The sequence below is a fragment of the Ochlerotatus camptorhynchus genome, unplaced genomic scaffold, assembly GCF_037179485.1.
Source record: "Ochlerotatus camptorhynchus isolate MF236.1 unplaced genomic scaffold, CSIRO-AGI_Acam_v1.1 ptg000285l, whole genome shotgun sequence".
Classification (NCBI taxonomy): Eukaryota; Metazoa; Arthropoda; class Insecta; order Diptera; family Culicidae; genus Ochlerotatus; species Ochlerotatus camptorhynchus.
Window position 1 is genome coordinate 418,736 of NW_027040774.1, and position 72,089 is coordinate 490,824.

Sequence of the window (72,089 nt, forward strand, 5' to 3'; positions counted from 1 at the left end):
ATGAATAATAAATGGCTTTCCCAATATTACTAAATACGTGCTGGATTTCGAAACTTCACGTTTCCAAAACCAATATCGTTGGAACCATCTCCAGCCCAATGCGAAACCGAACTTTTTGGTAGATTTTAAAAACAAACGATCAAACTGACGGAATCAATCTTGATACCCAATACTGAATCAAAAACAAATTCTTTAATCCGTAGAAAAAGTCGTTAGTGATTAAACCGAGAAAAATTCTAACGGTGACAGAATTTTATCAATGTCAGTATCTACCTATGCAACGAAACTTCGCGAGCTTTTTATTAGACTTGGATGCAAGGTTGAAAGAAACTTCCCGTGTTGTAAGAAACACAGTAGAGTTGAGTTTACACGGCCAATGAGAGTAACTCAAAACAGTCGATTTGGACTCAAAATTGCAAAAATTGGGGTTAGTCAATGAGTGAGAAAATCATCCTCGATTTTCCTCAAATATCGGCTCAAATATCAGGAAAATCGATGAATATATTTCTCAGTTTGCGAGCATACTCATAGGCTGAGTAAAAACTTTCATCGATTTTCCTGATATGCGAGACGCTTTTTGTATAAAATCATAACGATATTTTTCTCACATCGTGTAACCCATTTTTTTTTTTGCGATTTTGAGTCGAATTTAATTTCGAGCTACTCTCATCGACCGTGTATACTTTTTGTCGTTTACGTTTTCTTCATAATTTCGCAACGTGGAAGTATAAATAAAGGGGGATATTTATGAACCGCTTTGTTTAAACATGCATGGAAGCTGAAAGTGCTATAACACTGCAATGGATTATTTCTTAAAGTTAATAAGGTATAAGGTGCTAATTGGCGTTGACGGCGACTCTGTAGCTCTTTACTCCTATGAGAAAATTCATAAGCAAACGTCAGACTGTGCGTGAAACATGGCGGGCTTTGTACTATCCTTTCACTCCACCGAAAATTCCCATAAGAAACTCTAAATTTGCTGGAAGAGCAAATTTTTCGACGGTGCCGTCAACGCCAATTGGAGCAAGGTTTATATAGACAGTGTTCTATTGGTTCTATCTAAGCCGTTGCTATCTAAGCGTGGTTATTATTTGACAGATAACAAGTTATATTAATACAACGGAAGTTGAGTCCTAATGTGTGTGGAATGAAATCTGGGCAAAATTCTAAGCGCCATATTTTATTGTAGCAATATTAATTCAATTTTATTTAGTACATTTAGTACATAGCAGTCCAAACAGTCCATGTTGCCATAATTTGGAGTTCTAATTCGTTTTTACGATGTTTGATACTTTTTGGTTGCAAATTGATGAGAGTGGACACCCTTTGATCCTATGTTTTAATGTTTGATGAATTGGGCCCATGCATAAATTCAGTAGTAGGTAAAATTGTCATTAGCTAACAAAAATATCCATCAGTACCGTCACGATGCGTTCAAGATAAAATTGATAAATAGGGGATTTTTAGCGATGGGCTTAATCTTCGATCCATATTCCATTTCCCCTAACTGTCAAATACGGCATTTCGAAATGCCGTACTTTGCATGTATTCCTTAATGTACATTGATCGATTCTGTTCATCGGCCACCTTTAGATCGGCTGTGAAAATACATGTAGGGATTTTTTGTTTGTCGAAAGAAGCAATGATCAATCACCCATTATGGTTAACACGACAAGACACGTTTTTATAATTTATTAATGAACGAGAAACCCACTTTAGACTATTTTACAAGTTGTGCCAGACTGCAAGTATGTGCTTGAGGTTGTAACTTTTGTGACCAGCTATGTAAATGCTACGTGTAGTAAAATGCATACATGGTGGGGGTGTGAGCAGTTATATTAATCAACCTAACCAGGTAACATTGTTGTTCATGTGCATGTTTTGTGTTTGTTCATTTTTTAATAACAAATCCTCAATACGAGGCTCATTAACATTTTCATTTGCATTGTCGATCAGAAATTTAAAGACGATTCTTTGAAATACCTAACTAAAAACGATCTAAAGGACATTGCTATTGATCCTGGACAACTTAAACAAGCACAAGTAGACTCGGTTGAAGATATTAAAACATATTCACCACAAGCCGGACCATCTCGTGGAGCGCTAGAATTTGAATCAGAACCTACAACCGTAAATATGTATTATCTATATGTACGTCGGGTGAAAATTTAATGGAATTTTTTATAAACATCGTTTTAGATACAACAAACCCTGGAACGAAATGCCAAATTAAGAAACATCCTGTATTTCAAGGTGGATGCTCGAATTGTACCCGTCCATAAAGAACTGCTCTTCATGGTGCGCATGCACTCATATACGCATGTACGATTGATGTCGAAACTACTAAACGAGACAATGTTAGTTATTTTTAACGACTTTAAAATCCCATAAATTTTAAGCTTGAATGATTTTTTTTAGTTACCCATCGTACGAAGAGAAGATAACGTTGGCCAAAAAAATCATTGAAACGTTTCCTGTACTGACATCCACGAGGCAGACTGAAAGTTCACCAGAGTATATAAGTACTTCCGAGCACATTGATTTGTTTTCTTAAAACATATTAGAGTGCCTATAATTAGAGTGACTACATCATCAATTTGCCAGAATTTGTGCTTAACTGAATGTTATCTTATCCGTTGTCGGATAATCAATTCTTCAAATTGTGCGTGTCGTCACTATCTTTAAAGGTACTCAGAAAAAATTGGTAAGAATGAGTTATCGAACATTTTAGAACTCTTTTCTCTTTTCAGTCGTACTTTTTATGAAACGAAAACAAACATATGGGTTATTCCGCGCCAAGTGACATAGAAAAAATACAAAAGTATAATTAACCTCTTCTGATTTGGCCCGTCTTTGTGTTATTTTTATAAGGAATGGGTTTGAATAATTGTAAAGTAAACTGGTTTTTTAAATGCTGGGAATACAAATGTATTGAATGATCAGTGAGATATCCTGCTCCAGTCTGGTATTTTTTAAGGATGAAACATACCATACCTTCTCCCTGGGTATAGAATATAAGTACAATCACTGCCTTCAGTGATGGAAAAGTTCGCGAAAACTCACTATGACTCGCGAACTTTTCCCTTGGTGAACTTCGTGAAATATCACAAACTTTTCCAACACTGACTGCCTTACAATACAAATACAAATACTAATGCAAAAATGGTAGTCGGATTAGAAAGCTCTCAATTGACAACTGTGATAGTACATTTAGAACACTAAGTTGAGGGCCAGCACAAAGTTCCACAAGGAACGTAATAAAGCCAATATAATAAGAAAGTCGGTTTCAATCAATTCATCATAAATTCAGATTCAAGTACGGTAAAACGGGGTCATTGATAGTTTTTTAAAGTATATTCTAAATATTTTTCAAATTTTATATTTTTTAAACAAGTACTGAGGATCCAAGAGTTAACTCGTTAGTAATATGTTTAACTTTGGGGTTACTTTGATAATGCTCAATGAATGTAGAAAAACAAAATGGGTAAAACTTAAACAATTCAGTTCAAGAAATATGAAACTTTGAATGAGTATATAATCAGAGAACCTCATAAGCAATAAGAATACAACATTGAATTTGTTATGGCTATATCAAAAATACATTTCAAATGTAATGGTTTGAGTGTTTTTTCAAACAGGCGAAAAACACGAAAATTGTTTTTTAATATGTTTGTATAATATGTTTCACATACTAGATAAAAACTATATACGATATCAACGGAAATATTATTATTATTTATCTTTATTAGGGAGGCTTTCAGCCTTGGGCTGGTTCGCCTAAAATCAACGGAAATACCTTAACCTACAATATGGAACCAAAGTTTCTAATTTGGAAAAAGCGCAGCGAGTAAATTTAATCTTTATATTATACTATCAAAGTTACCCGCATTATTAAAAAAAAAACCCCATTTTACGGTACTTAGAAGGTTCGGTGTTGCAAAGAAATCCATATTGATCCACTGTACAGTATTATAATTTAAAGATTAAAAATAGTACAAAACTGTGCTGCGTTTACTTCCTATAATCAGTCCCATATGGAAAATGCCAGCCCATAGAATTTTTATTTTCAAGGTTTTTAGCCAGAGGCTGATCACCTTGGATCCGCTTAACAATTAAATTGTAGAATCAATATGAGTCCGTAGTATTTATACATAATGTGAAATTAGGTGCGGATCGTTGTTATATCAAAATGCGTTTAAGATACAATAATTAGATGTGAAGCATCAAAACAACCCGACCAATTCTATCTTTTAGCCGATAGTATATTGTCTTGGTCCAGGTTGCATTACCCATAAACAAAAATATAAACTAATTGTTATATAAGTGACAAAAGATCAGTATGTGATCTAAACTGTATGTTTGTCTGTCAAGACCATGTAAAAAATAAAAAATAAATACCTGTTTTTTATTCACCTGAAGAGCACGGTTGTTCTATCTAATCAAATATTTAATTTGATTAAAGTAAAAAAAAAATTATCAAAACATCTCATTCATGTTTTAAGTTGACAGATTAAAGTAAAATTTAGCCACACTGTAATTTTTTCCAATTTTCTGTCGAATATTTATTTAAAGGGTGTCCACGATGAAATTGCCACACTATGAAATTGCTCTAACTTTTTAACCGTTGGGTAGAATTTAATGAAAATTTGGGTGGATTTAGTTCATAGTGCATTATTTACATCCTGCAAGTTTTAAAGTCCTGTGATCAAAACTCGCGGAAATGGAGTCGAAAGAACAGCTCGTGCGTGATAAAATCTTGCGCATTCATCACGAGAACAAGGATCTCTCGCATCGTTCCATCGCTAAAACGTTGGGAATCGCGAATTCCACGGTGTCGCGAGTGATTAAGCGGTTCGAGGAACGGTTGACCACCGATCGGAAGCCCAGAAGTGAAGGAAAAAGTATTCCGTACAACACCAAAAATCACAACCGCGTAGTTGGGGCCTTCAACCGAAATCCGAACGCCTCCGTTAGGGATGTGGCTAAGAAGCTGCACCTAAGCCGAAGTTTTGTCCAGAAGGCCAAAACTAAGGCTGGGCTTCGAACGTTCAAGGTACAAAAGGCCCCTAATCGCAACGAGATGCAGAACAAGTCCGCCAAAACCCGTGCCAGGAAGTTGTACCTCAACATGCTGACGAAAGTTGAATGCTGCATCATGGACGACGAAACATATGTGAAGGCCGACTTCAAACAGATCCCCGGCAACCTGTTTTTCACGGCCAAGGATAAGTTCAGCGTTCCGGAGCATGTCCGCACTCAGAAGATGTCCAAATTTGCGAAGAAATTCCTGGTTTGGCAAGCTATCTGCACGTGCGGGAAGCGGAGTGCACCTTTCGTGACCCAGGACACGATGAACGGACAGGTGTACATAAAAGAGTGCCTCCAGAAGCGGCTGCTTCCTCTCCTGAAGGCCCACAACGTCCCAACAATCTTCTGGCCGGATTTGGCCTCATGTCACTACTCCAAGGACGTGCTGAAGTGGTATGCGGACAATAAGGTCAATTTCGTGCCGAAAATGTTCAACCCTCCCAACACTCCGGAGCTCCGCCCCATCGAGAAGTACTGGGCGATTATGAAGCAGCACCTTCTTAAACGACCTAAGGTAGTGAAGACAGTCGAGGAACTGAAGAAAGTATGGGTTTACATGCAAAAAACGGTTGATTCACAGGTTGTGCAGAATCTTATGGCCGGGGTTAAGGCCAAGGTGCGGGCATTTGCGTATGGACTGTAAATAAAATACGAGTAAAATGGTAAAATTAAGTTTAATAGTTATTTCTCAATCCCTGAAAATTTGATGGCAATCGGATGAAAACTCGAATTTTGCGAATCAATTTTGTGTGTGGCAATTTCATCGTGGACACCATTTATGAAGCAAGTTGAAGATTTTATCAGCACGTATTACGACGACTGCTGAAAAAACTCACAGTACTTTTTGTATGTTTCCATCATTTGGTTCAAGGGTTCAAATTTGGCATAATTCGTATGATGGCGGTTTGTAGCAAATATATTTCTATTTTGTAGATGCCTAGATGGTGTATATAAATTTAATGATGACAATAGTTCTATTGAATCAATGGGATGTAAAACGATATCGTTTACGAATGAAATCATAGCAAATTCACGACGCTCTTTTATTGTTTGGATATTTAAGAGCGTACATCGAGCTGCGTAAGATGGCAGAGAAAATACAGACCAACCTAACTTGCGGAGTGCATTTTACAATAGAAAATGCTTTTGAACAGACTCTATTCTTTCTTCGTGTGTGATTGAAAAAGGACACCTAACTATGCTTCAGTATTCTAATATCGACCTGACATAAGCAATGTACAATGTTTTTATCGTATAAGGATCGTGAAAAGTATAACAGAAACTTTTTATGAAACCAAGCATGTTGTTAGCTCTGTTAATAATTGTGTTAAAATGATCGGTGAAAGTAAGCTTTGAGTCTACGAAATATAATATAATAGAAATATAAATATAACTGTCACAATTTTTAAATTTTTCTGTAGCTAGACGAGAGAGGCAAGGCAATGCTCAAAAGTTACTTTTGCGCACGATTATTTTAGTTAAGCTGGGTTTAGACAGGGCAAGTCAATTGATCAAGTCAGTTGAATTCAACTGACTTTAACGCGAATTGAACGTGTTAACCATGCCACTCAGTTGAATTGAAAAAAGTTGAACCAGGCTTAACTTTTCAAGCCAATTGAATTCAACTGAGTTGATCATTTGAACTGCCTAGTCTAAAACCAGCTTTAGAAAAACTTGCCCGTTATGTTACTCTACCGCATGACAAAAAAACATGTATTATGATGCGGAATTGCAAAAAAAAATCTTTTAAAATAGTAGGCGAAAAGAAAATTGAAAAAAATATAATTCTCATAATTTTTAGCATTCTTTGTTTCAAAATGCTGTGTATAAGAAAATACGCAAAATATTTTTTGTCGATAAGTGTTTCTTATGTTAAAAGATTCTGTTTCATTGAGTACAGTTTCGAACCCCTTCGGATACGGTGGTGTTTAAAGTTTGCTCTCTGTTTTGTGCGCGCGTTCGTTTTCATAGCTTTCGGCTGCATTTGCCTGATCAGCGCTAGCACTCTGCCTCCCGGACGGTTATACGTGTGTGATTGGAGGTTTTCTCGCTTTCCGAGAAAGAAAACATGATTCATTGTGTTTGCAAGCATCAGAAGATTTGGCGCTATCTCCGTTGTTTGATTTTTTCTCCCGGACCAGAAATTTGTTGCATCGGGAGTGATAATTATAATTTCAGTTTATGATCTTCGTTCGTTCGCAACGATTTTTGAAAAAAATTAAGTGTTTTCGATGGAGAGTGTTCAAAAAGTGCTTTTGAACGTGTTTCACAGTTGGGTGTGGTGAAATTCGTGCATTGCCGGTTCATTTTCAGAGGAAATTTCGTATCACGAAATTGCCAACCTTTTTTTTTGCCGTTCGACGTCGACGGGTGTGTTTTCACGAGAGTGACGTTTATTACATCCGTTTCTTTGAACGGCTGTATTTTTTTTTGTAATCAGCGGTTGTACGTGTGCCTGCGAATTGCATTGCCTCCTGGGAGGCCTGTTCATCGTGTTCGGATGTCACGCTTTCATCGTGTAGTTCTATCGAGAACGGCGCCGGTGGTGTAGTGGTAAGCGTGATTACCTCTCACCCCAGCAGGCCTGGGTTCAATCCCAGTCGGTGCCGCCGGGATGTTCTGAGGCATAAAATCTCTGATCATGCCTTCCTTCGGATGGGAAGTATAGCCGTTGGTCCCCGGTTCATGAGTTGATGGGTCGATAGGTAGGGTCCAGGTGTGGGAGCTGCCTTCCTGGCACGTCGGTAGCATTGGTGCTCAGCACGGAAAACAAGATCGACGGAAAAAACAAACCAAAGGAAAAAAAAAATAGTTCTATCGAGAGTCTTTCTTTTTTTTTTCCTTTGGTTTGTTTTTTCCGTCGATCTTGTTTTCCGTGCTGAGCACCAATGCTACCGACGTGCCAGGAAGGCAGCTCCCACACCTGGACCCTACCTATCGACCCATCAACTCATGAACCGGGGACCAACGGCTTTACTTCCCATCCGAAGGAAGGCGTGATCAGAGATGTTATGTCTCAGAACATCCCAGCAGCGCCGACTGGTATTGAACCCAGGCCTGCTGGGGTGAGAGGTAATCACGCTTACCACTACACCACCGGCGCCGTTAAGAGAGTCTTTCAGAGACGATAGTTTTTGTTGAACTGCAGAAGGATATAAATCGTCCTCTTACGAATGACAGAATCAGGTAAATCAAGTATCGACCTGAGTGATAAGGTAAGAAGATTTGCAAACGTTATTTTTATGAACGTCAATTAATTTATTTCATAAATCACAACAATACAAAGGTGTGAATGAACACGGAGTGAATGATAAGAAGATGCTGCGGCATCCAGATAGGTTGTTCCTCCGCTGAACTATTTTGGGTGTTACAGGAGCTTTCGGTGTGTGTGTGTGTGTGTGGTGTGTGTGTGTGGTGTGTGTGTGTGGTGTGTGTGTGTGTGTGTATGTATGTGTGTGTGTGTGTGTGTGTGTGTGTGTGTGTGTGTGTGTGTGTGTGTGTGTGTGTGTGTGTGTGTGTGTGTGTGTGTGTGTGTGTGTGTGTGTGTGTGTGTGTGTGTGTGGGTGTGTGTGTGGGTGTGTGTGTGTGTGTGTGTGTTTGTGTGTGTGTGTGTGTGTGTGTGTGTGTGTGTGTGTGTGTGTGTGTGTGTGTGTGTGTGTGTGTGTGTGTGTGTGTGTGTGTGTGTGCGTGTTTGTGTGTGTGTGTGTGGGTGGGTGTCGGGTGATGGCAAACTTCTGCGTGTTGCAGTGTTCAGTGCGGGTGTTGCGGTCCTTTTTTTTGGCGATTCGATGCTGGAGGTTAGTGATTATATGTATTATATGGCTTGATACGTGGTTCATCTTAACTACGATGGTAGTGATTCGTATATTTTTTTTCTATCTTTTCCGGCTTTGGTTCAAAAAGCTAAATCTATTGATCTAGAGTGAATACTTTCAGCCCATTGATAGCGGAATAGCGTAGGATCCACATTGTAAAGATTCCCTATTTTCAGCTTTTCTACAGGCTGGAGTTGTTGTTTGAACCATTTAGTTTATCAATTTAATTTATCTGAATAACAATTATTCACAAGCATTCTTTCAGGTTAATTCAAGAATAGTTTGATGATGATAAATCTTTCGAATATTCACATTACAGTTATGACCAGAACCTGTCAGCCTCTCCGCGCATCAGACTGTTATTTTTCAGTAACTCCACATAATTGTGATTTCATATCTCCCTCCTTCAAAATGGATGTTTAAGATACACATACTTTGCTACCTGACAAAATGGGGTCATTGCTGTATAATTATTCTCTTTTTTCAGCCTTCATTCAGACTGGATCTATTTTTTTTTTTTGTTAATTACTTTATTTGTACAGGCTCTAGCCTCGACAGAACTGAGACTATCCGTAAAAATAAAATAATGATCTGGTGCAAGTGAGGCGATCGTTTCTATCGTATAATGTATTGCCGCCAGTTCAGCAACATATACGGAACAAGGAGCATGAAGCATTCGAGAGGCGCTATGAAATTCGTTATAAATACCAAAACCAGCGGTCGCCTCTATTAGTGATCCATCTGTGAAGAACGATCTTGCGGAATCAACTTGGCCAAACTTTGCAGCGAAAATTGACGGAGCAATCATGGAACGATGATGCTCTGGGATTCCGCGAATCTCTTGCGTCATTGATAAATCAAAATGAACAGAACTGTCGAAGTCGGAGAAGCAAACACGATAGGGATTATGCTGCGAAGGGCTGACATCCTGTGTTATGTACACGTAGTACAATGACATAAAACGAGTTTGAGGGTTTAGCTCAAGAAGCTTCTCAAAGTTTGCAATCACCAGTGGGTTCATAATTTCACAACGGGTGAGGAGCCTGAGGGATAATTCCGAAAACCGATCAGAGAGTGGCAACATGCCCGCTAACACTTCGAGACTCATCGTATGAGTCGAGTGCATGCATCCTAACGCGATACGAAGACAGCGATACTGGATCCGTTCCAGTTTGATGATGTGAGTTTTAGCCGCCGACTGGAAACAAAAACTACCGTATTCTAAAACCGATAAAATCGTTGTCCGGTACAACGTTAGAAGATCTTGCGGATGGGCTCCCCACCACGTTCCGGTAATTGTTCGGAGAAAATTGATCCTTTGTTGGCATTTCCGCTTCAGATACTCAATGTGGGATCTCCAGGTGCATTTTGAATCGAACCAGACCCCAAGATATTTGAAGGACATAGAATGAGTGATCGGTTTACCCAAAAGTTGAAGCTTTGGTTGTGCTGGGCTATGCTTCCTAGAAAAAACGACCAACTCAGTTTTCTCCGTGGAGAATTCGATACCTAGCTGGATAGCCCAAGTAGACAAATTGTCTAAGGTATCCTGTAAGGGTCCTTGCAGGTCGGCCTCTCTGGGTCCTGTCATAGACACTACTCCGTCATCTGCAAGTTGTCTCAACGTGCAGCTGTCCCTTAGACAATTGTCAATTTCTCTGACGTAGAAATTATACAGAAGGGGGCTTAAACATGAGCCCTGGGGGAGACCCATGTAGCTAAATCGTGAAGCTGTAGAGTTTCCATGAGAAAAGCTCATATGTTTCTCTGACAGCAAATTGTACAAAAAGTTATTAATTAATGGAGAAAGGCCACAAGCGTGGAGTTTGTCTGAAAGGACTTCAACCGATACTGAATCAAAAGCCCCCTTAATATCCAAGAAGACAGAAGCCATTTGCTCTTTATTAGCAAAAGCCAACTGAATTTCAGTGGAAAGCAACGCGAGACAGTCGTTCGTTCCCTTGCCCCTACGGAAACCAAATTGAGTATCTGAGAGTAGGTGGTTCAACTCAACCCATTTGTCCAGGCGAAAAAGGATCATTTTCTCCAACAATTTTCGAATACACGATAGCATCGCAATGGGACGATACGAGTTGTGATCTGACGCGGGTTTTCCAGGCTTTTTAATGGCTATAACTCTCACCCGCCTCCAATCATCCGGAACAATATTAAGCTCCAGGAACTGACCAAACAAGTTCAACATGCGCCTCTTAGCGACGTCTGGGAGGTTCTTCAACAAGTTGAACTTGATTCTATCAGCCCCCGGAGCCGAATTGCCACACGAAAGGAGCGCGAGTGAGAGCTCCAGCATTGAAAAAGGCTGGCTGATCTCGTCTACCGAATTCGTCGTTTCGCGAGGAATCATCTGTGCCGGCACAGAATCAGGACATACTTTTCGCGCGAACTTGAGAATCCAACTATCGGAGTACTCCTCGCTCTCGTTGTTTGAAGACCGGTTACGCATCCTTCGCGCCGCATTCCAAAGCGTATTCATCGACGTTTCGCGCGATAATCCGTCCACGAATTGCCGCCAGTATCCGCGTTTCTTGGCTTTGATGAGGCTCTTGAGTTCGCGTTCAAGAGCCGAGTACGCTTCGAAATGTACGGGTGTTCCACGTTTCCGGAAAAGCTTAAACGCGTCGGACTTTTTACGATAAACCTCAGTGCATTGCTGGTCCCACCAAGGGGAAGGAGGTTTCCTACGGAAAGACGTTCCTGGAACCGGCCGAGTTTGAGCTTGAAGCGCGCTGTCCAAGATCAGATTGGAGAGGAAGTTATATTCCTCCAACGGTGGAAGCCCTTCTACCGACGTTAGGGCATCTTCTATCACATTCTTGAACTTTGTCCAATCGATATTACGGGTAAGATCGTACGCGACGTTAACGGGTTCCGACGGATTGAACCCACTGGCAACTGAAACTTTGATCGGCAAGTGATCACTACCGTGGGGATCTTGGATCACATTCCACGTGCAATCCAACGATAATGAGTTAGAGCAAAGTGTGAGGTCTAATCTACTTCCATTCGAGGATGGGCCAGCCAAACGTGTTACTTCTCCATTGTTAAGAATTGTCATATTAAAGCTGTCGCAGAGGTCATATATCAAAGTAGAACGGTTGTCATCATGCAGTTCCCCCCAGCCTGTACCGTGGGAATTCAAATCTCCCATAATCAACCGTGGAGCAGGAAGTACCGAACAGATATCTGAAAGTTGTTTGCGATTAACAACGGCTCTAGGAGGAATATAAACAGAAGCAATACAAAGGCTCTTACCTTTAATAATAGCCTGACATGCAACAACTTCAATACCTGGAAATTGTGGAAGATTCACTCTATAGAAGGAATGGCACTTTTTGATCCCCAAAAGTACCCCTCCTCCACGCGAATCCTCACGATCCAGTCGAATAATGTTAAAATCATAAAAAGGAAGATCGATATCTGAAGAGAGCCAAGTTTCACAAACAGCAAATGCATCACAATCATTATTGTGAATTAAAAACTTAAAAGAATCTAATTTAGGAATGAGACTTCGACAATTCCACTGTAGAACAGTGATCAAATCCCCGACCTCGTTTGGAAAATTATCCATCGAAGGAAATGATTGCTGCAATGAGGGGCCACTTCAATGTCAATTGCTTCAAGAGGGTCTTCACAGAAGGAAGCATTGCCAGAACAATGCTTTTGAGAGGATCAGAAATATTGAGGTACTTGAGAATATCGTCCACAATGTTATCAAATGAGAACAACCCAGATGAAGAAGGGGTTTGTGTTCTGAAAATTGGGGCATCGGGGGTTTTGGATGTCCCCGGGAGAGGTGGAAAATCCTGGGTATAATCAGTTCTGCGGAATCCAGGAGGAGTAGAAGTCTCCTTTTTTCCACCACTCCTTGATCTGGGCAAGCTGATTTGGGGTTCTTGATCTGCAACTTTCCGCGAACGGATGCGTTTTCGTTTCCGGGCAGAACCTTCCGGAAAACTGAAAGAAACTCCCTCCTCAGCCAAGTCAGAGCCAGACTCGTCATCTGACAAAAGAGCGAAGGGATTTGTTTCGTTGGTCGATGGCTTGGCTGTCTTAAGCATTTCTGCAGAAGACCGCCTGGAACGTTCTTTAAGAGAGCGCTCTAGTTTTTCCCCGCGTTGTTTGTACACCGGACACGACGGGAGACCATGAGGAGGAGATCCTTTGCAGTACACGCATTTTGGTGCCGTGACTGTGCAGGCGCCATCCTCGTGCTTCTCCCCGCATTTGGAACAGCGTGCCTTGCTGCCACAGTGAGAGGCCGTATGTCCCAACTGTTTGCAGTTTTGGCAGATCATGACCCGAGGAACAAACAAGCGCACAGGTAGCCGAAGTTTTCCCAACTCGATGTACTGAGGAAGGGCTGAACCAGAAAAGGTCACTCGAAACGAGTCTGTGGGGGTAAAGCTCTTTTTACCCTCGCTGAAAGATACTGAGTTCAGCTTCTGGACTTCCAGTATCTCAACCGTGGGAAGCAAGGGGTTCTTGAAACGGCCAACCGCTTGCTTCGCCAAGATCTCGGGGGTCAGACTCGCTTCGGTGACCACACCTTCGATCTCCACATTACGAGCTGGGATGTACACTCTATACTCGAGTGTAAAGAGCTGGGAGGCAGCAATCTCGTTAGCTTGTTTCAGGTTAGAGACGACAACGCGAAGTTTATTGTACCTCACCTTCGAGATTTCGGTCACGGCCGAGAACCGCTTCGTCAGATCATTAGTAATTTGCATTACATTCAAAGGTTTCTTTTTGGGCTGAAAGTAAACAACCCATGGGCCAGTCGAGTCTTCTGGGTAGGCTCGCGATCGGGGGCTTATCTGTCCCTGCCCATTACCAGACTGAGATGACGAACCAGGGATGACATCATCTGATTTCTGGGATGACAGACGTTTTCGACCCTTCTTGCTATCGCGTGGCAAAGTGGTGTCATCTTCCGACAAAACGTCCATTTCGTCTTCCGACAAAATGTCCATTTTGCCGTACTAGTGGGAGCGAAAAACGCTCTACCACTGCAACGATAATCAAAATTACTCGGACACAATACACGAGAAAAAAATACAAACACAGAAACACAAACTTAAAATTTAACTGATGGGAGAGAGAAAGAAACAAGAACAAAAACTTATCTGATAATCCTATACTACTACCACCGAGCGTTTACACAGCAGCAGCGGAGCGACGCGCAGCTTTGATGATCTTCGATCCGCGTGTGCGGGCGGTCTTCGTTGGTGTGTGCTTGTATGAAGCTCGGCACTCAGCTGAATACACGAGATGGATGAGCGGTTTGAATGTGGAGGCAGATGCTGACACTCGATGACGATGATCCGTGTGCACAGGTATGCGTGACCACGCACCGATGGTGCGCAAAATGGTTGGCGAATTGGCAATCGCAAAAACAATTTTCCTTCCGATGATGCCGAAAACACACTTTCTTCTCAGAAAAAAACTCACTTTTTGATAAATTTATCGGGAATTATGCCAGGAATCACTAAGCGAGAAAAAACTGATTATTTACGTCAGATAATAGCGAGAAAACTTCCAAATTAACGGAGCGCGAAACAAGTCGACCGTTCTTCTTGCTAGGACGCAGTGAGATGAGACTGGATCTATTGATTTAAATTATTTAAGTTTTCCAGCTCTTCGATAACGGAACATCATTAGATTTATACTGTAATGATTCACTCTTACAGCTTTCACCCTGGGTTTGTATGTTGATTTGATTTGTTTGAATTGGTTTTCAGCTTTTTGGTGTTGGCAGTCGCGGGCGGTCAATTTTGCACGTGCTCATGCTCTAAGTTTATTTTCAGCTTTTCGATGATGGAACGTCTTCAGATTTATATTACTATGATCCACCATTTTATTTAGGCTTTAGGCAAATCCAAGTATAATGCATGATAACACTGATTCATTTAAAACCATGGTCGCATTACTTATCAAGGTGAATCCTGATCGAACGAACCCAACTTACTAAGAAAATCTCCTTCCCTGTGTCTTTTTTTGGGGTGCAGAGGTAAACACGGCCCACAAACAACAAAGGTCACTCTTATATTCCTTCCCTACTCCCACCTGATTAAATTACTCATCGCTGAGTTCCTGCAGTTTTGGCGATTATGAGTGAACTAAACTCAAATTTAGGTCGTTCTCATTCGCCGTGTACGCAAACGGAAAAGACACAGTGTCGCTACTTGATAGCAAACAACTCATAATGGGAGGAGTCTTTGTAGCTTTTATACCACTTGGTTGCACATCATTCTGCTTTAACCTGAAAAGATATAAAAGAGCGCTGCTGTATGGCATTAACTTATTTTCGCTTCGGACGGCGTGGTGAACAGCAATAGCAGCAGTAGGAAGGTGGTGACTAGTCCACTCCTTCACACCTAACAAGCAACAATTGACTGGTTGTGGCAAAGGAGGAAAAGGTCTGGTAAAGGAGGCGCCAAGCGTCATCGCAAAGTTCTTCGAGATAACCGCCATCGGTCGTCTGGTTCGCCGTGGTGGTGTCAAACGTATCTCCGGTCTGATCTACGAGGTGTTCTGAAGGTGTTCCTGGAAAATGAGGTCCGTGATGCTGTCACCTACACTAAACACGCCAAGCGTAAGTGGACATGGATGTCCTCTTCAATAAAACGGCCCTTTTCAGGGCCATCAAGCCATCAGTAAAGAGTTGGAATATAATTTATCTGTGCTTGTTTGTCCATATTCAGAACCACAAGCCCCCAACGACCACACAAAATGCTCTCCAGAGTTGTAATCTTGTAACCAAACTTGGAAGCAGGGGTGCAAGTGATTTTGATTGATTCTCTTAATCAACTTTCTCTTTGAAAAAGATTACTACAAATTTGATACGCCTGCTATTCAAAAACGGAAAAAGTTAAGATAATAGATAATTGATCAATTAAAAGAACTAAATGCTCTTCACATTTATTCCGTCCACTAGCGGTCCTACGTCAAGCTTCCGTTCGTGCCCCTAGGCACAGACCCTTCTACTTTTTTTCATAATAATTGTAGCTTTATTTCTTACGAAGATATTGATAAAATAAAGTAGTGCTTTCATGAAAATCACGAAAAATAGAAAATGCTCTCTGCACCGAGGGGTGCTTCGATCGGCACAAAAATTTGGATTCATGAAAGTTAGACCAAAATAAACATCTCCTTCAAATTTGGTAAAAATCGGAAGAGGTCAATTTCACGTTCCTCGGAGACTTGGCGCGGAACGATCCATATATCATGTAAAATAATGAGCAACGAGTCTCAAAAATATGTCACTCGACTCAAAATGCTATCTTTTTAGATATTGAAAAAAAAACAATGAAAACTTCAAAATTGAAAAAAAAAATTGTTGGTCAAAGTTTTAGAAAGATTTTTTTTTATTATAGTAATTTGTAATGTGTGTGAAAGAGTTTTTTTGGAGAAATTGTCATCCACAAAACAGAGATTATAAAATTTTAGAGCGTAAAAAAAGTTGAATTTTTTTACTAAACGTTGATGTTACTGTTTTTGTCAATTTAAATAATAGCATACATTGGGTTCAATATCAGAAAAGTTAGCATTTTTGATAGGCTTTCCCCATAATTGAAGATGCCAATTTCAAATAACAGACTAAAGTGGCAATTTTTATACGGTAGATGAGAAGATGAAAGTATATAATTGATAGTTTCGTTTAGAGTACGGCAGTGCGAAAATTGCATATAGAAGTAGACAGCCAGCTAGACAACTTTTAGGAAGGTACAAATCAGTTTTATCATCTCTCTTTACATCAACAACAACATCATCGGATAGGGGCAACTATCACCTTTCCGAAAGTGGTATTGGTTTGCGTGAGCGTACTTTGGTTCGCGTGTAAAGGGCCTTAGAAAGTTTGTTAACAAATGCTTTTGGGCCGTTATCAAATGTTATGCCTGATTTGATAGATTCGTCAGTTGGTGTGGATTTGCTCAATGTTATTTACATCAGTAAAAAGCGTGGCGCCCATATGGAAAGAGCAAAAGCTTCCACTTTCCAAACTTTATAATGGCGACCACAACATTACTCTTCATCTCTCGTTTGAATTTGTATTTTTTTGCAGCACACTGATTCCACAAATAAGTGAAGGATTTATCGTCAATGTTTCTAATTTTTAGTGGATGCCAAGAAATATGGAAAAAAAATCCAACCAGACTCTAACAAATTACTATTTGACATTGAAAATTGGAAGCTATATGCCTAATCCTATATCCCCAAAACAGATAAATCTATTCATATTCGGATAACTTTGATTACAACTCCACAAATCGAAAGGCCATGTCGTTGAATATCAAGAATGGTAATCGGTGTTGTCGTAATAGTTTGAATGGCTTCCCACGACCTCGAAGACATACAAACACATGGTAGAGGTCAACGTTCTCATCGCTCAAATGAACGCCGAAAGGAAAATTAGGAAAACTTCACTCAGCATATCCCGGTAAAGCAATCATGTTGTATCATCGTCTATTGTGTTAACTAATATGTATAGATCAACATGTTGATCACCGGAACTAGAACAAATTTTTCATCCAGTAGAAGAAGTAATTAACCTACAACAAACATGAAAGTCATCTAATTGATTGTTAATTAATTTTTCCGGCTACCGAAGTAACAAAATCAAATTGTCAGCATGCTGTCTTTGAAGGCCGGTAAATAGCAACACGATACATTTTACCGTGATATTTACTTTTATTTTACCTCGGCAACACGATACATTTTACCGTGAGTCATGGCAGCATGCATTTCTATGCTTTTGAAAAAAAACAGTTGCGATTCTTGTCCATCAATACAAAAAAGTGCACTAGCCACAAAATGCGTTTGCCAGACGAAATTCGAAATAAAATGTCTAATACCTACATAGACAAGTTTCGTATCACCAGTCACCAGAAAGGTCACGCTATTTAATTTGCGAAAAATTATACCTCCAACGAAAAACAAACAACATCTAACAATACTCGCCGGTTAAGATATCAACCTGCTTATGACATAAATAGTAGCCGATGTGGTCGAGTTTTCGTGGTCAAGTGTAAGGACTTGCAAGGCCCATCAAAATCTTAGACCGTGACAAATGTCTGTTTTAATGCTTCTGCAAGCTATAGCATGAAATTAAATGGCTACGTTCGATGTGTAAGGAGACGGACAAAAAGCTTGTACCGTTGACCGGTTCATTTTTTACTTTCCACCTTACCACCACCCGATGCGAATTTTTCGTGCATCGAATCACGAAAACAATTTCTAATAGTGAGCTATATCAATCTTTGTTGGTTCCGATTACACTTTGATTTAGTATTTATCCGGGCCTCGAAATAGTCGGACGCATCGGAGGAGATAATAAATCGAATGGAAAATGATTTTAAGGTACTGTAAAGTGATTGTGCTGGCTACACTAATGGTGGTTGGATCAGAACCACCAACAACAGTGGAGAGCGAAAGTGACTCTGCGGAGAATTTCGTGGATGACATACTAGAATTTCAGAAGCAGCTTAACGTGGAACCTATTAAGAGCGATTTTATTAATGAAATGAAAGATCGTTACAGTGAAAAGAATATTCTAAATCAATACGACTTTGTGATAGTTGGAGCGAGTCCATCGGGCTGTGTACTGGCAAATAGATTAACCGAAAATCCAGAATGGAAAGTGCTGCTTTTGGAAGCCGGAGAACGAGAGAATTTGTTTGTGAAGGTGCCTGTAATTGCTGCATACCTGCAGTCTACGAGTTACAACTGGGGATATTTGGCCGAGCCACAAAACTATTCTTGCTGGGGTAGGTATTATGATTTGAAAGCCGTCCGTAACCGTTCAGCTGCAAGAGGCACATTTTCTTGACTGTATTTAAGTATGATTTTTTAATATGAAGAAAATGACCGTGATGGGTTATGTATTTGAGTTTGGCTCTACAGTTCGGAAGATTGAAAACAGCTACAAATATGTTAAATTTCTCTGAAGATTCGGTCATCATTAAACTTTTAGCAAGGTATTGAATTTCGGGGTATTTTCTTGTCAAACGGAGATTTTTTCAGTATCGGACAGGTTTGTGCCGATGGATCTTAGAATTTTATTAAGTTCTGCCTCTAGGTAGAGTTGAATTTTAGTTGATGTTTTCGAAAAAATCCTGGAATGTTTTTTCTAGATACCAGGTCTTACGAACGAAGTCTTTTATATTTTGTGTCTTGAGAATAATGTTAAACTACTAAAGCTTGAGAACTAATTTCAGCTTCTGGGACCTTAAAAAATCTCCAAATCTCAAACTCAGACAAATAGTCAAAATTTCGGACTAGGATTTCACTCTTGACTTACTTTGTGACTTGTCCGAGGATGAGATTAGAACTTGTGACTTTGGCGTGAAAGGTATGGATGTTTACCACTACGCCAGGGCCATCACAAAAAAAAATAGAAAAATATAAACATGGAGACATTTTTAAGAACCTGGGAATAAATTAAATAACGCTGCAATTGACAAATTTTATGATCCAGAATTAGCTTTGTCTTTTGTTTTTTATTTTATTTTCTCAAACATCCTTGAGGAAGTTTTCCGAAGCTCCCTGGTTTCATCAATAGTTTCCAAAGATCTCTAAGATCCCAGAACTTTTTTTTCTTTTATAAAATTTATTTTACGAACCCTGAATTTGTCTTAGGTTTATTTGAACTTCTCTTATATTCATCTGAACTTATCTCTGAAGTTTTCTTGAGCTTCCTTAAGGTTCTCTGAGATTCCCTACTCTTCTTTAGATTTTGTTAAATACCTCTGAGATCGACTAATCCTGTTTCAAATTCAGGAAATGTCTCTAAAATTCGCTAGACATATCTAAAGTTTACTAAGAAGTCACCAAAATCATTTTGACTTCATCCGAGAACTTCTGAAACAATCAGGGAGATTCTGGAAAAAGAAGCCGAGGAGCTTGTGAACGTTTTCAGTGGTTAGGAGACTTACAGATATAGTGTACCAGTTATGGCACTAATGGTCCTCTCTCTCTCTCTCTCTCTCTCTCTCTTAAATTTTCATCTAGTTTTCAGTAGTCTAATGTTATTTTCACTAGTGCCACAACTGGAACACTTCCCCTAGTAGTTTTTTATAATCGTCTAAGATTTTAAGTCGCAAAGTGCTGCGGAGGTTTCCATTGAGCTCCGGACGCGTGGTATTCGTAGACTACCAATAAGAACGTCGTGGAAGTTCTTAGAGATTTTAGAGATTTCAGGAGATTTGGAGGGTTTTCAATACGATCAGGGACTATATCAGCAAGGACCTGCAATTGTTTAGGATTTAATATAGAACTCATGACCAGTAGCATTTTCGAAGCTCTATAATGAACTCGAGTTTTTCATCTTTCATGTGACGTGTTTAACGCATAATTTCGATAACGCCTGTCAAATCTAGCACCGCCAAACGAAAACGAAAAAATAAGAGATTGTATCCAAGACACGACCGTAGATTTTACGTAGGATTAAGTTCTCGGTATCAATATTTGGCGACTGTGTTAGGGAAACCACTTTTCCCATCACTGAAAATCACATTTTCTGATGACAAAATAACGAGATTTTTTTGGTTTTTTCTAGCTTTCTGGAGAAAACTCCACCTTAATTCGAAGCAGTGGTGAACCGTAACCTCACTTTTTACCTATGCACCAACTTTCAAAACCATTTTTAATGACATGTTCATACTCGAATCGGTTGAAAAATACACTTCTTCTAGATTACTCGATATCACAGTGTTGCTTTTTGCCGTTTTCGTGCGCTTTTTTAATAGCTTCTCAAACATTGATTTTAGGGGTATAGTTTGTTCAAAGATGTTTTTGCATATGTTAATCTGCTTCTTTTGATTAATCACCAAACCATTAATCCACCTAAAAGTGAGATCAAAAATATATTTTTTTATCTGATTCAGATAGAGACTTAATGTCTTCAATAAAGTTGTAGCAAATATTATTTAAGCAACTTTGCTGAACACTCAACATTACTAGCTATTATAAATTGCGAGATATGTATCATTTTTCGTGAAAGGCCCTTTAAATCATGTTTTTTAGTATAACTGATTTTCTAGGCATCCTACAATTTTGGTTTCTTCTACAACTATATTTTGCATGTTTAAACACATGCTTTTGCTGAGCATTGTAACTAATTAGCTATTGAAACAAAAAAGTTATTCTTAAATAATCGATATTTTTAGGGGTATTTGCTCCTCAAATAACTATTTCCGGCGCAAATTGGCGCAAAATTCTAGAAAGGATTCTGAATCTTTACTTATTTTACTACCGAAAAGTTATAAAAACGTGTGGCAGCAGGCGATCTTTTAGGTGTTTTTTAATAAGTAAAAAAAACTCCTGCAAATGACGGATTTCACGCCAACTCGTCTTCGGAGTTGGCAGCACCCTCTCAGAACCTTATGAAACTTTGTGGGTGTGGAGAGTTAGCAATTTTAAGCAACTTTGAGTACTTATTTTTTTCAAAATTTATCTCGCCTAACATTTGATAAGGGTCAAAGTTTTTTGTCGATTTTTTTTTCAAATCAATATAGCTTAAAAATGACAAGCCCTACAAAATAGTGATGTATGGCGAACTTTTAGCAAATAATCTGAAATTTTATAAAAAAATTTAAATAAATTAAAAAATTGGTTTCTACACTCTAAAAAAATATATTTAAAAATTAAAAGTCATTTTCCCAAAAATGGTACCCCTCAGATTTGCTTGATATTTTTTCTCATGAAAGGCAATATAATTACCTAACTTTTCTTCATACATCGCAAAGTGGGCGCTTTTAAGGAAAAAAAGTTGTTCGAACAACAACTTTTTCATGTTAATTTTTTTTTAGCGTGTTTCACTCAAAGTCGAATAGTAATACGCGCACAACCTTATTAAAATCCGTTGAAACTTAATGAGCATAAAGATTTTGACCTTTTGATAATCTGGGCGTGCTTAAAACTAAAATCTAGCCTAACATTTGAAAGGGCCTAATACAGAGGATTTTCCTGCATTTCGAATGGTGTTTTAATAAATGAAAACTCTAGTGTTTTTGTTTAGTGCATAATTTATTTTCCTATAATTCTCCATACATAATTTGAGTTTTTCATTAATTATTAGTCTATCGGAAACAGAGTGAAATTTTTCGGAGTTTCCTTTGAATGTGAAAATCGCTTAGTAGAAATTATGTTTTGAGAAATAGGTACAAAACAATGAAATTTTTGTGTACCAGGTATAGTTTTTACATGACTGAACAGCTCCTTGAGTTCATCGGACATCTTTGTGTATTGATCATTTGATATGAAGCAGAAGTTCAATTTTGTTATGCTTGTATCTGTTTGTTTAACTGCCCAGTCATACAGTTCTTGTGGAGTTGTGATTGTGTTTCCATAATCTCGAGCAAGACTTGCTCTCTTTGCCATTCGTTTGAGAGTTCCTCCAATTGCGTCACATGGGCCTTTCCCATGAGACGTTGCGAAGAAGTGCCATTCTGCTTCCAATCCATACTTGGACTTGAAGTTGCACAAACTGGCAAAATTCTTTTTATTTTTGTAATGAGCCGCTGCTCCATCTGACATGAAAGTAATTTTTGTGAAACTAATAGATTGTTTAATGAAATCTAACAATTTTGATATAAATTTCAACAACTATGCAGCACTACACTTTCAACAACTATGCACTACAGCAACTATGAGCATTGTTGTGATATCACCAAACTTAAATATTAGATTATGTCGGTAGAAACAGACTGCGGTGCTTTAAGTTTATACCTTATATCTCTCATGTGACTACCTGCGTTGTTATATAACTGCTATATAGCAGGTAACTTAACGATTATTTTAGGCATGCCTTAAATAATCGTTAAGTTACCTGCGCTATTATATGTATTCACTTGAGAGATGAGGTATAAACATATATGCATATTGCTTACTAATGGACACACCTAATACATAAAAATAAATGAATGATTATTTTTCTAATTAAATTAATCACAAATACATGAATTGAAATCTTTTCATGAATAAAACATACTAAGTGATTTTTACTTAGTTTACCTGTTGATTTGGAACAATTTGAGGGTGGTTTTATAGAAGTTGGATAGAGTGTATGCATATATTATAATACAATCCATCACAGGAAAGTGCAAACCATGCTGAGATGGCTGTTCCTCATTAGAACGTTTTGTTCTGAACTCTTATTGGACGATTTGCAGGTAACTTCTCTGTACCCTTTTCAAATGTTAGGCTAGATTTCGCCCAGATTATCGAAAAGTATACCCATAAAGTTTATTTTAATAAGGTTGTGCGCGTATTACTATTCGACTTTGAGTGAAACACGCTAAAAAAAAATTAACATGAAAAAGTTGTTGTTCGAACAACTTTTTTTCCTTAAAAGCGCCCACTTTGCGATGTATGAAGAAAAGTTAGGTAATTATATTGCCTTTCATGAGAAAAAATATCAAGCAAATCTGAGGGGTACCATTTTTGGGAAAATGACTTTTAATTTTTAAATATATTTTTTTAGAGTGTAGAAACCGATTTTTTTATTTTATTTAAATTTTTTTATAAAATTTCAGATTATTTGCTAAAAGTTCGCCATACATCACTATTTTGTAGGGCTTGTCATTTTTAAGCTATATCGATTTGAAAAAAAAAATCGACAAAAAACTTTGACCCTTATCAAATGTTAGGCGAGATAAATTTTGAAAAAAATAAGTACGCAAAGTTGCTTAAAATTGCTAAGTCTCCACACCCACAAAGTTCCATAAGGTTCTGAGAGGGTGCTGCCAACCACTGGATGAGTTGGCGTGAAATCCGTCAAATGTCTAATTTTTGAATACATATTTTAATTTCAAGAGATAGCATGTTACAATGTTCAGCAAACATATTTATTTTTGTAAGGCAAACAACTTTGTACAATATGTTAAATATATTGAAAATCTACGAAAAAAGTTACACTCAAAACAATCATTTGAAGGAGTATTAAATTTAACTTTATCATGAGTAAACAAATTTATGCGTTTTATTGATAGTAAGCTGTCAAATTCTATAAGAGTAGAAACGGAAGAGGTGAACTGCTGCAAACCGTTAAAAAATGGCGGAATCATCAACTTCAGGTATGCGTATGTGATTATTTCAAAAACCGGAATGCAAACAAGTGATTTCCTTTTTTAATTGTATATGCTAATAATAATGTTTTGGTTGCCTCTTGTTCTTTACCATAGAATTTGATAAACTTGGTCTCATCTCGCTTTGAATTGAAGGGCATGCCAACGGTGAAATTTCAAAATGTTCACAAGCACGTTATCGAAGCGTACGCAATCAATTCCAATGTCTCTATGGTTGTTGCTTCTAAAATTAAAATAATAATAAAACATGCTGGAAATCTTTGTATCTACTTAAAAAATAAAAATTGAATGCACATGGCCGCTCAAAGCAGAGGGTTTTTTGACGTTGCTCCGAATACTTCAAAAAACCTTTCAAATGTTTTATCAGCTCCGAAAGATGTAAGTATTGGTCGAAGAGCAGTTTCTTTCGAAGATTGCAATGCAACGAAAGGGAAATAATCAGCTTGTATTAGAAATCTCTACCAACAGAATCAGCTGGAATTTGCAACGCAAATAAAGCTTCGAGAAGCAAAGCAAAAGGATACGACAGAAATTATTAAAGAAGCTACTCAAACAACACCTTCGCGAGCAACCAGAATCAGTGATTCTTGTAAAAATCAAATCATATTTTATTCTTTTTTCGGGCATTAAGCTTCCCCTTAAGATTGATCTAGACATTCCATGGGGCTATATGAATGTTCACCACAATATTGCAATAATCTCACCCACAAATTTACCTGATTTCTAACTATTGTTTTATTCATCCATCAGGAATGATAGACCAACGCTGCGCATTACCGCGAGGAAAAGGAGTCGGAGGATCGACTCTCATCAACTACATGATGTATGTCCGAGGAAATCGACATGATTTTGATACCTGGGCCGCCAAAGGGAACCCCGGTTGGTCATATAAGGATGTTCTTCCGTATTTCAAAAAATCTGAAAAATCCTTCTTGGACATATCCAACGAATATCATGGATTGGATGGGCCACTAGATGTGCGATTTGCACCACACCAAACCAAAATGTCTCATATTTTTTTCAACGGTCTTCAAGAATTGGGATTACCTCATGTAGACTATGATGGAGAAAATCAACTCGGAGTGTCGTTTCTTCACGCTAATCTCAGGAATGGGCAGCGACTGTCAGCAGGTACAGCATTTCTAGATCCGGTAATGGATCGACCGAATCTTAAGGTTCTTACCAACTCTAGAGTGACAAAAATCCTCATTGAACCCAAAACGAAAATGGCTTATGGCGTTGAATTTGTTCGTGGCAAAAAGCGATATGCCGTATTAGCGAAAAAGGAAGTACTGCTTAGCGCAGGGGGGCTGCAATCGCCTCAACTGTTAATGCTTTCCGGAATCGGACCGAAAGATCACCTCCACAATGTCGGTATACCGGTTGTCCAGGACCTACCAGTGGGAAAAATACTTTACGATCACATTTATTTCACTGGCTTGACGTTCGTGACAGGAACGCAACATTTCACACTGAATGCAAATCGAGTTCTCACTTTGAAGATGCTGGCAAAATATTTACAAGGTGACGGTACATTAACAATACCGGGAGGAGTAGAAGTGGTTGGGTTTATCAATACTCGCAATTCAAGCAGCGACGCCGTTCCAGACATTGAACTGTTCTTTGTAAACGGTTCTCCAGCATCCGATCATGGAAGTGCAGTAAGAAGAGGTTTTCGTCTTAGAGATGACGTGTATGAAACATATCGTTCGCTGGAGTCCGGCGACATGGATGCATTTAGTATTAACCTGGTATTATTGCATCCCAAGTCGAGAGGATACATGGAGCTGAAAAATAGTAGCCCATTCCAATGGCCAAAATTTTACACCAACTTCTTGAAAGAGGACGACGACGTAGAAACACTTTTGAGAGGCATAAAACAAGTGCTCCGAATAGTAAATACCCCGGCAATGAAACGATGTGGCGTTAAGCTACACAACGTTCCCTTGCCAACCTGTGGCCGATTGGAGTACGGCACTGATGATTACTGGCGATGTGCGATCCGATCGGTTAGCACCTCAATGTACCACCAGACAGCGACGACTAAAATGGGATCATCGTCGGATCCAGAAGCAGTCGTTTCCCCAGAGCTTCAAGTGCATGGTATTTCCAGCCTACGCGTGGCAGATGTCGGTGTTGTTCCAGTTACCTTCAGTGGCCATCCTGTTGCAATAGCATACATGATCGGCGAAAAACTATCAGACATTATCAAAGAACAATGGGGAACACCCAAAAAAGTCTAAAGTACAAGCACAACTAAAATATCAAACCAACATTATCCCACCGTACAAAAGGTAGCTTACCTCGCTAGTAGCATATTTGTAATTGATGTTTTCAAGCATAGTTTCAAGTCCACTCAAGTTCCACTAAATAAGCCTTCTTAATTGCTTCTCTTACCTGTAAATAAACGAAAAAGTGATAAACATTCGGTTAATTATGGGTTGATGACCTATTGATGCTAACAGTGTAGGAATTGAACGATAATAAAAAAAAGAGTAACCATTCCGGTTTTGTTATACAATCAAAGTGCGGTGTTAAAATATCACGGCTCCCAATAATTATTTCTGGTGTCATCTAAGAAATTTCCTAAAGAATTGCCTCCACTAAGCTGGTAATGCAATGTGAAACTGTACTGGGCCCTGGAATTTAATGTAGGGGAGACTGGACACACTTGATCCCCCGTGGTTTCTCGAAATTCTGAGCAGATTTTTTTCAGGTAAGTACCCACAAAGTTTCATCTAGACTGAAGGTAATGTTATGATGACATTTGCGTCAGATTGTGCAGCATTTATGGGTATATATATATTTCGATGCATTGAGTGAATTATATTTTAAATTGTTTTTACCCCTTTAACCCGTAAAAAACCCGGGACACACTTTTTATTTTCAAATTTTTTATCTTTGAAATGCTATGGCCGATTGAATTGAAATTTTTCTAACATCATTCCGGTGAGTGGTTTTTACATCTGTTGGGTGGTACACTCCTTCAGGCCCCTCCCTCTTTGTTATTTATTAAAAAGATGTGTTGGCACAGAGGTTGTTTTTTTCAATCTTTATAATATATCTTACTTAGGGGCTGTTCATTAAATACGTAAACAGTGAAATTGGGTTGTTAGCGGAATGCTTAAATAAAACAGTATTAAAGGTTATCGTCCATTTAATTCCACTTAATTAATTTTGGTATCCATGACCGATACGTATTTCGACTACAATGTGCAGTCTTCATCAGTGTCATTCCCACTAAAGAACTTATCTTTTTTTTTTTTTGTAGTGATCCAGTGGCAGCACTTGCTTAAACTCTACACTGGACCCCTTTTATTGATAAATTTTGCTTCTATGAGCCTCTACTTTAAATCAACACACAGACGTTCCTAGGCTATGGTGCCCGTTTGGTCACTGTTGTTTTTGTGCTGATCCAAATAGTTTTGGTAATATAATTGCGCATTTTTTTTAAGGTTAATTTTTGTCCCAGTCTTGTCTTCTATCGTCACTTATTTTGTCATTTTGTCTTGTGTATTAACCCCCACTTGTCTTGTTTATTGTGTCAACTTGTGTCTATTGTACTTCCTACTCTGTCATGACTAATTTCATTTATATATAAAAATAGTAATATCAATTACAGGATAAAATGGTTGTTTTTCGATTACTTTTTCAAAGGGAAGCACCAGCTCCTGCAAACAATGCATCCGATCGTCGATCCGGCGCAACCGGCAGCCCGCACACGCCTACCAACACCACTACCAGGTAGAGGAAAATTTCCCTTTCTGATGATAGTGCTAGCATGCGTGGGCGAGCCACCAGCTACGCCAAATCGACGACCAAACGCACCGCCTACAAAGCCGATACGCTCCCTTGAAAAAGTTATCGAGATTTCTACTAATTAATGAATTCTAGACAATTACCTCTCATGATCCTTGGCTCCACTATGATTTTAACTTACCACTTTTTGATTATTTATCAAATACCTCTCCGAGTATATAACGCCCCGATGCCTTGTTGGTTTCTGGTCTCATTTGGATTGGTCCTGAATTTGTTTGATATCCTGTTCGAAGTAATTCTTTGAGTTCCAGGTTGTACGTGTCTCACGTCATATGATTCGCCATTCATAAAGATAATGGGTTAAAAGGGAGTAAAACATACATAAAGGTAGATTAGTATTAGTTGTACTTGATCGAAACACTAGAAAGAAGCATAGATAACTTAGTAGGAAAATAAAACTAACATATAACTAGTGCAATGGATAAGTGTTAGTTCCGGGATCATTTTAGTGTTAGTAGTTATGTTAGTTTTGATCCGTATTCAGTCCTGCCGGCCCCTCCAACACTATTTGCAGCAATTGTGATAAGATTATGCGACACTGCTACTACTTCTATGTTAGATGGTATGACTTAACAATTTTCGCAACGCAATGTCTTTCAATAAATCACTCAATCACTTTGATGTCTGAAAATTTGCTCAAAAGGGTTTTGTTGACACATCATACCTTACCTAAAGCACAACAATCCTAATTCTTATTTCAAACCTATCAACATATTTAACACATCTTTCCTAAAACTTCACTTGTTCGTAAGCGCCTGGTTGAAGATATGACTTTCGCTATTGACATTGTCTGTAATTTACAAATACACTAAATAGGAAGATTTATTATACAACTTCAAAGGCTAGTCGCCTATCTAAGCGGACCCCCCGCGTCCTATCTCTTTTTTTTTTTCCTTTATTTAACGTCGGTCTCTGTTCCGCAATCTAGTGCCAATCACCGACGGACATCGATTGCCATCCATTGACGGCAACCGAATGTGCAGGAAGGCAGCTTCCACACCTGCGTAGGATATCGCACCCATTCAACACACATGGGCCGGGACCAACGGCTTTACTTCCCTTTCGAAGGAAGACGTGACCAGAGATTTTTATTCCTCAGAAAAATCCCACCGACCTCGGCTGGGGATTGAACCCAGACCCATTGGGGTGTTAGAAACCAGTCACGCTTACCACTACACAACCGGCGCCGACTTATCCTATCTCTTATGTTAATTAACTTTCTGAATTCTCTAATTGAAGTTTATTTAATAAATAACTGAAATCTCTAATCTACCTACACAATGATAACCCATGCTTTTAAACTTAAAATTTAACGTGTTTCAAGTACTTCTGTCTTTGACATATATTAATTATATCTTTGTTCGTCCCAGGTGACACCTTCAAGTGACTAAAATGCTTCACTTTGAAGTTAGTTTCCTAGCTGATTTTTAAATTATATAGGGTATATGCTCCAACTATGCTCACACGCTTCCACTATGTTGCACCACAAAAATACGTATGGGTATGTCACAATAGAAGCACGCCACAGTGAAAATCCCGAGCTATAGTTCAAACACTTATCCCAAATCAAAATGAAGCACATATAAGATTAGTTACAATACCATGTACAAAAATGGCGTTTAACATTGTTCCCTGAGTAATACCTCAATGAAAACAACAATGAAAGCTTGTCACGCAAATAGAAGGAGCACCGATGGGCACTTTCTGAAATATTTCAATAGTATAATTCCCTTGCAAACCCAAATAAATCTATCTGCGTAAAAATAAATAAATTAAGAGTGATTTGCGGCAAAACCCGCCAGTATCACACCCAACGTCAGTTCCTATACGTAAGCGTACTACGACGCGGCTCTCAATCGAAGGAGTAACAAGTGTGATACTATCACTGCTAGACTAGATCTTTGGTTCTCTCATGCAGTGGTTTATCAGAGAGGGGAAGCTTAGTAATCCCCATTGTCTGCTCATGACGTTATTCTATCGCGGCATGAGCCAGCAACGCCGACCATAAACCCACCGTCTCCAACACTCCACTAAAAAGCATGAAATTAAGCCCGCCCACCAGCATCAAGGTGCAAAAACTAGCCAAGGGGAGGGATTCCCACTAAAGAACTTATCAAAATCTAACCCCCTTAAGTACTCATCCCATAGGTAAAAAAGTCAAGATCAGAGGTATAAAAATGAAACTGCAATGTGTTGAATCGGAACCTACCTAACTAATTGATTGATTGATTTGTCTTTATTTAATCAATCAACTAATAAAAACCAAATATTTAAGTAAACTAAAGGAGAAAAATCAATCCCGACTGGGATTGAACCCAGGCCAGCTGGAGTGAGAGGTAATCACACTTACCACTACACCACCAGCGCCACTGATTGATATTTTTCTTGTAACTCGAGAAAATAGTAGAGAACAATCATATGAACCCATGTCAACCTTGGAATCTATTCCGGATGTTCCGGTTATAGTTCCATATGGTCAAATTTATTATCTATCATCACCATATCGTGACACATCTACTCGATGAAATATGACCAATGGCACTCAAAACGACAACCATGGAACCATATGGTCACCGTAGAACCGTTTGTTTGTATGTTTATGGTGGCAGTGGACACATGAATAGAGCTAATTCTACCTAACAGTAGGTTTCTGATTATCCAGGAAATGGGTTTACATTCTGTAAATTCATGATCAATCATTATCATATCATACCACATCATTAAATCATATCTACTCAACGAAATATTTATCACCACTTGTGTTTTTGTCTGTGTTACATACCCTCTGGGACTTTACACCAGTTCTCAACTTTGTGTTCTTCGAGCATTTCCACAATTTTTCCAACCCGAAAAATTCATAAACAGGACTGATAATCGAACCCAATCACCTTCAGCATGGTCTTGTTTTATAGCTGTGACTTAACCGAGTAAGCTAAGTGTTAATGACATTCAAATAAAAAAATCATTAATCAAAATGGACACGGTGAGGACGGTTTAAGATGCTTAAAAAAAATGTTTGGATACACTGACAAAGGGATGCGTCTTTGGAGGGTGCTCTAAGTCTTCGAAGGGTATGAATAGCGACTCTTCGAAGTATATATAAAGACCGTCAAAAAAAAAAAGCGGTCTCTTGTTTCTAATCTGAGCAAAGATCAAAAATCAATCCCATAACCGATAACAAGAGTTACGCCTGAGATGGATGTGATGGATCTAACTGCGTGACGCACCACTATAAGCTAGCAATCAGGCTTGCGGCCATTCGTTTACTATAAAAAATATTTTTAAGAAATAAAAATTCATTAGATGTTATAATATTTTGCACTCACAAGATACAAGAAAATATCGTAAAATATGTGTTCGACACATGCAACCTGTCAATTTTACTATCAGAGAGTTATAGGATCAATGAATATTGAAGAGTGAATATTCACCGATCATAAAATTGCTGATTATGAAGCTCTAAAAGCAAAATTCAATGATTTTATGTGTCAAACACATAAATTACAACCTCTTATTATAACTTAAAACTACAAACACCATCATAACATAAAATGATTTAACAATTCTGAAAAAAAAACTAGATTTTATATCAAACTAATGGCCGCAACCCTGCTTGCAATACTGTTTTTTGAGTTAGTTTTATTTATTTATTTATTTATTTATTGAAACGGACCATGTGACTCATCAAATTACATGAGCATTATAGCGAAGACAACAAATCAAGAAGAATGGCAACTCTACCATTTTCTCATACGAACGCTATGAGACAGATACAATCGCGTCATCTGTCGCTCAAAGGTAACTGCTTCGAACGAATTTGATAGCAAAGATTACATCCTCAGAAGAAGGGTTTGTGTATTTGCTCATTTTTCTATGCGTTGCTTCCACCTTCACTCGAGTGCAGCGCTATTATATCTGTCGCTTGGATTCTGGCAAAGTTGTCAGTCTTCTTGATATGATGTCTTCGATTATAGTCACGCATGGGAAGTCCATCAAATAGCACAAATCACACATGTTGAGTATGCTTCGTACTATTGCTTCTTATGCAGGGTAAGTATGCTAGTTTTTACCATAGTGGTCTGCATCAAAATGAATTTGGAAAAGAATAAAAAAAAATGTTTGTTTTTTTTCAAGCATTTTTAGCTCGTTGGCTAGTTTATCTCATAAAAAATTTAACATAAGATAGATTTAATCAGAGAGATTTTTATTTATTTTTTTTTTTATTTATCAAGCCAATCTCTTCTATTATTTAATTTTTATTTTATTCTTTCATATACCTATTTTGTCATATAGGGTTACGAGGTGTAAACTAAGCCTAGCCTTTTTAACTCGACCTATCAAGCAAATAAATTCTTTTTCAGCAATAAATCCAAATTTCGAATCACTTAGTAATGAAACCAATAGAGTATATTTCCTGTTCTATTTTAAGGAAAAAATATTTTGTTTCGTTCGGTTTATGCCGGCGTTTTTCAAACAGCGTTAGTGTAAATTCAGGTCGGTAACTCCGGTAGTGTAGCCACATACAAGACAAGTGATGGTGTCTATCTTACATACATACACAAAACCCATACCTTGTAACCTCCTCTTAAAACTTACAAGTAAAACGTTCCGAAAAACATGTTTAATGCCACATGAGCAATTACAACCTTGCATAAAATCATATTATTAAATATTGAATAACTAGTCCCATACCGAGAAAATTAAGAAATGGTTTGACTACTGTTCGGTCGAGCATTTTGGTAGGATTTTAATTTTTTGAAATGGACAGATCATCCCCATAAGTGATTGTGAACAGATTTTTCAACTAGATTTTCATTTCGTATTCGTTCATTTAAGGGCTGTCCATAATCTACGTTGACAGGGTTGTTGACAATTATCCACGGCCCATACAAATTAAAAAAAAAATGTATAGACAATTGTCTACGCAAAAAACGGTGTACGTAGTTAATGAAACAGCCCCTTAACAGATTGATACCACTTGAAGAATCCTTTGTTGAAAAACATCAGGCTATTTTTTTATTTTTAGTGGCAACGACGGACTGCAGACTCACCATTTCATCATTACCCCAGTAAAAGTAGGCACGTTATTTCGCCTTTTTGGCTATATACGGCTCAACAATGCCTATACCAGTGTTTGTAAGTTCTGATGAGGCCCTTTTACAGCCAAAAAGGCGAAATAACGTGCTTACGGTTACTTAGGTAATTACAAAGTACCTTACGATTCAGTGAAGAAAAATCAGCTTTGGCAGATTATGCTAGAACATCATTTTCCGGCAAAACTAATTAGATTAGTTCGTGCAACGGTTGATGAAATCAAGAGAACGGGTTGCAGATGAGATTTCCACCTCATACGTGTCCTTGGAAGGGTTGAAGCATGGTGATACACTTTCAAACTTACTATTCAACATTGCTCGTGTGTGCTGAGGAACGGTATCATCATTAACTTACAGAACCCCAAGCCATCAAAACTGCGAAAGGTTATTTGGAACAAGTTGAAACCAGATGGACCTATGGTTGGCCAGCCAGAACGGAAAAAACCCGGAAGAGTCCCAAAGCAAAATGCGTGTCGATTCATGTTGACATGACTGGTTTTCGACAATTTAGTTACCAAATTTTAGGATTTAACCACTATTTGAAAGGTATGACTATTTACTTTCGAAAGGAATAGATAGGGAATCGATTGAACTTGTGTATGGCCAGTCGGAACGAGAGAACCCGTGATAGGTGGCTCTGCGGAAATACGGATTCACCGGGGAAACGGTAAATTCCTGATAGTAGACCTAGAGTTCCGCGATTTTCGATCACCATATCGATTCTGCTGCCAGCTGGCCAGGAAACGGTCCTCGAGATTGTAGATTCACCGGGAAAATAGACAATTCCTGAAAGTAGACCTAGAGATTCGCAGTTTTTTCCTAAATTTTATATCATAAGCATAGAGGAAAAAGGCTATCACCATATCAATTCTGCTACCGACTTGCCAGAAAACGGTTCTCTGGGTATCCGGATTCACCGAGAAATTAGTCAATTGCTTAAAATAGACGTAGAGATGCCCAATTTTTCCTATATTTCATACAATCATAATCATAGAGGAATCATGCCATCACCATATTGATTCTGCTACCGGGTGACCAGAAAACGGTCCTCTGGATGTCCGGAATCACCGGCAATTTGATCAATTCCTGAAAGCAGACCTAGAGATCCGCGATTATTTCTAAATTGCATACAGTCATGAGCAAAAGGAAATACGCCATCACCAAATCGATTCTGCTACCGAGTGGACTAGTTCTCGGCTATATGATAACCAAATGAAGACATTTTTTGAAACTATGACTATTTACTTTCGAACAGGGAACAGATTGGACTTGTGGGTGGCTAGTCGGAACGAGAAAAACCATGAGAGGTGGCACTGCGGAAATACGGATTCACCGGGAAAATAGTCAATTCCTGAAAATAGACCCAGAGATTCACGATTTGGAAATTTCATACAATCGTACGCATAGAGGAAATATGCCATCACCATATCGATCATGTTACTGGGTGGCCAGATAAAGACTACCTAGATTAATAGACAAGTTCTTAGGACAAAAAATGATCCAAAATACATGTTACACATGATTTTTTTCCTGTATTAGAGATACTTGATTTTTTTTCATATTTAGTCACATCCAGTGATCGGAAAATCAGTTTTAAAATCTCAATAAACTCGCGTGCGAAACTACAACACATGCAATAAGTGTGCCTATTTATAGCACTAGTGCTCCAGTTTTTGGTCCTAGGGGTTAAATGAAATTTGAAATAAGGTTTCATGATTTTATATAAGGCAAACTACAAAAATTGACACACTTACCCTACTGATGGATTTTCATGAAAACCACTCAAACGTCAATGGATAGCATGCTCCTGCATGGTTTATTCATTTTCAATCAAATAATGCAAATTTAAAACTATTAACAATGAACATCGTGAAAATATAAAGCGTTAAATTATTCATCCGGAAATCTGTGAGTTTTTTTTTAAACTGAATTGCAATCTACAGAAATACACAATAGTTATTGCACCTAGTTGCATGACTGATTGGCTTGCAGCATCGTCAGCTCATCTATCTATTTAAAGCTTGCGAAAAAGGTAGAAACTCAGTTTGCAAACAAACTCATCATCTAGATTGTGAAAAATGAAAGCAATGTAAAAATGGCACAGTGTCGATTTTAGAACTATAGAGGGCAGGTTATTTTAAATATAATACCAAGCTCAGTTTCTAACTATAGTTACCGGAGATAATATACGTACAAGCAGTATTGGTTAGGTTACAGTATCATATTTAACTAAATTAATTGATACATAATTTCATACGTTTAGTTTGAATCAAATAATATGCATGATTTACAAGTTACGTTGACAACAAAACATGCAATCAATTTAATTTGACAGACCCTTACGGTTTACGTGATTAGAAAGTACTCCATTAATAACTGTGCATGTGCTTAATGAACACTAACTGAAGGCAGGCGCATAGCTTCAGTTGAGAATAACGTTCCGATTCGACGAAGAAGAAACATTTTTTTGTTAAACTATAATAATGTGGTAGCTTAAAGCATTTTTTTTCCTGAATTAAAGTTAATATCATGTCATACTAGTGCATTTGATTTGTTTTATTTCAACTGTCAATTTGAAAAGGGCCTTAATTATCAAAACATTAATACAAATCAAAGGAATACACCCAATTGTTTAAAGTATATCATACCCAATGACAATCACAATCAGGAATAAAAAATTTCTTTATCATTTACGACAAACTAATCAAATAATAATGGGTCACCAGTAACAGGAAACAGCAAACTTATGTTGTTTGTCATCTTGGCCAGCAATATTATAATATATATACGCCTTTTTAATGCACCATCAACGTAGAGTGCGCCACGGGAGTTCGAGAAGAAACGTCACCAAATCGTTTGTTTACATCAGAATAACTATTTTTCACAACGCAAATTAAAGAATTTTTCATTCAACATCTTGCCAATTTCGATCGGTAATTGTCTTATAGTATGATTTTCCACATATCTGAACTGATTTGTACCCTTACTATCCACACACAAGAAATCCGGAAGATCATAACCACTAAGGCACTTTTCTAATTTTTCATTTTTCGCAACAAAAATATTCCTGCACACCAGCAGGATCTTTGCAAAAACGTTACAGAATTAAATTTTTCAACTGTAGATTAAGTTTTGGAGCATCTCAGATGAATCAATTCATCAGGAAAAGTAAAAAAGTGTTCCGCTTCCTATGCCCCAAGGCAAAAATTTCTGCTCACAACACTCTTTTTGACGTTCTCCTATTCACCACCAGAGGTTGAATCGATCGTTTAGATCCCATTAAAAAGGCCTATAGTATAGTAAAAATATTTTACGTTATATCACTTCATCCACCGCACTATGGGCAAAAATGGGTCCAAAATTACCCAAAATTCAATATCTCAACAGCACGCTGAATTCCGGCCATGAAAAACGACTTTTCCGATTGCACGTGGTCTCATAGACCGGAGAGCCTTGTAGGTATGTGTTTTGGACCATTTTACCCCATTTTCCCCTACTTTTTGGAGGAAATGTTTTTTCACAGCTCTATTTTTCGTAAAACATAAGCACTTTATGCATGGTTTTACAATACTATGTCTTTAAACAACAGTTCATGAGATATTAGGGGAATACGGGGTACACTTTATAGGGGAGTAAGGGGTAACAGTGAAAATACAATCAATGTTTTTTAATACAAAATCCATTTTTTTTAATATCATATTATTTTTTCTGAAAAATACTTTTAATTAACTTTCATTTGGTATTTTGAGTTCCGTCATCGGCCAAACAGTTCAAAAGTTATACATTTTTGAAAAAAAATCGAAAAAAAAAATTTTTTTTTTTGACCGCCCTAATATATAAATAGTCACCCTAATGACAAAATAAAAAATCGCGGGTCTAATATGTTGCGATATGGATCAAAACTACCATTTTTTACAAAATTCTGAGAACCACTATATCGTTTTGCTGTATACAGACAAAAAAAGTGAAAACTCTTTTAAAACAGATAGGGAAGAGCGCTACTTCGTCGTAATCGCCCATTTCCGTTCTATCGAGCAGAAATCATCAATAATATCAATCATTTCACAATGCACAAAACAATAATACGTTTGTTCCGATGCGTTAGTTCATTAGCTACAACATAAATCCTATTAGAGCGCATTGTATGCATGTTTACGCTCATTGTTCTCAAAACAAAAGAAGCGCTCCTAGCGCATCCCCTTTTTCTCCGTTTATCCGTAGGACGAAGAAAATATAATGGCGTTTCAATGCGTTTGGACGGAATTGAAACGCGTAGGACGAATTTAGAAGCAAGAAGCAGTGTTAGATTTTTAATAATATCTCAACATTGTTTGACTCTTTATCAAATCCATGGAAAGGTGGATAAATTTAGAAGTTATCAGCGATGAAAACATTCCATGTTTTGTTCAAACCCTTTCCAAAAAGCGTGGTAAAGTGCTGGATGTCCTTAGTAGGACGGAAATTAGATCAAAAACCCTAGCAGTAAATTAAAACTTATTTAACCCCAATTAACCTTAAAATTTCGAAAAAAAATCTTATTATTGCAGGCAACCTTTGGGGTCATTCAAATAATCGCATCGTTCAACATTTTTATAAATTAAAATAAATTTAGCGAGGGTTCACTTTTACCCCTTACTCCCCTATAAAGTGTACCCCGTATTCCTCTAATATCTCATGAACTGTTGTTTAAAGACATAGTATTCTAAAACCATGCATAAAGTGCTTATGTTTTACGAAAAATAGAGCTGTGAAAAAACATTTCCTCCAAAAAGTAGGGGAAAATGGGGTAAAATGGTCCAAACACATACCTACAAGGCTCTCCGGTCTATGGGACCACGTGAAATCGACTCCCGGACGATTTCCCTTGGGAAAAGTCGTTATTCATGGCCGGAATTCAGCGTGCTGTTGAGATATTGAATTTTGGGTAATTTTGGACCCATTTTTGCCCGTAGTGCACCGTGTCACAAAGGGAATTTGTCACGACAATGCATGAAACATTGTCTTTATTATTGCTCGCTCATTCCCAGATAACTATCGCAAAAATCCGCAACATTTGCCAGGGAGAACTGCAGGAACAAGAACAACTTTTGCAACCAGAACTAATATTATGTAGACTTTTTCAATCATGGTTTATAAATTAAAGATTGCTGGGACATTTATCATTATGAATTGATGATTATCACAACTTCTCACTGAAATCACCACTAAAAAAAAATATCACCACCGAACTCAACTAATTCGGTAAGATCATAGTTCATTCATATTTAAGATTTGGAGTCAGACCATGCTAGCAAAAGAACGAAAGAAAGAAATCCCGATTGTCAGTTCTGGCTTGATGCATTTCTGGTTCTAGAGCAGGTTAATAATATAACCGCTATGCTGCAGGTAATGTAAAAGATGGACAAGTCCGTCGAAAAATGCGGATGGAATTTTATGTCTTCGTTTTTTTTGTAACCACTAGCTCCCAGCCCTAGGCAAACCCTGAACAAACTCAATCGATTGGGCAAAACAATGGAAACACATATTGATTCTACTGGCAATTCGGTCAATCTAGTATCAAGTATCAAGTACAAAGCAGGTTGATGCTTCGCGAAAAAAGACAAGCACATAGGTAACATTTTGTTATAAATTAAAGAACCAAGATAGAACACCTACCAGTTGTGCTTCTGAGACGATGCAGAACGCAAGAACAACCAGTTCCTACCGATGGTCGAGAAGAGTGATTTTTCTGTCGGTTATAATCAGTGTGCTATGTGTTGAGAGAGGATACTCATGGAATATTAACAAACATAGGAATACGGCATACGGAAAAACCGGAAAACAGGATAAATTTAGAAGTGCGTAGTGTTAGTCGAGATGAAATAGGTCAAATATACACGAAGACATTGGTTTGTTGGTATTTCAGATGTCCAGAAAGAGTACGATTTCATTATCGTCGGAGGAGGTAACGCCGGTGCTACATTAGCCAATCGGTTGTCCGAGGTTTCTCATTGGAAGATTCTACTGATAGAGGCCGGAGGAACGGATAACTTTTTATCGGAAATCCCATTTATGGCGGCGTACCTTCAATCAACGGCGCTTAATTGGAATTTCATTTCAGAAAAGCAAGAAGGCAGTTGTTTAGGTCAGTGAGCTTGAAGTGCGTGATAAACTGTGACTAAATTGTTTTTTTTTATTATTATTATAGGGATTATAAACGAAACATGCCCCATGCCCAGGGGCAAAGGGCTTGGAGGTAGCACACTAATCAATTACATGATCTATAACCGTGGTAACCGTGCAGATTTCGATGGTTGGGCAGCTGCAGGCAATGAAGGGTGGTCTTACAATGATGTGTTACCGTACTTTATGAAATCCGAGCGCGTTACCTTTCAGGATACTAACAAAAAGCCTAAGCATGGAAAGCGTGGTCCAGTGAATGTGGAATATGTCGCATACCGATCTCGACTTGTGCATGCGTTCGTTAAAGCAAACGAACAGCTCGGTCGCAGTATAGTGGACTATAATGGCGATTCTCAGCTTGGCGTTGATTATCTTCAAGCCACAACTAAACGTGGTAAAAGAGTAACTTCAGCATCAGCATATCTCAAATCCAGCCAAAACCGAAAGAATTTACACATTCTCACAAAAGCCAGAGCAACGAAAGTTTTAATCAATTCTAAAACAAAAGTTACAACTGGTATCGAATTTTTATGGCAAAAGCAAATGCATCAAGTCCATGCGAAAAAAGAAGTAATACTATCAGCGGGTACGATCCAATCACCTCAACTTCTTATGCTATCCGGTGTAGGTCCAAAGGAGCATCTCGAAGAGCTCGGCATTCCGGTCTTGATCGATTCCCCAGTCGGAAAATCTATGTATGATCACTTGTGTCTCACATCGCTGGTATTTTTGACTAACACTACAATGGATTTCTTTGATACTGATCGGTTGGGAGTAGGAGATGTGCTGCAGTATACGCACGGAAAAGGAACACTCACCGTCCCAGGTGCACTTGAAGCTTTAGCATTTATTAAAACTGAAACTTCCAGCGGACCATCTGATGTTCCTGACATTGAATTGCTGTTCCTCGGTGGCTCTCCTGCATCCGACTATGGTACGGGTTCGGTCCGTGGCTTCTTCTGGAAACAAGAGATCTATGATACAGTTTTCAAACCAACTGAACATAAAGATCAATTTACTATTGCCGTTATGCTATTCCATCCCAAATCGAAGGGTTACATACGACTAAAAGACAGCAATCCTCTTCATTGGCCACTGATATATCACAACTTCTTAACCGAACCGGAAGATTTAGCTACAATGATTCAAGGAATAAAGGAAGCATTGCGATTAATTGAAACACCAGCCATGAAGGCGATAGGAGCTTATATCAACGAAACGCCGATACCTACATGTGCTAGATTTCAATTCGGAACGGACAGCTATTGGGAATGTTTGTTACGATCGCTGGCAAACACCCTGCACCATCAAGTGAGTACTTGTCGCATGGGTCCAGAAAACGATCCAGAAGCCGTGGTATCCCCGAAGCTTCAAGTATACGGAGTACAAAATTTGCGAGTCGTTGACGCCAGCGTTATGCCATACGTCCCAACAGGTCACACACAGGCACCGGTTTACATGATAGCAGAAAAGGCTGCAGATATGATAAAAGACCACTGGAATTGGGGAAAAGAGCTCAAGAATGACGACTGAAAAACTCCAAATTGCATGATCTCAATTAACAAACCATTTGTATGAAGTGACTTTAATGTAATTTATTCACAATAAATTTATGAACTAAATAAACTGGACTAAAAAAATTAAAGAAAAGAAACAACTATTAAACAGTTGAACTAAGATGCCTCGAGATTATATTCCGATCTCATCAAGAAGAAACATAAAACTGCACTTCGACAACGAGTATGCCAGGACACGTTGAATCGATAGAAGTTCATTGTGATAGGCATAAACTATGCGGCATATAAACGACGCTTTGCGAACAAACTGTCACAAGGAAGAGTAACTTGGACAAAACCCTGGCCAAAATTAAGTATTGCTATTTTGAGTGATATTAGGCATTTTAAAAAAATACAAGAACAATAGTTTATCACATTTGTTCTTAAATTATATAGAACAAAAGGCTCGCAAACACCAAGCTGGATGAGCCCGGACGAGTTTTCACCAGAAATGTGATCATACCAACTTGAAGTTTCGTTCGTCCATTCATATGATCGAACCACGCAGAACTTAAAACAAAAAGTACAAAACTACTTAAAAATCAAATTTTATAAAACTTCTTTAAAACAAGTTCAAACATTGAAATATTGAGACCATTATCCATCAAGTAGTTGGCATTGAAGACAAGGAACACATTTTCTGAGAAACATTGACTAATGATCATACGGGCTGTTCCTAAATAGTTGGTTTTAAAACCAAATATAGCTCTAAATTATTTCCATGTGAAGTGTTCAACTCAACATTTTTATACATCATTTAACATATTTCGACCGCTGCCACAATGTGCTCCATATGTTTCAGTATACAACAAAAAAAACAAAGAACACCGCAACAAAAGTTTTTTTTTTCTTATTTTGACCAGCTTGTTTGCATCTGAGTGTCACTCAACCCTCTCTAGCATCTTTTAAACCGTTAGGAGATAATACTTTCAGAAAAAAGTTACTTATAACTTTTTAGTTTGAAGCCAATCGAATATTGAACACATAGCGGAAATGCCTTTAGTGTTGGCATATCCCAAGGAACATTGCTAGTTTTATCGAGGTTTTAAAGCACTGGGCCCATCGTCAAAAAATGCTTTCTTTCCAAATGTATGTAGGGACACTTAGGCCGACATTAAGGACATTATTTCCAGAACATTCATTAAGCGAAGGCATGACATCGGACGTTTGTTTGCAATCATCGTGAGCAAAATAAATTTTTATCTTGCTTGAGTGATACACCCAACATGACATGGCATGGCAGGTTAAGCCCGGGACACATTACATCCTTTGTTGATGCGTTTCGTTTTAAAATTAAGGGTAGCTACGAGAAATATGAAATAATCTGCGCGAACTTCACAGCAAATCCGCAACAAATCCCCAAAAAATTTGCGCCATAATAAGTCTGATAACAGATCTGCGCCGAATTCGCGAAAATTGCAAATATTGCCAAATCCACAATGTCGTAAAAACTCTGAAAATTTGATTAGAAAAAAATAACATAAAATGTTGAATAACTCACTTAGCAGTCCTTTCCGACCTTATGTTTCATGGGGATTTTTCATAACATTAGGAGTCCTATCTATCCTAAAAATATATTAAACCCACAACCAAATACCCTGTATATATTATATACACTTAATCACGGTAGCCGGCGCCGGTGGTGTAGTGGTAAGCGTGACTGCTTTCTAACACCCCAATGGGTCTGGGTTCAATCCCAGCCGAGGTCGGTGAGATTTTTCTGAGGCATAAAAATCTCTGGTCACGTAGAGCCGTTGGTCCCGGCCCATGTGTGTTGAATGGGTGCGATATCCTACGCAGGTGTGAAAGCTGCCTTCCTGCACATTCGGTTGCCGTCAATGGATGGCAATCGATGTCCGTCGGTGATTGGCACTAGATTGCGGAACAGAGACCGACGTTAAATAAAGGAAAAGAAGAAGACTTAATCACGGTTTACATGGTCGGTAATTTTTTTACAGTTTTCAAACTGTAAATCACACAAATTATCGACCATTCAGCTATTCTCAATAGAACTACTGATGGTCAGTAGATTTTGCGACAAACTACTATGTATGGTAAAATCAAGTACTGAGTTTACCGTATAATAATAGCTTTACGGTGAATACATAAAACTCAGTAATCAGTTGATCACACAAGCAAATCAAATTACTTGCGTCATCCTCTTCCGATTCACTTCACGCACTTGACGATGGAAAGCTCTTTGTGAAAACAATAAACCATTGTGAAAATCAATGAAACATTTGGAAGCCAATGCAGAAGTGCAGAAACGGCCACGGGATTGGGCAGTTTATGCACTTCTGCATCGACTTCCAGATGATTCACTGATTGAGCAAAAACATCCAATAAAATTGCCTCATGTAGATCTTCCGACTTAGGCACGCAATCCGGCACACCGAGAGCCACCAGCCGGTTGAATCAACAGGTAGCAGTCACCGCTCAACTTTGACTAATTCACTTTGAAAATCATTATTAAATAGCAGTTAATTTATGTTTTGTCAAAAAACTGAAATAAAACGCTGAAAAACTCGGTAAAAACTTTAAACACATTACTGAAAAAGACAGCAATTATTTTACTAACTTCTTTTTCCTTTATTTAACGTCGGTCTCTGTTCCGCAATCTAGTGCCAATCACCGACGGACATCGATTGCCATCCATTGACTGCAATCGAATGTGCAGGAAGGCAGCTTCCACACCTGCGTAGGATATCGCACCCACTCAACACACATGGGCCGGGACCAACGGCTTTACTTCCCTTCCGAAGGAAGACGTGACCAGAGATTTTTATGCCTCAGAAAAATCCCACCGACCTCGGCTGGGATTGAACCCAGACCCATTGGGGTGTTAGAAAGCAGTCACGCTTACCACTACACCACCGGCGCCGGCTATATTTTACTAACTGAAACGGTAATTTTTGACATTTCAGAGATTGTACGATTTACGGAGTTTCAGTTAAATGAAAACTACTGGGTTAATTACTGAAATCTCAGCAGTTTTTACCGACTCCGGCAATCAATATATATGGAATGAGTTGAAGAGGTAATAGTTAATGTGAGGGCAGCCGAGCAGAACGCACGCGTGTTCTGATAATTATATTAAATTAGTTTATCGCATACGATTTGTTCTCGAGTGAGCTTTTAATGTGATATTGTTAACCGGTGATCGGATGTCATTAGCTCCGTACCCAGTGCGCTGTAGTTTAATTCAATCTGATTGATTTGGATTTTGCAAACATTTTGTTTCGGAATTGGCTGCAGCAATAGTACTTTTCTGCTGCTTTCATATCATATTTTGTGATACGGTATGACCTTGCTCGCGGTTGATATATTGTTTGATGCGACTTAGAAAAAATCATGGAAATTTAGGTTCTCAGATACTGACATATACGAGCGTCAATTTTGACATACAAATGAGTCATAACAGACGCGAAATTCAACGCAATGTAACGTACTTTTCGTCGAGTAACGAACTTTTCATTCTCAGAGCATTTAAATTACAATTTTACATGAAATATTTGTTTACGTCCGATCCTTTATGTCAAAGATGGATTCCGTCACGGGTAAAATTAGTTATTTCCAAGTGTGTAGTTATTTGCCTACGCGAGTGTGGTGTGTTCCAAGAAGAAAGGATACCGAAAACACATTCAATCATGGCAGTGTTTGAGCGGTGCGAGAGTAAAGGTGATATGGAAGAAGTCTTGATCATATCGTGCAGAGGGTGTGCGTGGGAGTTTCTGTGTATAATGCCACCGGACGCTGATCATGAGCAGGCATCCAAATTGTCCCTATCCATTATCCATTATCCAATTTATCATTGGATATTATCTTTATCTCTATCAAGATAATTTTAAAACTTCGAACAGTTTATATATATATAAATATTTTTTTTCTTGATTTGTGCTCCGTCGGACTTGTATTCCGTACTGAGTACCAATGCTACCGATGCCAGGGAGGCAGCTTCCACAGCTGGACTCTACTTTTCGACCCATCAACTCATGAACCGGATTTACTTCCCTTCCGAAGGAAGACGTGATCAGTGATTTTATGCCTCAGAAAATCCCGACTGGGATTGAACCCAGGGCTGCTGGGGTGAGAGGCAATCACGCTTACCACTACACCACCGGCGCCGCTTATCCAACACAGCAAAAAAATAATTTTGATATCACATCAAAGTGGATGCACTACAATCATGTCGAAAATTTCATGTAATTTTTATGACCACATAAATAAACAAATGCAGTAAAAGCAGCGTAATGTCAGTTCATGCATTGTATTAATGATAATTTTGTCCTTTTTAGCAAGTAATATTACACCATATTTTCGACATGATTGTAGTGCATCCACTTTAACGTGATATCAAAATTATTTTTTTGCTGTGAAGGCGGCTGTCATCGGGTTTCAGAAAAAGTGTCAAACACCCTATAATATGGGTATTTTTGGTACGGGGACAACGCATGATGCTAAAAATCGATATCTGACGCCATTTCGGAATCCAGAATAGCGGACATCGGGTTTCAGAAAACGTGTCAACTACCCATCAACATGGGTATTTTCGAAAGATGGACGACACGTAGATGCTGAAAATCGATATTGGACGCCATTTGTAGGGTATTTGACACTTCTTCTGAAACCGGAAGCCGCTATTTTGAATTTCAAGATGGCTTCGGACATCTATTTCCGGCCTATATATATCACTCCAACTCCAAAAATTCCATTGATGGGTATTTTACAGTATTTCACATTTTGTTTTCGGAATTCATATTTCAAAATGACGTCGGACATCGGTTTCTGGCCTCTAGACGTCACTGGGATTTATAAAAAAAATCATATTGATGGGTATATGACAGTGTTTCCCACTTTTTTGGTAATCACAAGTCGCCATCTTGGATTAAAAGATGGCGTCGTATATCAATTTTCATTCTCTAGACGTTACTCCAACCCCAAAAATACCCAAATTGATGGGTATTTGACAGGAAATATTTCCCACTTTTCAGAAATCGGAAGTTCCCATGTTGGATTTCAAAATGGCGTCAGACATCGATTTCCAGCTTTTATACGTCATCCCGATTCCAAAAATACCTATTATTGATGGATATTTGACAGTATTTCCTACTTAAATCGGGAGCCACCCTCTTGGATTTCAAAATTTCGTCGGATATCGATTTTCAGCCTCTAAATAACATCCCAATTCCAAAAATACCAAAATTGATGTGTATTTGACAGTATTTCCCACTTTTTCTGATATCGGGAGCAGCAATCTTGGATTTCAAAATGGCCTCGAGTATCGGTTTCCGGTCTCGAGACGTCATCCCGATTCCAAAAATACCCTATTGTTGGGTATTTGACAGTATTTCTCACTTTTAATGAAACCGGAAGCCACCATCTTGTTTTCAAAATGGCGTCGGATATCAGTTTCCAGCCTCTAGACATCACTCCGATTCCAAAAAATATTCAAATTTATGAGTAAATATTTGATATCAATCTAAACATAACCTGTTCGGAGTTTATCCGGATAGTAAAATAATGGATAACATCCAAGTTAAAATGATCCGGATAATTTTAACTTGGATTTTATCCGGAGGGAAAAAAATGTGGATAGGGATATAGGGGAAATGGTTCTAATGTTAGACTATGGATCTAAGATTGGGCCCATCGCTAAAAAACTGCTATTTATAAATTTTGTCTAGATGAACGCGTCATTGGGATGGTACTAATGGATATTTTTAGTCGCTATTGAAAATTTAGTCGATTGCTGAATTTATGTATGGGCCCAAGTTAGGGACATTTAGGCCGACATTACATATATTTCCCCTACTCCGTTTATCCACTGGATTGGTCTATCCGGATAGTTATATTGTCCACGCCTGACGCCTGCTCTTTCGAACGGATATGAACAAAACATTCTATATTTCGTGATATCAGCTATAGTTAACACTGCTTCTTGATTCCAAATTCCTCCTACGAGTTTCAATTCCGTCCAAAAGCATTGAAACCATTATTTCATCAATATCACGTGACAGCTGAAGGGCACCATTTCTCGATTCTCATTGACGGAAAGCGTATTGAAATGCAGACCGACAAAATCTGATGCGATACGACGTGCGTTGCTTTGCTTCGTCAATACACTTTGTCAGACAAAGTAGTCTGTCAAATTGTTTGTTACATGTTGAGATTGTCGCACACTGTAATTTTTCTTCACTAAGCAACATGTTTTTCCTCATCTTTTCGCTTAGATCTTAGCTCCTCATCGTTTCGGTTGTCGTTTTGTTGTGCTTAGAGAAATATTGTGCTACTTATTAAAAAATCATATTATTCGATTCTAACAAAAATGAACATAGAACCTCGCAGACACGACTTACACTCCCGGTTCCGATATAGATGTTCGGGTATCATGTGGGCGTGTTACCGTCGTCGCAAGCTCATGTAGATTTTATGTAAGCACCGTCGAATAACATGTTCTGCGTGCTTGATTGGCATCCACAACGTGCAGCGGTGGTAACACGTAATTATCTTACAAGGTACAGTAAATACCATATCTAACGACGCAAACAGTAGTGGTTCCGGGTATCCTTCTTCGCCAAATTAAGTGGCTTAAAAGTTTTTCGGACATAGCTCATGAGTGCTGTAGGATCAACAGCTATCAATATTGTTGTGCCATAGATCCCGACAGTCTTCTTCTTTCCTTTATTTAACGTCGGTGTCTGTTCCACAATCTAGTGCCAATCACCGACGGACATCGATTGCCATCCATTGACGGCAATCGAATGTGCAGGAAGGCAGCTTCAACACCTGCGTAGGATATCGCACCCATTCAACACACATGGGCCGGGACCAACGGCTTTACTTCCCTTCCGACAGTGATTGCGCATATTTCCAGATTCTTAGAATTTGATAAAACGCTTCCGGACGAAACATTCAACGGCTGCGGGAGGTAAGGGCTCTTTCGCAATAGAAACCTGGTCAAAAAGTCGCGATTCATTACTGCATATTTTCAGCACATCGCATGATGCATGAAACGTGTCACGCAACACCACCCTCCGCTGAACTGCTTTGAATGGGAAGGTAAAAAATGCTGGTTGGATCAACCAAATACCACGTTCTTGGAATCCAACGAAAATAAAACGATAATTAAATAATAACCATCTGCACTAATCCTCACAAAAGTTCGAAAATAACTCGTCTTCCCAGGATCTAAATACTATCATTTATCATGTCAAAGCACTTGGCGAATCTTTTCATGTTATTTAATACTTCGTTGGACTTTGTTCATGTGGCAGCTCTTTATTATTATTATCATTATTATAATTCTTCAATTCTAATCACCAAAGTGTTCCGATTGGTGGTTTGGTTTGGCGGGTTTGGTAAAAATTGATAATTTTTAATAATTTTTGCATGCAGCTGAATAGCATTGTTTCGTTCCCCACATATTAACCCATATAAATTTTTAATTAGTTATGCAGATCCAGATCGTAACCAAATTCGTTATAATTTGTCACACTTGTCGGTGACCTCAACACACATCGAAAAAAGTGGGGATTGGGAGGATGTAAACTTGACCACCATATGATTGTTTGAATAAAATATATTTGTTGACTCAATTACAAATATCTCCAATATATGTTAATATACCTCTGAGATATTTTGAGGAATAATTGTCTATTTGAGTCAATGATGCATTACAAGGGAGTGCGACAAAACAATTCTATGATGGAATCTTGGTGCTAGTTAAAAAGAAAGGAAATGACAAAAGTGAAAAGGGGTATCGGCCAATTTCACTCTTAAACTTCGATTATAAAATCTTAGCTAGAATCCTCAAACAAAGGATGAATTGTTTGCTTCCGCTAGTATTGTCAGACAACCAGAAATGCTCAAACGGAGGAAAATCTATTTTTGAAGCAACAAATAGTATCTACGATAAAATTTGTCAATTAAAATTTTTTCGTAGAAGCGCACTGTTAGTGTCTTTTGATCTAGATCATGCATTTGATCGCGTAAATCATCAATTCTTGAAGCTAACTTTGAATCGAATGAATTTCAACCCCAGTTTTGTAAACCTACTCGTCACGATTTGGAATCAATCGTTCTCAAAAATTTTGGTCAACGGTCATTTGACACCGGAATTTAAAATCAATCGTTCAGTACGACAAGGTGACCCGCTTTCAATGCACCTTTTTGTTGTATACCTGCAACCGCTGCTAGATGCACTCTCACAAAGATTTCCTAGTTCTGTGATTAACGCCTATGCAGACGACATCTCCATGTTTCTGGACAATGAACAAGTAGTAGTTCAAGTGGTAAATGTCTTCAATGAGTTTGGATTATTTTCTGGGTCTATATTAAATAAACAGAAAACTGTAGCAGTTATAATTGGAAACGTCAACCTCACCTCAGACACGGAATGGTTAAATATTGAAAACTTTGTTAACATTCTCGGTGTACGCTACGGAGAAAATATTAAACAAGCACAGAAACTAAACTGGCAGTCCGTTCTCAACGGACTTCGAACCCGACTCTGGTTTCACCACCCGAGGAAGCTGAACCTGCTACAGAAAATCATTTTGATGAACACATACATAAACTCAAAACTCTGGTATATGGCCTCAAATATACCACTCACAAAGGGATTTGCTACAAAAATAAAGGCAGAGATCGGGAAATTCATTTGGCACGGCCAATCCTTGCAAAGAATAGCTTTTGCAAATCTAATTCTCCCAAAATCTAGAGGAGGTCTAAACCTAAATTGTCCAGAAACAAAAGCGAAAGCTCTGCTTGTAAATCGGATGATGAATTTCGCACAGCAACTTCCACTATTGAGCAGCTTCCTGGAGAATCCAAACACTACAATACCAGCAATTTTCAACCACGTAACTATACTGAAGGTGGAACTGCCTCACTTACCGGATCAATTGAGAGACACCCCATCATCCCAAGGATTATATCTTCACTTTCTGACGCTGAAACCGGATCCTGGATTTGTATCGGCTGTACAACGCGACTGGAAAACTGTTTTCAAATATCTCCACAACAAAGTTCTAACATCATCGCAGCGCTCAAATTGGTTTGTGGTAATGCACAAGAAGATAAGGCATAAAGAGTTGCTGTTTCAACGAGGTGTAGTAGATAACCCCTATTGTGAATCATGTCCGGGAGAGCTAGAAACCACGATACACAAGCTCTTCCGTTGCCAACATGTCAGAGATATCTGGAGGTTCCTACGAAGAAAATTATTGCATCACGATTCTAGGTTAGCCAGATTAGAACCGGAGGAATGGATTTATCCGTACTTCCGAAACAGTAATGAAACAACTAAAAACTGTATAATTAAATTATTAGGCCTTTACTTTAGCTATCTAATTGAAACCCATGAAAACTCAATAGGATTGGACAATTTTGTATTTTATCTAGCTATTAACAACTAAGCAACAAATTATAAGGTTTTACAAAAAAAAAAATTTGATGTCCATTTTAATGTTCATGTGATATGTATTTTTAAATACTCTGGAAGACATTGGCTGGACCAAAACTGATTGACGAAAAATGATAAAAATATTAATTTGTACGAATTTATAGAACTTAATGAAAACGTGAATTTTAGACAAATTTTACAAATCATCGTACATCCCTGTTGATTGAAAATGTACAGCTTTTATCATTACTTATTAACAGCTTCAGTACTTCTTCGAAAAATTTTACGTTCTACAACTTTGCCCAAGGCAGTAAATCTCTAGCATGCGGAAAATAAAAATTGGTATCGCTGCGCCATCTTTGCCGCAAAAACAATGCACTATTTTTATCCACCAAATAATAGTTCTAAACATCGACGCATTTTCTGTGATAATCGACTGTCTTTGCTTCCGACACTTGCAAAACAAACTATCAAATTATAGTACCAAACGAAAGTGTCATATGACAGGCTCTGTCACGAATGTACGTATTTTAGTTTTTCTCATAATAAGAGCTGCAATTTGTGCTTGTCTGAATTCTGAAAATAGCAAGCAACGACGTCCTAGTAATAACATTTCTGATCAAGAATGGTTTAATTTTCACCAAATTGAGGAATTAGAACGAATATGATAGGTATTTGATAATTTTCTTTTTGCTCGAATGGTGTTCTACCGTTTGTGTTGTGTAAATGAGATGACGACAACGAAGCGAGTGTAGTGAAAATCGTCAATCGTTCCAACGCCTGGTTCTAACTAAGTCAAGAAATTTTGCAGAAGACGTGAACTCAATTTAATGTAATCGCTGAATGTTATTATTTTGTTCCTGCTTGACTTCATTCCTGCCTCACTGTGCATTGGCAGCATTGCCTAATAAAAGTTTCAGGAATAATTGATTTCAAATGACACGAATGTGCATTTGCATGGAACGTCAAACTTTCAGGACAGGCCCTGAAAATAAGTAAACTTGAAAAGGTAAAGGTCACTGGCTCTGGATGTTACCTGGAATGGAAAAATTTGAATTTGATATTGATATTTGCCTGTCTCCAATTTTCAACTGATGATATGTGAACTTGTAGTAGCTAATCGATGACTAATTTAATTCACAGCAATTTCCATTAAAGATTTTTTTTATAAGCATGACGTGCCTAAAAATTATTGCTTTAAGATTATCGATGAGATTGTTTTAATATATCAGCGTTCCTTCAATTTGCAGTACAATTTATTCATATTCCAGTCTGAGTTGAAACATTCGGCAATAAAACTTTAATTTTACATGAAAGCATTGAAAAAATCACATCTCTCGGAAGTAACAATCAAATTGTAATACAATTCAACAGAGCTCATTGGGAGTCAGGCATAAATCGGTTGTTCGATTATTAACTACTTTATAAAAACCTGCAAAAATCGAAGACTCGACGAAGAGCATGACTTGAGCAGATTTAAAATCCAACAAACAACGAGTCATACGCCTACCAGTATGCTTCACACCTTACAGAGCAAGTGAAGAGGGTGCCTGGCGCACGTTACCACTGAAGTTTAACAAGTAGTTTGATTTAATTGAGTGGTGAATCAATTAGCATAGTTTAGGCATTTCAAACCTGTTGATAAGAGATTGAAACTATAATACCACTCTTTTCATGCTGAATTGACTGTGTTGTTATTATTATTAAAACACGCAGTCCATATAGTAGATCCATTGGATAACAAACTCAGATATGTACGTGTTTTGATGGCGACTTATATTTTCCACTTCCAGTATTTATGTAGCATAGAATAGTGCACCGAGAAAAAATATTTAAAGAATCGAAAAGTAATAACAACAATTTTTATTAAAATAGAGAAACATATAGTACATAGACAATAAACATTAACTAACTATCTACAAATCAGTCCGCATCGTGCTCTCTCGCCGTGCGGATCTATTTGCTTTTTGCTTAAGGAAGTGTTACTACTACCTAAAGCTACAACAAATTTAAACAGCACTTTTCAGTGCTCAACCTGTAAAAAAATTTCTACCTTGTTCAACTCTTATTCCTCTTCGATCCTTGTTTGGACCCTACCCGAGGTAATCCTTCTTAGATATCGATTTGGAAAATTCCTCTTCGATCCTTCAGATTCTTATAGTAATCTGCTTGGAAGTCGATTTGGATAAAAATTTACTGCCACCATGGCACCTAAACGCAAAAGAAAGGGGCAAACTCTTGACCCCCCTTCTGAAGAAATTAATTTGAGTAATCAATTTGATTTGCTCACGGATGATGAGAATGATCCATCATCCAAGAAAAATTCTAGTAAACTTTCCCGGCTTAATGCCAAGAAGGAAAAGATTCCCCCTATTGTGATAACCACTTCTGATTTCCATGCTCTTCGCATGGAACTTTTGAATTTCGTGAAAGTTAAGTTTTAACTACAAATTGGACGTCGGGGTGAATGCCGTGTATTGGCTGAAACCTTGGACGGATTTAAATGTCTTCTCAAGTATCTTACTGAGAAGAAGCACAAATTTTTTACTTACGACACCAAAACTGAACGTGTGTTCAAGGTTGTCATGAAAGGACTGCCCAGTGGTGAATCCCTGGATCAGATCAAAGATGAACTGGCAAAATTACTTGGAGTTGTACCACTCCAAGTAATCAAAATGAAAATGAAATCCCGTCCTGGCGATTCGCGCAACGGGATTTCTAATGATTTTTATTTAGTTCACTTCAAGTCTAGTGAACTAAACAACCTTAAGGCCTTAGAAAAAGCTAGCCTTATGCTCCATGTCCGAGTGAAGTGGGAACACTTCAGGAAGACTGGAGGAAATTTCCAAAACCTCACTCAGTGCCGTAAGTGCCAGGGATGGGGTCACGGAACTAAAAATTGCTACATGCCAGCTAAATGCATGAATTGTGGTGATTCCTCTCACGCAAAGGACGACTGTCCTATGAAGGAAGATCCTAAGAAATTTAAATGTTCAAACTGTGGTGAAAACCACAAATCCAATTTTTGGGAATGTAAGACTCGCAAAGCGATCCTACAATCTCGTTCTAACCGTCAGGTAGGAAACGCTCCACGTTTCCGACCAGGTACAAATTCCATTACTGCTCCTAAAATGGAATTTTTACAGAATTCATTAATTGACATGATTTCTGATATGCTTAAATCTAACTCCATGTTTGATGCTATTCAAACTGGAGTAAAATTTGCTAATAATATTGTCATGACTTTAAAATTCAGTAATGGATTTTAAAGCTTTAAACATTTTAAATTGGAATGCTCGATCTCCTAAAGATAATGAAGACGAGCTATTTAACTTTTTGAGAGTGCATATTGCCGTTATAACTGAAACGTTCCTTAAACCTGACCATAAGGTTAAGAAGGACGCTAATTACATGATTTATAGAAATGATCGTCTTGATGGACCCTGTGGTGGCGTTGCCATCATTGTCCATAGACGAATAAAACATAAAAATTTTTCTTCATTTGAAACCAAAGTTTTTGAAACTTTGGGAGTTGAAACAAAATTTGGACAACTTACGTTTATAGCTGCCTATTTGCCATTCCAATGCGTAGGCCAGCAAAAGAATTTTCTCAAGGGTGACCTCCAGAAACTTACCCGTCATAGGTCTAAATTCTTCATTATTGGTGATTTTAATGCAAAACACCACTCATGGAATAATGCTCAAAGCAATTCCAATGGTAATATTCTGTTTGATGATTGTTCTGCAGGTTATTACACTATTCAATATCCAAACAGCCCAACATGCTTTTCTTCTGCAAGAAATCCCTCAACTATTGATTTGGTCTTAACTGATTCATGTCAACTTTGTAGCCAATTGGTTACCCATGCTGACTTCGGTTCTGATCACCTTCCAGTAACTTTTGAAATATCTCAAGAAATAATTTCTAATCCCAACAGCTCTACTTTCAATTACCATAGGGCTGATTGGGAGCAATATCGAACATTTATGGAATATAACTTCGATCCAAACATTCCTTTGCAAACCAAAGATGAAATTAATTATGCTCTTGAATCTCTGACTACTTCTATAGTTAAAGCAAGAGCTGCCTCAGTACCAAAATGCGAGGTTAAATTCGATTCAATTATAATAGACGACGATCTTCAGCTATTGATCCGTCTTAAAAATGTCAAAGAACACGCGATCCTGCCATGAAAGTTATCTGGCGGGATTTGCAAAAACAAATTAAAAAACGATTCTCTGCCCTGAGGAACAAAACTTTTGAAAATAATGTTTCTAAATTAGACCCGAGTTCCAAACCCTTTTGGAAACTCACAAAAATTTTGAAAAAACCTCAAAAGCCTATTCCAGCGCTTAAAGAAGGTGGTAAAATTTTGATCACAAATTTGGAAAAAGCTCAGAAACTTGCTAAGCAATTCGAGAGTTCCCATAATTTCAGTTTGGGTCTTACTAGTCCTATTGAGAATCAGGTTGCTCGGGATTATCTGAATATTTTCTCTCGGGAAAATATTTTTGATGATTCCTGGGGGACTGATTTGGACGAAGTAAGGTCTATAACTAAAAAGTTTCAAAATATGAAAGCTCCAGGTGATGATGGAATTTTCTATATCCTCATCAAAAAACTCCCAGAGAGTACCTTGTCTTTCTTGGTCAAATTATTTAACAGATGTTTCCATTTGGCATACTTTCCTGATAAATGGAAAAATGCAAAAGTTGTTCCAATTTTGAAGCCGGATAAAAATCCAGCTGAAGCTTCTAGCTACCGTCCAATAAGTTTGCTTTCTTCAATAAGTAAACTTTTTGAAAAGATAATTTTGAATAGAATGATGCTTCACATCAATACGAACTCAATTTTTGCAGATGAGCAGTTTGGATTTCGCCATGGGCATTCAACTACTCATCAACTCTTAAGAGTTACCAATTTAATTCGTTCAAACAAATCTGAAGGCCACTCAACTGGAGTTGCTCTTCTAGACATAGAAAAAGCATTCGACAGTGTTTGGCATGAAGGTTTGATTGCTAAATTGAAAAAGTTTAATTTACCACTTTACATTATGAAATTAGTTCAAAATTATTTAACTGACAGAACTCTGCAGGTAAATTATCAAAATTCCAAATCTAATCGACTACCTGTTAGAGCAGGAGTTCCTCAGGGTAGCATTCTTGGGCCTATATTGTATAACATTTTCACTTCGGACCTCCCTGATTTGCCTCAGGGTTGCCACAAATCTTTGTTCGCTGATGACACAGGCATTTCCGCAAAAGGAAGAAGTCTTCGTGTTATTTGCAGCAGACTGCAGAAAAGTTTAGATATTTTCTCTTCTTATTTACAAAAATGGAAGATTTCTCCCAACGCTTCCAAAACTCAACTTATAATATTTCCACATAAGCCTAGAGCTTCGTTTTTGAAACCTAGTAGTAGTCACATAGTCACTATGAACGGAGTTCCAATTTCCTGGTCAAACCAAGTGAAATATCTTGGATTAATACTTAACCAAAAATTAACTTTTAAAGATCACATTGAGGGCATTCAAGCCAAATGTAATAAATATATAAAATGTTTGTATCCTCTTATAAACAGGAAATCCAAACTTTGCCTGACGAATAAACTTCTAATATTTAAACAAGTTTTTAGACCGGCCATGCTTTACGCTGTGCCAATATGGTCTAGTTGTTGCACTACCAGGAAAAAAGCACTTCAAAGAATTCAGAACAAAGTTCTGAAAATGATTTTGAAGTTGCCTCCCTGGTACAGTACTACCGAAGTACATAGAATTTCGAATGTTGAGACTTTAGCACAAATGTCCAACAAAATAATTAATAATTTCCGACAAAAATCGTTACAATCCTCAATTGCAACGATTAATTCCCTTTATACTTAGATAAGATTTAGTTTTAGTGTTTAGTTTTAAGATATCAATTGTTATACTGACATGCAGGTTTAAAAAAAACCTGTTTAAAATACTGAATTGCCAAGACAGGAGCAATGTAAAAACACTTATATATATCATAACAATTAAGGCTGGTAAGTTACTGTAGTAACTGGAGCACCTAGGTTAAAAATGAAATGTAATTTATTTTGAATTTGGAACAAATAAAGAGTTAAAAAAAAAATAAAAAAATTAAAAAAAAAAAAAAAAAATAAACTATCCACAAAACAACATCCGATTGCCTTTGGTGGTAAAGCTGGAATACACAACCAAACAAACAACAATCAGAATACAGTTTACTGCATAACTCGAATATGTGGATTGTTGGAGCATATCATATTATATATTCCGAACCTTTGGTTTGTTTTTTTCCGTCGATCTTGTTTTCCGTGCTGAGCACCAATGCTACCGACGTGCCAGGAAGGCAGCTCCCACACCTGGACCCTACCTATCGACCCATCAACTCACTCATGAACCGGGGACCAACGGCTTTACTTCCCATCCGAAGGAAGGCGTGATCAGAGATGTTATGCCTCAGAACATCCCGGCGGCGCCGACTGGGATTGAACCCAGGCCTGCTGGGGTGAGAGGTAATCACGCTTACCACTACACCACCGGCGCCGTTGATATTATATATTATAGAGTATATTATAAGTTATTTTGAGATTCGTAAAATTAAATTGATTAAAGTTTCATTGAGCTAAACATATGCACATTTAAAAATTGCTGCTTTAAAAATGTGTTATTTTATGCAACAACGCTGCACTGACAGCTATGAATGGGTCCAGTAATGCAAATTTAAAACCTATTGCGGGATCAAACTAGCGGGATCGAACGGTCTATGCACAATATTCGACGTAATGAAAATTTGCTCTTGATATGAAGTATTTACTGGACTGGAACCCTTCTTTTTTGCTTGTTGATCGTCCCGTTATCTTTTCACACTCTTCCGTGAGGCAATCGAACCCACACATGCCATGTTGCTTTCTTTTAAAGTTTTCACATTCACCAGAAACCACAACAAAACAAAACACTGGTTTCTCTTTGTATTCGCCAGAAGTTCCTAATTAAAAGTTCTCCCACAAAAGATGCCGTCCCAGCTATGAAAACACTATAATATGACGCATCTCATACGAAAATCCCCTATCTAGGTAGGTAATAGGGGCAATAAAACCACGCTAAAATCAACAACAATACCCTACAACGGGACACACTTCATGTACTTCAATGTATAACTACAGCCCAACGTACGATTACTCGTTATATGCGTGTACTCAGAATTTGAATACAATTCGAATCCAAACATATAACCATATTTTAAAATTCTGACAAAAAAAACGTTCTCGATTTCGTTTATGTTTGCTCCGACAATGACAACGTTTATGCATTACCGGGTCTTGAAAGTTTTCCAAGTAAATGAATATGGCGCACGAATATAATGATTTCCGCGATGAGCAGCAGACGGTTGGGCACGCGTTGGAATAGTGATGATAAACAAAAACAAGAGTTTGAGGTGCAGGTGGATACTACCAATGGCCACTGAAAATTTAAACAAACGATCAGATACATTTCGATGCGCAGGCTACCACGTTATTGGACACGGTTCGACGGTTGTGGACATGTAATCAAATGAGATTAGATGGCATCGTAAGAAGAAGTTGGTTATTTTCTTGGAATATTCTCTGTTTGAATAAATTCTAGATAGCTAGGTTTGATAATTAAAGAACCATTAAATTAATGTCGAAGGTAATTGCCACTGTGGTCCGGAACGCCAATTTAGCGGGAGGAAAATATTTACTGCGATTCTATTCATTTGAGGAGGTTTGTGTCTTCGTAGAAGTTGTTTATAGTTAAATTGTCCTTTTCCTGAAAATGTTGATAAGGGTGGTGAATGAAGAATCTAACATTTTTGTTTTAAGTGGCAGGATGTTTCATTGATTTAAATTTAATTTAGGAATACTCTAACCAACATTTTTATAAAAGAAGGAATATTAAAAATAAACTTCTACAGAAAACACCAACCTCCTAAATTGAACAGAAATGGAGCAAATATTATCACCAAAAACATTGCCCCCATTATCACCACGCATATAATATTCTAACGAAATTTGAAACTAAATCTACGGTCCCAATTGTACGGTGCGGCATATGCATGTAAATAGTATAAAAATTAATAGTAGAAGATGCTTGACGACAAATATCAGGCATAAAGTGTTCATTTTATACGACATATGAGTAGATGAAAGTATAGAGTTGATAGTTCCGTTAGAGTACGGCAGTGTGAAAATTGTTTTATAGAGAATAGAAAGCGAGCAAAGGTCAATTTCGAGGAAGGCACGAATTGGGTTAATCATCTATTTTACCAAACTCCCCTCACCATCTCTCCCCAACAACCCAATTTAATTATTTCATTATGATGGCTACCAAGCCTTTGGGATTTTCCATATTAGAGAGTCCAGATAGCTTTTTCTCCATTACATTACTTAAGGCTTGGTTATTATTAGTTAGGTAGGTTCCGATTCGGACACGTTGTAGTTTGATTTTTATACCTGTGATCTTGGTATTTTCCCTAGGGGATCATCATGTGATGAGTGCTTAAGCGGGTTAGAATTTTTATAAGTCTTTAGTGGGAATACCACTGATGAAGTACGTGTGAATACCAAAATTAATTAAGTGGAATTAAATGGAAGATAACCTTTTTTTGCTGTTTTATTCAGGCATTCCGCTAACAACCCTATTTCATAACTTTATAATTAAAATACACTTTTCCCATAGTAAATTCCATCTTAACTTCAAACGTCCAGTGCGAACTCATACTGCATCAAAATAAATTCAAATTTTAAGAGAATGATCAGAACCTGATTTAGAATCAATTATGCGTGGTGGAGCAATATCGATACTTTGAATCACCCTAATAACTATGAAACGAATTACTTGGCCAAAAATTATATATATTCACCGATAAAAATATTTTCCGATTTCCGGGTATACAAAACACTAGTTCCAATAGAGACGTATTAGTCAAAGAAGAACACATGAAAGTTGTACATTATAAAGCAATCAACTCCGACATTAATGTAATGGTCGCTTAAATTTCAAACCAAATTATAGAATTTCTACAAAATGAGATATTCCAAGTAAATAACCATCTTCTCTTTACTAACCACACGGCATGTCTACAACCATCAGAGCGTGTCTAATACCGCGGTAACCGGTTCAAACTGTATCTGGCCATTTGTTTGCATTTCCAGTGGCTATAGGTATAATCAGCTTGTTGATTATTTAGTTCTAGAAATGTCATGCAGAATAGTAAAAAAATCTCACCAGGATGCTTATGGAATTCCTACTACATTGTTTTTTATTTGATTTTTTGGCAAGAAATGCCTATTGTTATTCTTCAGTATTCTGATCTCATGAAAATATGTCTAATTCTAAAAGAGGCCAGATTCTTCAAAAATTTCAATTCGAATATTTGCTACTACCACCAAGATCTGCAAAAAATTTCAATTGATATTCAACATTAATGTACAGAGGCGTCATGTACCTCATTTTTTTACATGTGCACCAAACTGTATTCGTTTCAAATTTACCACCACATAGTAGTTTTTGTCTTATTTTTCAATTTATATATATACACTTCCAAAAAAAATCGTTTTGCTATAAGACAGTGTCACAATCTAGAGAAAATTGATGAACTCTCCTGCGCGTAGCAAACAACTCGAATTAATCAACATTTTGTTAATCAAAATACCACTATTTGAATGAATTACAGAAAGCTCTCAAGTTTTGAAAGACGCAACCGGTGCAAACATCAGTAACTAAGAGCATTGTAACTGGTAAGAGAGTGAGAGCGAGTAATATTTTCTCTTCCTACACGACAAGGCGAACATTTTCGAGAAAGCTTATCCCGACCAGAAGGAAGTATCAGAAATAATACACACTGTGTTACTGAGATATAAAATTATTCGTAACATGGTCTGTTATAAAACATGTACCGTTTGTAGTTAAAATAACAAAAAATATAACAAGAAATCTTCTACGTACTATCAAGAATATAACAACTATTGTTAGGGTTATATCATATTTTTAACACACCTTGTTACAAAATAACCCATTAGGGTAAAAACTAAAAAGGGTATGAACTGGACTTTTTAACACGGTTTTTGTGTAACATATTTTTTGAGTGTTTTCTATTTTAAGATTGTTAAAATATTTAAAAAATCATCTCCTCCTCCCCCCCCCTCCCTCCCCCACACCACAACACAGCACACACCCCTCACTCTCTTTTCTTCTAGCCTACTTCACAGACACAAAAAGCGTATATATAGCTGCCACAGGGATTGGAACCCAGACGTTTATCAATCTCGGCTAGTGGAAAATCTGGTGCCTTTACCATCTAGTCTATATCTACAATTGACGAAGAAGTAGATGCAAGCTAAGCTTTTGTGTATGCCAGGCAGAGCCTTCTTAGTTCGCTGGCGCCGGCAACTGAGTTAAAAATAAATCGTGTGTTCCCAACACCTCTCACTCTCCGCACTCTTTCTGCACTGACGTAAACGGCTAAATATATTTGTAACAAAGTTTGTTATAATTCTTAAATATTGCCGTTTACATTGCACTCGCTAAAAACAAATTTTATTTTTTCTGATTATAAAGTAGCATAAGCAATAAGCTATGAAAGTAATTAATTTAAGTAGGGGAAATGCAGGTAATGTCGGCCTAAGTGTCCCTAATTTGGGCCCATACCTAAATTCAGCAATCGACTAAATTTTCAATAGCAACCAAAAATATCCATAAGTAAAGTCCCAATAACGCGTTCATCTGGATAAAATTGATAAATAGCAGATTTTTAACGATGGGCCCAATCTTAGATTCATAGGCCAACATTAGAGACATTTCCCCTATATGTAACAAAACAAAAATAAGATGAAAGCGATTCATTGATTGCATAAGCACTATTTGAATTATAATATATATAAAGATATATTCGAGGTTAATTTTGATTGCTAATGTTCGACGGTTAGTGTTGCAATTTTCCATTGATCATTGTTATTTGTATATCATCAAAAACATATTGCTTTTCACAAATTGCAAAATATTTATTTGAAAAGGTGCACGCCAAAATTCAAAGAACGCAACTGAACTGTTAATTTTTTTATTTTTGGATTCCGTTCATGAGCGAATATATCATTGGTTCACATTATTATTGCGCAGCCTTTTGATCAGAAGCGTCTTGCAGTGACAATTTCAATTTTATAATGCTAGTTGTGCATTCTTAATCACCACCGTAATATTTTCAGGTATTACGGAAAGAATATATAGTAGCCTAGTCGCTTTGGGCTAGGTAGTTTTATTCGACTTGCGAAATGAGGCCCCTGGATTTCCATCGAGTTAGGGAGAATCAAGTAAAGGAGAGATCGAGTAAAGGAGAGTTGAATGTAATAATTTATTTGATTCTTAGCATCCCAGTCAGAAGAGAATGCTGTAAAAAAAAGGAGAAAAAACACTAACTTTGGCCTATGGATCTAATAAAATCTCCCGTTCTTAAATTTGTTCGTAGAACAATGCATCATCTGGACAATACAAATGAATACGTTTGATTTTTAGTTTATCATTATCAAAAAATGCTTACCGTCGAAATTTATTTATGGGCCCAATATTAGGGACACTTAGACTGACAATAGGGACATTAACCCTATGAACCCAATTCCATGTGAAAAACTTTTCCGTAGCCCTTAAATAAATTTAAATTCTACAACCGGCTTAAGGTTAAAACCAAACAAAAATTAAAATAAAACAAACCGCTTAATTTTTCGTGCTACTAATGCTAACAAACTTAGTTGAAATGTTGTTTTAATTTTTATTCTAACAAATTATGTAACAATTTTATGTCAAATACCATGATGATTTTTTATTCCTCACTAGCTGAGTGTGCCCGGTCTTGCTCGGGATTCAATATTAACTTGAGTTTATGCGCCGATTTAAAATGCTATAATGTACGTAGCCCCCCCCCCCTCTATTATCTAAGGGGCTACCCCCTATGATTATCTTCTTATACCCCCACACTCGCCCCCACATGCCTAATTTGGTTCCATTTGCTTGATTAGTTCTCGAGTTATGCAGAAATTTCTGTTTCATTTGTATGGGAGCCCCCCCTCGTGGTCTCGAACCATCATAAGAACCTTCCACGGCCCCAAAAACCCCTGTATACAAATTTTCACGCCAATCGGTTCAGTAGTTTCCGAGTCTATAAGGGTCAGACAGACAGACAGACAGACAGAAATTCATTTTTATATATATAGAAGATTTCACCACAGAGCTCTTAAAACAAGATTATATCAACGGTTATAATGTATAACAGAAGTTGATATAATCATGATATAATTTTGTTATAACGTTCTGGTCGAGATGCACTCCCTTTCCCTGTTACTATTTTTCCCTATAATCAGATGTCCAAGTGCACAGCGAGAACTGCACGCATTAGGTACCCATACATCACCAATGTTCTTCTAATTCAAACTCACACACTCAAGCCGCTCTGCAAGTATGATATAGGTTCAAAGCTTACCAGACGCTGTTTCCGTGTTGCTCCCGTTTAGCGCGTGCTTGCTTTCAACTACGATTAGTTGCTCAAAGCACCATGTATTTTGGACTATTTGTGGTATGTTTCAGGCATGATTTAATCTGATATCCAGGTAATAGAAGCTCTGGCAATCACTTAGCTTACATCAGACATTTGACGATTAACAAGTTTTTAGATGCACTATTTAACGAGTTTTGTCATGGTCAAGGGGTGGTCATGGTAGTGATATCGACATGTTTAGAAATCAATGCATTAGGCAGACCATCGGAACTGAATTTAATACTTCTTGAAGCAAAGCAAGGCCGTAGATTTAATTGAGCTACACTATAAAATAGTGTATTCCTGGTAACTTGCTATAATGTGACCAGAAAATCTATAAAAATCGAAATGCATAATTTTATATTATTTACACCTGTGTCGTGCACAGATTGCATGTGTAGACGCGACGCTACTGTTTTCATATAACTGACCAAGATAATGCTTTTAATAGGTTATAACAGATTATATATTTTTTTCTAATGCTAGATTTTGAAAAATGCCTTAGTATGATATGTCTGAGAACTACCTCTCTTTCCCCGCCCCCCTCTTTTTGGAAGACGCTTGGAGTTGCCTATGCTACTATATAAAAAGGAATGAAATTAAACTTTGCGACCTTCGACAATTGTAACAAAACAACACCTTCATATACTTCTGTCTAATTTTGAAAATAAACGAAGTTTTCCTATGCCGTTCCCGATCAAGAACCGATAACTGACCGATAACACATTTATGAGATGCATAATAACTAGGTAGGTCATGATTTGCCCATAATTAATATCAGCAGATTTTCACATTTCTGGTGATCCTGCCAGATTTGCCTGCGTCGTGGGTGATTTTGCCCATAATTAATCTTGCAAGAAAAATTGGAAATTTGAACGCGACCGTTCTGAGAAAATGAGTGAGGACGAATTTGCAAAATATTGAGGCATTGTTGTTGCTGCTCCGTCTTAGGTGATAGTAGGATGTCCTGACGTTGATGCTAGTGAATCCAGCTGTACATCTCCTCGTTGCGATGCTTGAACCGTTTGCTCTTCCGGTTCGAGTCGTACCCGCTGGTGCGGTTCTTGTACACAAAGGTAGAATCGGTGCTAAGATCTTCAACCGAGTGCAGTATGCTGCAGGTTTTGATCGACGCAATTGGCTTGAGAAAAATCGCATTCGAGATGATATCTTTCAGTTCGTCTTCGCTTTCTTGGAGCGTTTTATCCGTCACGTTCACTAGAAGAAGCATGCGTGGTTGGGGGGTGGTGGCAAGATGTGGAGTGGGGTAACGAAACAATCGTCAGTGCTATCGGACAGTGTTGCTTTTATGCACATGATTATGCTTTAATTAAAAAAAAAACGTGGTTTCGAAACACTGAGTGTGTGGTTTTTGCTTCTAGATTGTTTTTGTTGTTATCTAAGGGCATCAAACTTGGTTAGCTTCACTGAATTGTTCTGTCTTTCATGGTGATTACTTGGGAATGTTTTCTGAGAATATGTGTTTTAGATTGGAGCACGAAAATACGCGAGAATTTGGAACTAGTAGAAGCTCAACGGCAAGTTTTTTTTTTTTTATTTTGAACACTAATCATATGCAGGGACACTTAGGTTACGCATATTCAATTCGAACTTGATTATCACCGAACGAAGTAAGACGATGCAAATATGTCACGTAGTTAATTTGGAACAGCCATACAGTACCGATTTAGAGTCTTTCGAGATTCATACTAAACCGTATCGAAAGCAATTGATTGTAATTTTTCTGTTTTACACAACATTTTTTCTATATAATTCATGTGCTCAATGCTCAATGAAATAAACATAAATGTTGTGTATTTAAGGGTGCAACTAAAATATTTAAAATATATTTTAATAATGATTAATGATAATTTAATAAAATAATAATAAAAAACTTGAATAACTTTGGTACAGAAGGAGAGGAAAGATATGAGATGTATAATAACTAGGTAGGTCATGATTTGCCCAACATGACAACATTAATATCTTAATGTGTTATGATACCTTATTTTGGCATGCTTGTGGTATAAAACCTTGTTTTGATATTTTTCAGCTATCGAAATATTTTGTAAAATATCAAATAATACAAACATAACAAAACGTGATCTTTCAGTTTTTGGACAATAACATCTAAAAGAGTTATTGGATTGGTATTAAAAAAAAACCTTTTAAATTACAAATTATGGTATTCTAGCATCAAAAAAGGCGTTTGTTATTGGTCAGTTATTTTAATAACTAAATGATGTGTTAGTTCGATATTCATATAATATTTTTAGGTATTATTTATGGTATTTTACCTCTTATGTCAGGTTCATCAGGTTGCCAGTTATGCTAATATCATACCTGAATTTGGTATCCATTAGTTATTTTCTCCTGCTCGGGTTTGGAGCAAACAAACTGTCACAAAATCAAAACAAAAAACAAGAAAACCTACAGTTCAAAGGCAAAGCTAGTTTCAATGTTGCTGGCGTTGCTCAAGTGTGCTTGCAAACCACGTCTTCTGCCAAGCACGGAAGAGTTCACATCACCTGCGATCCTGCTTATTATCTCTCTTTCAGTACAAGTATCCGTTGAGAAGCAAAATCTTCAAGCTGTTGCAGGCAAATACACATTTCCTCAACTAATCACTTGCCTCCACTTGACCGACACACCCAAAACTTAAAAGTATGCATTGCAAAAAATATCTTATCACTTCTTCCTACTTGACATGTCTATCAAACATCGCACGATACATGCATGGCAAATTCAGGTTAGCTTTAAATTTGAAAACATATCATCTGGACTATTTAGCTTTATCGGTGAAGTAATGTAATGTAAGCATAGAAACACGAGGACACCATTTTAAAACGTATAATGGAAGATGCCGAATCCGATAGAAAATAATTCCTGACATTGACATCATCACTTGAGAGAACCTCTCAATACCAAAACTGGCTATGTGTCGTGAATTGGACCCCCAAGACTTAACCCTTTCTATCTCACAGGTAACACAGGTAATACATATCTTTTCGCTTCGTCTTAAGTTTGTCAATACTGCATAAAATAGTCTGAATTGATTTAAGCTTGTGCTCATTATTTTTATCCATATGTATTCTTGTTGTTTCAACAGTTCAAATATTGCAAAACAATTAAAATACTATTGATTTTAATCAAAAACTTTTTTCACAGATTCGATGAGGCTTTGTGAAACATGTTTTGCTCTAGCAATTTTTTTTTCAAAAAACGCATTTTTGTATTTAAAAACAACGAAAAACTTCCTGGGCGGGAGAAGGTTAAAATGATGATTTCTCGTTTACTAAATTTATAATGTCTTTTTCGTCTCTTTTGTAGACGTTCAGTTGCTGTGATGGCCGCTTACAATACGTCAACATATAATTTGATATGAAAGGTTGTTGGTCAAGGCCGTTGAATCCTAATTCAACGTTACAAAAAAAACGACCATTTCACTTAAGCCTGGTAGCTTGGTAGTAAATCATGATTTAGCTATAAACTAGAAATGGAAAACCTTAAATTAAGGAATCACTGTTCATGAATTTTACAGCAGTACCGCTTTTAAGTGCCATCAAAAGACCGCCCCTGTAAGATATCTAGGTTACTAGCGATCGAAGAATTGTATTTACACGCGCCGATTGTAGATGCCGCTTTCAGCTTTTCCAACATGCTTGAGTAGAAATTCTTACTTGATCAGGTTTATGTCTACATAAAAAGCAACAGGATTTGCGCGAAGAAAAAGTATGATTGATAGGTTGATTGGATCGACAGGGCACGGTACCTAAATAAAACCTGCTGGAGCCGGTTTACGACCCCCGTCGGAGCTTTCTTCAACGACGCCAACTTTCCACCTCACATGCTGTGTTCGCGCAGCGCACCGTTGGTGATGCACATTTTAATGCACCTGTCAATAGATGTGCGAATTGCGCTGTGTTCTAGGAAAAGAAAATGGCAAAGAAAGGTGAGGACAGGTTGTTCACCCGCTCGCAGGAAACACAGTCATCATACTAAACAGCGTGGTATTAATGGATGCGCATTAGACTGGTAAAAAAAAATAAAAGTAATAATTGTTCACGGGTCAAACCCAAGGATTGTGCCTTTAGGTGAAAAAACCACTCTCTGAAAGTTTCAGCTCATTTTGTTGTAAGGTGAGCTGGCGCTTTTAGTTTGAATTCTGTATGTGGATTTTGGTTAAAATATGTGAAAAAATGACACCCCTTTACTCATTGGATCATAAAACAGTTTCCTTATTCGTATTGAATCCGAATGAGCTGAAATTTTCAGAGAGTGGTTTTCTCATCTGGGAGTTGGTCCGTTGACAAAAATGATAAAAAATCTCCTATGTAAATGTGGGCCAGTCTAATGCGCATCATTCAACCGAGCAGATATTGAGGTCAATTAAATTGTCATTATTGTTAATGCCTTTAGTGTTTTACAGTCCATAATGGAGGAGTGATTCTGATGTACAGTAAACAAAGTTGTTTTGATTTAATTTCATCGTATGTTTGTAGATTAAAAATAATTGATTAAAAAAAATTCAGAGCTTGGTTCAACAAATTTGTAATGTTTATGAATTTATTTGAAAATTTCTCCCGATCCCACGATCAAATATATGTACATTTTAAAAGGCGTTACATCTGACATATAAAACACACTCACATGCATACATCATCAGACACAAGCGGCGACTTTAGCGAGAAGAATATCTGCAATAATTCAAATTGATTTAATCACTTAGCCAATAACGGCTCAGTGATAAAATCAATAAATCAATTGTTGCTTTGTACACGAAGAGAACTTTGGCAAATTCTTACAGATTCTCGCCTTAATTATTATTTGTATTATTTGTTTAGCTTTTTATTTGTTAAAAATACAAAATAAATTACATTTAATTTTAACCTAGCTGACCCTACTACTACAGTAACTTACCAGCCTTAATTGATATGATAAATATCTAAGTGTTTTACGTTGTTCCTGCATGAATTGCCAGTATTTTAAAAAAGTTTTCCAAGCCTGCATGTGAGTATACCAATTGACATCTTAAATCTAAAAATTGAAACTTAATCTTATCTAAGTATAAAGGGAATTAATCGTTGCAATTGAGGATTGCAACGATTTTTGCTTGAAATTATTAATTATTTTGTTGGACATTTGTTCTAAAGTCTTAACATTCGAAATTCTATGTACATCGATAGTACTGTACCAGGGAGGCAACTTCAAAATAATCTTCAGTACTTTGTTATGAATGCTTTGCAGTACTTTTGACGTAGAACTACGTCTTTGTCGACTGTACTGGGGTGCAAGTCAAAAAATATGTGTGGTGAAGGAGTGTTAGGTTTTGAACGCTTGTAACTTTGTCATTTATAGATGAAATTAAAATCCAAATACGCCAATCGATAGGATATTACATTACGAACCTGTTGAAATAAATATTTTTCCAATTTTTCTGTAATTAAACTTTTGAAAATGTACAAATGATAATTTTATCACTGATTTCATGAAATAAGCCTTTTTCCCAAACCCAGTCATCATAAACGAATACCACTTGGTTGCACATCATTCTGCTTGAACCTGAAAAGATATAAATCAGCGCTGCTCTCATGCCACTGCTTATCATCATTCTCTGCTTGAACGTCAAGCAGTACAGTTCGGTCTTTGCTCGCTCTGTCGAGTTGTTCTAAAGTTTCTAGTTTGTTCCAAACATTCGCAGTTTAATCGCGTCGTCAGTAGTGTCGGTCGCTTCGTGTGATGGGAAGACAGCGCTCCCGGAGCAGGCTCCGAGAGAAAACGGAGAAGAAGAACAGCGGTGAGGGTAGCTTGAGTGTACCTATTTCGAATAGGTACGCTACTCTTCCCACCGATGTAGGGAATACCACCTCAGCCACGGTGAAGCGGTCAAAGAAGAGGAAGAAAAATCAAGGCCAGTCCGATGGTGCGAGTGGACGGGACGATGCCACCGCGACGAACGTCAGCGTCATTGGTGATTTCGGCGACGCTGTCGAAAACGAAACTGCTGCCACCCCGAGTGCAGCAAAAATGAAGCTTCCTCCACTGGTGGTGAAGCAAGTCCCACTCAACACGCTGATTGGCGATCTTTCATCGCTGGGCGTTGCAGCTGAGTTTAAGCTCGGCAGGATCGGCACCAAGGTGATGCTCCGAACAAAAGCGGAGTACGAAGTGGCCGTGAAATATCTGAAGGATACCAAGGCGGAATTCTTCACGCACGACATCCCCGGTGAGAAGCCCTTCAAGGTAGTCATCAGGGGTCTACCAAACTTCGACCCCAAGATGGTCGAAGCTGAAATCAACCGGTACAAGCTTGCCCCAATCGCTGTCTTCCGAATGACAAGGAGAGACGAAAACGTGAAGACGTACCCGGATTGTCTTTTCCTGGTGCACTTCCAGAAAGGGACGGTGACGCTCAATGCGCTACAAGCCATCCGATCAATCTGCTCCATCATCGTACGGTGGGAGCCATACCGTGGCGGCCATCGTGATGTAACGCAGTGTATGAGGTGCCTCAATTTTGGACACGGTACCCGCAACTGCAACATCAAGCCACGCTGCAGCAACTGCGCTCAAGAACACGCCACTTCCAACTGCCCTGCGGATGGAGCCGTGGCGATAAAATGCGCTAACTGTGGTGGTGCACATCAAGGTTCCGACAGACAGTGCTCCAAACGCGAGGACTTCAAACGCATCCGAAAGCAGGCGTCAAGCAACAATCAACCAGGACGCAAGAAGGACAAAACCCCAGCATTCAGGACGGAGGATTTTCCGCCTCTTCGTGCTCCCCAGCAAAGGCAAGCGGCCCCCCTCAAGAAGCTTCCGGTGATTTTGCTGGCCAAAGCTCTCCATCCCCCCCTGGATTCTGGAGACAACCAACAGCGCAAAACAACAACCCCGATCTGTTCTCAGCGGATGAACTGATGGAAATTTTCGTCAACATGTCCGGTGCTCTTCGTAAGTGCCGCAATAAGCCCGAACAGATCCAGGTGCTCGGTAAGTTCATCATCCAGTATGGCGTCTAAACCGCTAACTATCGTCACCTGGAATGCTTGCTCTGTAAGAGCAAAAGAGATTGAGCTTGCCGACTTCCTCCGCAAGCACAGCATCGACGTGGGCCTTCTAACCGAGACCCATCTAAAGTCCGGCGACAGCTTCTGGTTGCCTGACCACAACATTATCCGGCTTGATCGCACCAGCTCCAGGGGGGGTGGTGTTGCGGTCGTCGTCAAGAAAGGAATAAAATACCACACTCTGTCCCATATCCGCACCTCTATCATCGAGGCCCTTGGTGTGGAGGTGGAGTCGTCGACTGGATACGTCCAGTTCATCGCCGTCTACTGCCCTCGACAGTGTGCCGCCAGCAGTGGACTAGCGGCTAAATTTAAGAAGGACCTGTCCACCATCACCCGTACCGGTTCCCGCTTCGTTGTTGGAGGAGATCTGAATGCTCGTCATGAGGCATGGCGGAACTACCAGCAGAACCAGAACGGTCGTCTGCTGTTCGACCATTCGCAGCATGGGCTGTACTCCGTTTGGTTCTCGGACGAGCCAACATTCATCTCACCGGCAGGCAACCCATCGACGCTAGACCTGTTTCTTTCAAATACCGGCTTGTCCAAGCCGGTAGCCTTAAACGAACTCAGCTCCGACCATCAACCGGTGGTGGCTGAACTGGGATACAACGTAGCTGCTGCTCCAAGCCTGCGCAAGGACTACCATCGCGTAAACTGGGCCCAGTTTGGACGCGTGGTAGACAGGCACATCATCGACAACCCGCCGCTTGACTCCGTGGAGGACATCGACCGAGCGTTGGAAGTACTCCACCAAGCCATAACCGTGGCTGACGAGGCGTGCATCCGACGAGTTCCTGTGAGGGGTAAGTTTATTGCCATTGATTCCCACACCCAACTCTTAATTCGCCTGAGAAATGTTCGTAGACGCCAGTTTCAGAGGACTGGAGATCTAGCGAGGAAACGTGAAATGGCCAATCTGAACAAGGAGATTGCTTCCAGAATGGTCTCACTCCGGAACGAAAGTTTCGGGCGGCTTGTCCAGAATCTGGACGACCGCTCCAGACCATTCTGGAAAGTTGCCAAGGTCTTAAAGACGCACCCTAAACCCATTCCGCCACTAAAAGATGAAAATGATGACGATCGGCTCATAATCACCCCTCAGGAGAAAGCAAATGCGATTGGTGAGCATATTGCCAAATCGCACTTGCTTGGCTCCAACATCCAAAGTCCGCTCGAAGTTCAGGTTGAGCAATGCGTACTCAACCTTGATTCCTCCCCTTGTGCCATCCCTCCGGAGGATAGAATCACAGTGGAACAGATTTGCTCAGCGCTGAAATGCACCAAAAACATGAAGGCCCCCGGGTTTGACGGAATATTCAACCTAGTGTTGAAAAATCTCAGCATGAAGGTTCACTCTCTGCTGGCTGCTGTCTTCAACAGATGCTTGGAACTGCACTACTTTCCAAGTATCTGGAAGACAGCGAAAATCATACCTATCCGCAAACCCGGGAAGGACCCAACGCTAGCTTCAAGCTACAGACCAATCAGCCTCCTTTCAGCGCTGAGCAAATTGTTCGAGAAACTCATTCTCAATTGTTTGCTCAAGTTTGTCGAGGAAAATAACATTCTCCTTCCGGAACAGTTTGGATTCAGAAAGGGGCACTCCACCAATCACCAGCTAGTGCGGGTGATGAATAACATCCGAAGTAACAAAGCTGTATCCAAGTCCACAGCCATGGTTAGACGTTGAGAAAGCGTTTGATAATGTCTGGCACAATGGGCTTGTATACAAGCTTTGTAACTTCAACTTTCCATTACATCTGGTTAAAATCACCCGTAGCTACCTCCAGCAAAGGTCGTTTAAGGTATCGTTGAATGGTTGTCTTTCCGACACGTTTTCCATCCCAGCAGGAGTCCCGCAAGGCAGTCTGCTGGGACCCTTACTTTACAGCATTTACACTTCCGACATTCCTCCCCTTGGAGACGGTTGCGTGTTTTTCCTGTTCGCAGATGATACCGCAATAGCCGTCAAAGGAAGGATGCCTCGCGAAATAACGAACAAACTTCAACGATGCCTTAACGCCTTTGCTGATTATGCCACCACGTGGAAAATCAAAATCAATGCTTCCAAAACACAAACAATCATGTTCCTCCATCGGCAATCACCCAAACTAAAACCGGCTCCCTCTTGTACTGTAATCATGGATGGCACAAGGGTTGAGTGGTCCGCCGAAGTAACCTATCTCGGGATGTTGTTTGACGAAAAGCTCCTATTCCGCTCGCATGTGGAGAAAACCGTAGTCAAGTGTTCCGCCTTGGTTAGGAGTCTGTATCCGCTGATTTGCCGCAGATCCCGCCTCTCAAGGGTGAACAAACTGGCCGTCTACAAACAAATCGTAGCACCTGCGATCCTCTACGCAGCTCCGGTGTGGGAATCATGTGCACAGACTCACAGGAACAAAATTCAGGTCGCTCAGAATAGAG

At 38.4% G+C, this 72,089-nt stretch overlaps 2 protein-coding genes across 2 annotated transcripts; both read left to right on the forward strand.

Moving 5' to 3' along the window:
• The first annotated feature begins 17,773 nt into the window (after positions 1-17,773).
• LOC135706677 (glucose dehydrogenase [FAD, quinone]-like) lies at positions 17,774-26,250 on the forward strand. The gene is made up of 2 exons (XM_065228324.1): positions 17,774-18,688; positions 24,758-26,250. Exons 1-2 carry the CDS (start codon positions 18,271-18,273, stop codon positions 26,248-26,250), a joined length of 1,911 nt encoding a protein of 636 aa, XP_065084396.1. The 5' UTR covers positions 17,774-18,270.
• A 1,437-nt stretch (positions 26,251-27,687) lies between these two features.
• LOC135706678 (glucose dehydrogenase [FAD, quinone]-like) lies at positions 27,688-40,614 on the forward strand. Its single transcript, XM_065228325.1, has 3 exons — positions 27,688-27,751; positions 38,825-39,043; positions 39,107-40,614. The coding sequence occupies exons 1-3, from the start codon at positions 27,688-27,690 to the stop codon at positions 40,612-40,614; spliced, it is 1,791 nt and encodes a 596-aa protein (XP_065084397.1).
• The last annotated feature ends 31,475 nt before the right edge of the window (positions 40,615-72,089 follow it).

What these genes read in the sequence shown, in the direction of transcription:
- LOC135706678 (XM_065228325.1), top strand. Translation starts at nt 27,688, where the DNA reads ATGCATCCGATCGTCGATCCGGCGCAACCGGCAGCCCGCACACGCCTA. An exon ending in CCTACCAACACCACTACCAG is followed by an intron (nt 27,752 to 38,824) that starts GTAGAGGAAAAT and finishes TTGGTATTTCAG; the next exon opens with ATGTCCAGAAAGAGTACGAT. An exon ending in GCAAGAAGGCAGTTGTTTAG is followed by an intron (nt 39,044 to 39,106) that starts GTCAGTGAGCTT and finishes TTATTATTATAG; the next exon opens with GGATTATAAACGAAACATGC.
- LOC135706677 (XM_065228324.1), top strand. Translation starts at nt 18,271, where the DNA reads ATGATTTTAAGGTACTGTAAAGTGATTGTGCTGGCTACACTAATGGTG. An exon ending in ACAAAACTATTCTTGCTGGG is followed by an intron (nt 18,689 to 24,757) that starts GTAGGTATTATG and finishes TTCATCCATCAG; the next exon opens with GAATGATAGACCAACGCTGC.